General features: G+C 43.0%; 1 protein-coding gene across 7 annotated transcripts; it reads left to right on the top strand.

Annotated features, from left to right (window-relative positions):
* The first annotated feature begins 4,876 nt into the window (after positions 1–4,876).
* Positions 4,877–40,762, top strand: GCNT4 (glucosaminyl (N-acetyl) transferase 4). 7 transcript variants are annotated; one of them, XM_030927260.1, is made up of 5 exons: positions 5,990–6,115; positions 7,362–7,436; positions 11,536–11,676; positions 13,568–13,741; positions 36,241–40,762. In XM_030927260.1, exons 4-5 carry the CDS (start codon positions 13,707–13,709, stop codon positions 37,601–37,603), a joined length of 1,398 nt encoding a protein of 465 aa, XP_030783120.1. In that variant the 5' UTR covers positions 5,990–6,115; positions 7,362–7,436; positions 11,536–11,676; positions 13,568–13,706; the 3' UTR covers positions 37,604–40,762. The 7 variants fall into 7 exon arrangements, with proteins under 7 accessions (XP_010361574.1, XP_030783120.1, XP_010361581.1 ...); XM_010363272.2 differs by lacking the exons at positions 5,990–6,115; positions 7,362–7,436 and adding an exon at positions 4,877–5,679; XM_010363279.2 differs by lacking the exon at positions 7,362–7,436.
* The last annotated feature ends 20,186 nt before the right edge of the window (positions 40,763–60,948 follow it).

The raw sequence follows: 60,948 nt of genomic DNA, 5'->3' as shown, positions 1-60,948 counted from the left end.
TGCCAATGTGCCTCCCTCCTACAGTTTTTGTGGGGGATTAAATGAGGTAGTCTGTGCAAAGCAGGCATCACAGTGGCTGTTACATAGTGACTGCTCAATAAATGATAGCTGTTGTTATTATGAAGATTATATGGGCCAGACTCTCCTCTTTCTTTCTAAACCTCTGATTAGCAACACAGCTGCATCTCTCTCTCTTTCTCCTCTCTGCCACACACACACACATACACAAACACATACACACACACATAACAACAACAACAAAACACCTCCCTTATATCCACTACAGCAGAATCTCTGCGAATGAGTCTGGGCATCAGCAATCCCAGGGACTAGGGTTTGAATGTGTTCCCCAAAGTTCACGTATTGGAAACTTAATCCTCAGTGCAACAGTGTTGAGAGGTGGATCACTTCAGAGGTGATTACACCATGAGGGCTCTGCCTTGGGCTTTAATACCCTGCCCAAGTCTGCCCCCACCTAAAAGATTCTAATTTCACAGGTCTGGAGTGGGTATCAGCATTTTTTAAACCTCCTCCAGATAACTGCAATGAGCAGCCACTGACCTCTGCAACCTGCTGTTATCAGTTCACTTTTCTTTCCCATCAACCCTCGATTACTGTAGTAATGCATGTTTCCCACACAGTCCTATTAAAAGAAATACCTGGGATGTGTCTTAAAACTATAGATTCCTGAGCCCCACTCTAGGCTTACTGAATCAGAACCTGCAGCAAATTTTTTTCCAAATGCCTAGGTGAGTCTTATCAGGCAAATGTGAGGAGTATTAATCCAAGTTATGCTGGTCCATTTTCAGTTGGTTAATATGTATTTTATTCATGTATTTAACAACCATTTAATGAGCACCTACTATGTTCCCAACATTTCTTCAGGTGCTAGGAATACAACAGAGAATAAGACAAAGTTCATGCCCTCAGAGACAGTATGTCTAGGAGCAGAGTAAACAAGCAACAATTTAATTTCAGACAGTAATAAGTGTCATAAAGACCACAGAGCAGGAAAAAGGCCAACAGGTGATGTGGAGGTGGGACAGGCCATTGTTCTAAAAAGCGTAGCCAAGGAGGTCCTGTTTTCAAGAAGTCACATCTGAACAGAGAACTGAGTAATAACTGCTTACAAATTCCATTGCAAACACATTTATATAATTTTTATTCTATATGTCTCATGTGTCCTAAATAGATGGGATTTTCTTTTGGTCAGGAACTGTCTTTTATATTTTTGTACTCTCCCATAGCAACCAGTGTAGCACTATGCACAACCAAGACTCAATGAATCACACTAGAATCAAAAGCATTTCAAGCTTAAATATACTTCTAAAGACAGCCAGCAGAAGATTCAGCAAGTTACCTGCTTGCTAGGCAAAGGAAAATCCAGGGAAACACATCAAATCATCAGATACTCAGCCCAACACTAGACTTCCTGCTTGCTTTCAGTTGCTAGTCATAGTTGCAGATTCTTATCAGAAAGTTTTCAAAAGATGCCAAGATCTGGTCGTCTGTGTATAACTTTACACATTGGTGAGATCAGATACTGAGTTTTAATTGTCAATTTCTGCTGGCATACCATCCTGTAATGTAATTTCTTGTTTTTTACTCAGCTTCCCCTCAACTTCTCGTGTTCTGAGTGCCCTCAAAGTTTCATTCAACCCCTATTTCTTTAGGATAATCAGCGAAGTTCTGCAGAAGCCCACTAGATCCTATTAAGTCTCTGAAGGCCTAAAGGAGACTTCAATACACTTGCAAATCCTCAGAAGGTTTAGTGAAACCATTTCAGATGTCTGGGGAAGATTTTTCACAATTCCAGTTTGAGATTCACGTAGCTTTTAGAACAACTTTCCATTTCTTGCAGGATTCTCTTTTTCTTTAAACGCTTTCTTTGGACCAAAAACAAAGCAATCAATACTGGAAGGTTGGCCCACGAGCCAACATCATGGGGACATTCCTAACTGAGGAATATCCAGGCAAATATGCTTCATACCAACTCTACAAATGATTTGTTGTTTGACCTGTGCAAGTTACTTCATTGTTTGAGCCTTGGGATACTTGGTTATAAAATATGATGTCCCTGTCTCTGATGACACCCAGGATTGTCATAAAGATCGAATGATATTACTGAAAGAAGAGAGCACTTTTTTTTTTAGAAAGAGTCTCACTCTGTCACCCAGGCTGGAGTGTGGTGGCATGATCTCAGCTCACTGCAACATCTGCCTCCCGGGTTCAAGCGATTCTCCTGCCTCAGCCTCCCAAGTAGCTGGGATTACAGGTGCCCGCCCCCACACAGGCTAATTATTGTATTTTTACTAGAGACTGGGTTTTGCCATGTTGGCCAGCCTGGTCTCAAACTCCTGACCTCAAGTGATCCTCCCACCTCGGCCTCCCAAAGTGCTGGGATTACAGGTGTGAGCCACTGTGCCCAGTGAAGAGAGCACTTTAAAGCAGGCTAATTGCTATGGCATTACAGCATGCTATTAGTACAGTAAAAGTAATTCACCATGTTCTTATATTCAGTATGATAGGTATTTGCATCTTCAGTCTTTCATTTCTGCATGAAACTCAAGAAGTAAAATTCTGCCAGGCACGTTCTTCCCCTTGGAGCTGTGTTTCCGATAAGCTCTCCTTATTTCTCTTTGCTTTTTCAATTTTTCCCTCACAGATGTGTTTGAATCACCCTCACCTTTGAGTGCAGTCCTATAGCCGTATCCTCAGTGACTGTGCCCCTTTGGCTGAATTCCTTGTGTACAGCTGCCATTTCGTCCCTAGATTGTCATTTGGCTCCAGTTATTTGGCTCTTAGTGACTCCAGTCTTTACGTTCTCAGTGCAAGGACTACCTCTGTAACTAGAGTTTCTTGGAGGGCAGGGGCTGTGACTTACACCTCTTTATATCCTTAGCTCAGGCAATATGTTTTTATTAACTGTCATTTTATTAAATGACTTTTGGAGACTGCACCGGGTTAAACAGCATTCTCTGAAAATTCCTGTCCACCTGGAGCCTGTGTAAGTGACCTTATTGGGTTTTTGCCAAGTAATCAAGTTAAAATGAGGTCATACTAGATTAGGGTGGGCCCTAAGTGCAATGACCGGTGTCCTTAAAGAAAAGGGAAATGTGTTTGCAGAGGAGACACAGGAAAATGTGCAGCTGCAAGCCAAGGAATGCCAGGAATTACCAGCAACCACCAGAAGCTAGGAAGGGGCACAGCGGGATCCCAGCCTGCTAACACATTGATTTGAGGCTTCCAGCCTCCAGAGCTGTGAGGAAATACGTTTCTGTTGTTTTAAGTCGTGCAGTCTGTGGTATTTGTTAGGCAGTCCTAGGAGAATAATACAGGAATGCTGAGCGCAATGAGCATGCTTACAGTGTGGCAGAGACCACTCTGGGGCCACTACCATCTTTGGGCAACCCACTTTCAGAAGACCTGCAGGGCCGGTTACAACAAGGTTTTGTAAGGGATGAAAGAGAGTAACTTGGCCAGGCGCAGTGGCTCACACCTGTAATCCCAGCACTTTGGGAGGCTGAGGCAGGCGGATCACAAGGTCCGGAGTTCAAGACCAGCCTGGCCAATATGGTGAAACCCCGTTTCCACCAAAAATACAAAAATTAGCTGGATGTGCTAGTGTGCGCCTGTAGTCCCAGCTACTCAGGAGGTTCAGGCAGGAAAATCGCTTGAACCCAGGAGATGGAGGTTGCAGTGAACCGAGATTGCCTGGGTATTTGTTAGGCAGTCCTAGAAGAACAATACAGGAATGCTGAGCGCAATGAACATGCTTACAGTGTGGCATGCTCACTCCAGTTTGGACTACAGAGCAAGACTGTCTCTCTCTCTCTCTCTCTCTCACACACACACACACACACACACACACACACACACACACACACACAAAGAGCATAACAAGTCTGTGAGTAGAAAGGAGAGGGAAACAGCTGGGTATGGTCTGAGCGTATAAAACAATCCAAAACAAAAATTGCAAACTTTATGATGAATAGGTTTTTAAGAAATAGTTTGCTTTGGCCGGGCGTGGTGGCTCAAGCCTGTAATCCCAGCACTTTGGGAGGCCGAGGCGGGCGGATCACAAGGTCAGGAGATCGAGACCATCCTGGCTAACACGGTGAAACCCCGTCTCTACTAAAAAGTACAAAAAACTAGCCGGGCGATGTGGCGGGCGCCTGTAGTCCCAGCTACTCGGGAGGCTGAGGCAGGAGAATGGCGTGAACCCGGGAGGCGGAGCTTGCAGTGAGCTGAGATCGGGCCACTGCGCTCCAGCCTGGGCGACAGAGCGAGACTCCGTCTCAAAAAAAAAAAAAAAAAAAAAAAAAAATAGTTTGCTTTAGGACAAAATAGTTGATTTGGAAGTTGGCAATAGAGGAGCAAGTGAGTGAATGGATATCCACTTTATGACATGATATACGCAAAATAGTAAAAATAACCTCTTTGGGAGGAAGTGTATGTATTTCCTAGCATGGCTTGTTTGAGATGTGTAAGCTGTGGTTAATGATGGCTGATGGTCCCTTTGAATTCCAGTCTTGGAGACCTCAGTGGTTAAGAGCATGGACACCAGACAGACCACCCACTTACCGGCAAGTTATTTCACCTCACCTGCCTCCCTCTCATCATCCGTAAAATCAGAATTAAAATAGCACCTCCCTCATTGTGAGGGATTCCCAAAGTTGTGAGGATTGAAAGACTTAATCTGCATAAATGGCTTAGAACAGTGCACAGGGTGGATAACAGAAGCCTTAGTTGTTTTTATCATCATGACTATCACCATCATCATGTGCAAATGAGGGAGACCTAGGAAGTGTAAATTATTATTCCAGAAAGAGGTGGTCCCATGGGGAGGAAATGAAGGCAAAGTTGGCCATTTGCTTGAAAGTAAGTCTGTAAAACGAATATTAAAACACTTGCTCTCTGAGCACAGGGAGTTTTTAAAAAGGCGTGGGGGTTGGGGCAGACTCAAAGTCTCTCTACTGCTTTGGGCAGATTCCAGATTCTGGGAGTAAAGTATATGGGGACCCATGTGACACTCCCTCTTTGAGATTCACTGGGTCTTAGGTCCTAGGTCCTATCGACCCAGCTCCCCATCCAACAGCCATGCACATTGCAGGCCCTCTGTCAACACTGGTTGACCAAGGGAGTAAGAAACAAACCGACTGGGATTGACTTGTCTGGTGCCACTCCCTGCCCTGAAAGGCAAGCCCTGGGAGCTCCCGGCCCCGAAAGGACGTGGAGCCTGGCGGGAGACTCCTGGAAGTGCGTGAATAGCAAGCAGAGCGTGACGCGCCCGCTTTACAAGGTTAGCATATTCACAAGAACCCGCTCGGAAGGCCGAGTCCTTGATGGCCAATTGATTAAGTAGCTGTGTGCTTTCTTTCCAGTGCACTTATTTGGTGATTCCGATTGGCGTCCGCACAGCCACCACCCTCACCCTCGCTTAAGGATGAAAAGCAAGCCGATTTGGCATGTAGGCACTGTTTGAAAAACAACTTTGCACTCTAGTTATTGGGCAAAAAGCTCCACCTTCCCACGCTGCTGATAATATTTCTCGCGGCTGCGTGGGACACTCTTCGTCTTACCCAGGAGAGCGAGCTGCCTTCTGTCTGGTTGGGCGATTCCCGCAGGGCCTGAGCCTCCGCAGAGCCCGGCGTTCAGGGGAAAAAAGGAGCCGCGGATGTGAGTTTGCTTTGTCACTGCCTTCTGAGCGACTTTGGGCAAGTTACTTATCTCTCCTGGCCTCAGATTTCTTGTCTAATGTGGGAGGGAACCGAAGGTGGATGACGCTCCGGGAAGCGGCGGCGAGCCGAGATCACCGCGAGCGCCTGGGAACTTTGTCCGAAGCGCGGCGCGGGGACCGGGAGCGCAGGGCAGGGAGCTCCCTCTGCGGGAGCGCGGCGGCGGTGCTCCTCCTTTCGCCGCACGTCACGGGGGCCGCTCAGCGCTCTCCCACCCTGGGGCGGGAGAGAGCGGCTCCCCAGCAGGGCGACGGAGGGGCAGTGCGAGAGCAAGCCGCCGCGGAGAGCCTGGGAGCCCAGAGCGCAGCCCGCGGCCCCCGCCCGGGCGGCCTCCGCAGCCTCGCGGACCCGCGTTTGGGGCTGCCCCACTCCTTCTCGTAAGTCGACTTGGCCACGCTGGCGAGCGAGGGTCGCCCGGGGCTGGAGATGTCAGCCCGGTCTCAGCCTCGTCTCCGCCGGGGGGTGGCCGGGACGCCCAGACCCTCTGCTCCTCACGACTTTCGTTTTCCCGCCGGGGAAAAAACTTCGGCGCCGCGTCCCTCTCCAGGCGGCAGGCGGGGGCGCCCTCCCAGAGCGGCGCGGGGACCCGGGCTGAACCTCGGCCTCTCTCCGCGCCTGCTGGAGCCCCGGGGCCGACCAGAGCGCGCGGCGGGCGGACACAGCGTCGCGGGCCAGGTGGGCTACCCGGCGCGCGCCTAGCAGCCGCCGCAACTTCGAGGTTCCCGCAGCAGCCGCTGCCCGCGGCCAGACGCGGGGAAGTTCCCCGAGGCCAGCGCTGGGAAAGGGCGGCGGGCGCGGAGTGTGTCCTGGAAAACGGACGCGGGCCGCGGCGCCGGCTTCCTGGGCTCGCGGGCGGAGCAGAGCCGCCAGGCTGGAGTCGCAGGCGCGCCGGCGCCGGGCTTTCCCGGGACTCTCCCCGAGTGCCAAGAACGCGGCTCGTGGGCGCTCCCTTGCCGGGAGCAGGGGCATCCCGCCGTCCTGGCCCGCGCTGCTGCGGGGCGCAGGGGGCCCGGGGGAACTGCTGAGCCCGGCTTCCCGACTCTCGCCTTTCGGAGCCTCCTGCAGCTTCTCCGCAGCCCTGGACCAGCGGGGACGAGTGATGCTGCCCGAGCCCCCGCCCCTGGGCTTCGGGACAGGGACGCGGGGCGCGTGAAAGGACTGCTCTCGCGGCTTCTGCGCCAGGGCAACCGGGGCTGGAGGGGGCCTCCGAGTCGTTCTTTGGGGGCGGAAGCTGCGGGCCGCGCCTCCCAGGCCGCGCCCTTCCCAGAGACCAGCTTCTGCGCTTTTTAAGGTCAAGTTTTTGTGCCGCAGAGCGGGCCGGGATCGTCCCCCTGCGAGGTGGCGGTGCCTACCACAGAGGGTCGGGAGCCTCAGGGGTCCGAGCCGAGAAACCGGACGCTCGAGTCCATTTGCAGTCTGCACGTAGGAAACAGTGCTAGGCACACGGGGCGAGTGGGTGTTTTGTAAATTTAAGAACTCAGCTTTCCCTGACGGGGAAGTTTTCCGAGTCATGTAGCCTGGGAAACAGTGTATTGTCCCCTTGCTGGGCAGGCAGAGAGGCGATATTGGCCTTGGGGCACTTTTTAAATTCCTTTCTTTCTTTCTTTCTTTTTTTTTTTTAAGTCTTTAATAATGGAAGAACAACAAACCAGAAGATTAACAGAGTTGGGGATAATATAATGCATTTAATTGTCTCATGTGAGTAGACATAAGTCGCCCTTTTTGATCTTGCATTCATAAAACATGCCCCTATTAAAGCATCAATAAGCCTAAAACATTCTAGAAACGAACAGTTCATTCTGACAGCTTTTGTTGGTAGTGTCTTAAGGAAGTAAAATCTTTAAAAGTGAATCATTATAGAGAGCATATCCTATGTTGCACTTTCTAAAAATCCAATTATGTGTGAGAAATGACCAATTAAAGATGTTGATTTATCTCTTTCTGGTATCAGGAGAGAAACAATAGCCAAGGAATTGTGTGGCCGCTGAATTTTCTCTGGCGGTACTGAAAGGAGTTTCCTGCTGTGGGGTGGTGGTGGGATGAGAAGGTTTATGCTCTTTTCTTTGGGGGAAAAAGTTTATACTGATTTGCTAAATGTCACATCTCCTGCACAGAAGTAGGTAGGGGTGAATGGCATAGTCGGGCAATCAGTCAGAGTTGGCACTTTATGGCACCTGGCCAAGTGCCTTCAAGATAAGCAGGCCATAAATACAGGTGCTTCCCAAACTTTTACCTATGGTTGTTTTCCAGGAAGGGAGGGGGAGAGAGAGCAGGTAGAGGGCCCTGTACCTGACGGTGCTGTTTCTGCCTCACCCTTGACCCACGGTGCTGGGAGCATGACCTGGTGACCTGAGGCTTATCACAGCACCACATAGGAGAGGTAAAATGGGGTCAGCTTCAGGGGATTTCCTTCTTAGGCTACAAGGCGGGAAAAAGCAGTGAGACAGTAAAAATCAGCAAAGCAAGACTGACAAGTGAGTTCTTCAGTCCACCTGAGTTGAGCACTGGCTGTGAACCAGGCACATTGGCTGCTGTGAGGCGCGGATGTGCTGCAGATCACTGCATCTGTGCTGAGGTAGGAGGCCTTGCTGGGGAGATTGAAGGTGGGCTGAGGATGAGTAGGAGCTGTGTAAACTAAGCAGCCGTGGGGTAGGGGAGAGGTGAGAAAAGGGAGTATTCCCACCCAAGGGAATGGTGTGTGCTGAGACCAGAGGAGAGGAGAGCCTGAGAGTTGGAAGAAAAGACAGGTTCAGTATGACCTGAGGGGAGGATGGAGAATGGCACCGGGGAGGCCAGCAGGTACCAGGGCCAGGTGGTGCCAAGGGACATTGTGGCGAGTGGATCCTCAGGACAGTTTCACACCTGATAGTATGCAGATGAGATATGGATTAAAAACAAAACAAAACTCCAGCTGCCGCGTGGAGAATGGACGTGAGGAGCCCCTAATAGACAGGGCTGGGTCAGAGGGTGCAGGAAGCCTGGCAGTTGAGGCTGAGGTCGTGCCAGTAGAGATGACACAGTGGGCAGATTCAAGGCTGGCTCTGGAGTGACTTGGGGCTGAGTTTTGTGTAGGGTGTGAGAATGCAGCGTGACTCTCTCTAAGCTTGGGTGCTGCTATTTACAGAAACAGGGAACATCGGAGGAGGAAAGACAAGTTTGGTTTTACTGAGTCTGGGCAGCTTTCGAGGCTCCTGAGTGGAATGGCTTCCCAAGTGGCCACATAGTGCACTCGCTGGCTGACTCTCCAAAGATGGTGGTCATCTGTACCAGGGGTGGGGTCTGAATCCTGGGGTGGATGGGGTAGGGGGCGAGGCGATGGTAGCTGAGGACCGGAAGCTGCTCCCAGAGTGAGAGATGGGACAGAGGGCTAGGTACTTTAAGATGAGGGAGCCTTAGACATATGGGAATGTGATGGAGTGAGTTGGAAAGAGAAGCTGAACACACAGGATGTCTGGATCCCCTCCCCCTTGGATTGTGATGGTGTTTTGATATCAAGCTTATATAATATAAGCTGTCAACATCTTACAGAAACAGTGTTTTAAAGCACGTATGACTGTGAGTGATTTACTTCACAGATCATACAAATGTAATGTTTAGGAGAAACATGGATGATAATCACGCTACAGAGGTGCAGCATGGCTAAGACCAAGGCCTCTGCAGTGAGACTGCTGAGCTCCTGGATCTGACTCTGTCACTCCCTAGCTTAGGACCAGGCCCAAGCTTCCTGACCTTCCTGTCTCGGTTTCCTGGTCTCTGAAATGGCACCATACCTAAGGGGTACGTGCTCTACAGCACCTCCTTGTGGGCTGTTGTAAGGATTGCCTGTGTGCATTATGCAAGCACAATGTGTGCATCATGTGTGCCTTATGCCTAGCACATAGTAAGTGCTCAGTAAACCTTAGTCCTGGAGGTTTTATTATCATGATGCCATTTCAGTCATTTCTGGTTGTAGAATCTGAAACCTAGAGAATGTTGAGAACCTGTCCAAGGCCATACAGCCAAAGAGTGGCTAAGTTAAGGCCAGGGTCCCGTTTGCCTAACTCACAGGCAAGGCATCTTCCACTTAATGTGTCAACAAGTGTCAGGTGTTCGATGTTGTATAAAATTAACTGTAATAAAAGGATCCAGTCACTGCTTACCAGAGTGTAGTGAAGCAAAGCAAATAACATCAACATTGAGGCTTATAGACTTTTCTCAAGCAATTTAGAGATGTATGTTTTGTATTAATTTGCATCACTTTGCATGTCATTTACATGCATTCCCATATGCTTGTAATTTTCCTAGTGGGATCTAAAGACTGAAGCTTCAAGTATATAAGAGAAAAGAAAATTAATCAGGAATTGAATGCAGCCGTTTCCATCCTAATAGATCTCTGGGATGGTGGGCTCAGTGTGGGCTTTTAGAGACAGGATTGGATCAGTATTTACTATTTTAGATGTGGGGAACCAGATATCATTTGATAAAGGTAGCTCACAACTTAGTATGTTATGAAGCTTGATCTGCTGAACATAACAGAAAAATACAGGCAAAGTGGAAGAAGACCAGAGGAAAAATGTCTACTATATAAAGATTCCAGAAAATGAAGCAGAAACAGAAGTCTGCTTTACGAAGCTGAACTAATAAGAAACAGTAAGGGGCACAAAGGAAAGATTGAACTTCTGCTAAGTGATATGAAATGTTAGAAAGAACATAATCTTAACCACAAATGTGTGAGGCTTCAAAACCAGTAAATTTTTCCCAATGTGGATTTACTGAGAAACAGGCCATCGGGTCTTAGTGGAATCTTAGAACTACAGAGTATTAAATAAAAAACCTACAATTTTGTTACTTAGAGCAGCGGTTCTCAAAGTGTGGCCTCAGGACCAGCTACATCAGCATCCCCTGGGAACCTGTGAGGCTCAGCCATTTGTACTTTAATAAGTTCTTTAAATATTTGGAGCCAGCTTTCACTCCTCTATTGAGTCATTACTTCTTCAGCCTTAACCTTTCCACGTCCCTCTTGTGGTCGCTAGCTTCTTACTGGGCTGCTTAACTTCCATCAGTTACGATTCCAGCAGACGGGTGTAGCCAGACACAAACTCATTTCTCAGGGTGTCTGCTCAGGACAGAGCAGAATGGGGTGGTCCCTTCCTCTGTCCCAAGGTCTAAACTGTGGAAATGCTTTCCTCTTTGGGTGGTACTATTCATAGAAACAGGGATTCGCACTCTGCATTCAGCTTTCTCATTCTGCAGCTTTGTGGTTTACATGCTGTCCAGGACCACGATGGTGTTGGTTTTGTTTTTGTTTTGCTCCATTTTGTTTTCTTTTGACAGTCTCGAACCAAACTGTGACTCATGCCAAACGTACGGTCAGCCAAAACACTGAACTGTCCTCTAGAGGTGCTCCTGTCAAACCACATTTCTCCGCAAACCACAATTCTCCGTGAACCACGTTTCTCCGTTAACAAATACAGTTAATTTTTTGCACATGTTAGTTTTGTACTTTTCTCTGTTAAAATTCATCTTACTAGATCTAAGTAATCTGCTTGGTTCCTATTTCTGTTATTTTCCATATAAGCTGAGTCTCACCTTTGTGTCCTTTGCCAATTTGGGTACTGATATCCTGGTTGAGGAGTTAATAATAACATGAGCATCTTTGTTAGAGGCCTTCCTCACAGTTAATGAGGCTCAAAAATGTGGCATCTTTTGCAATCCTTCTGGGTTAACATCAGAGGAATAGTTGTCATCAGTCCAATCATTGTTTGCATTTAAATTACTGTTGTTCTAAAGTCCTCCCGCACATGGTTTCTCTTTATAGGGCCCATGTTCTAGAACTGCATCCTCGGTCTCTGTCCCAGTTCAGCCATCTATAGCATCTCCTCAGTAACCGACGGTGATGTTCCCTTCCCTATGCTGTTTATACCATCAGCCTGGGGTTTTCTTTGGAGGTGACACAAAGGTAAGTTTCAGTTTATTTATAGTCAGATTAAGATGAATTCAGAAGCTTCAAAATAATAGGAAGCAAAAATTGTGCCTTGTAATTTCTCTCTGCTTTACCTACCTCCCCTAAGCTCTAAAACCTAAGAGTTTTGTGCTAAAGTCTAGATGTAACCAAGAGATTCAGGTTATTTAATTAAAAAAAAAAAAACCCTAAAATGTTGCTCATACATGATTCTTAAAGGAGTATAATTAGGTAATATAATTGCAGAAAATCGTTTTTAAAGGCAAAAGGCAGAACAACTCTGTGGCAGGAGTGCTTTTAGCCATGGCTTCTAGAGCGTGAAAAATTACCTGGAGTCCTAAACCGTTATATCATGATCCTTATCCAATCCTAGTCAAGCCTCCCCCAAACCCCACCCACAGTGAAATTCCAGCCTTAAACCAAACCTCAACATCTCAATACAATCCAGCCACTCTCCTCCTCCAAGATGCTCCAAAATGCTTCCAAACCTCTTTTGATGCCATGTGCTGCCCTGCCATAGTAAGCAAATCAACAATAAATAAATAAAATTGAAAAAGCACCTGGTGATAATAAAGTTCTCTATAGTCTCAAGTAAATCTGTATTGTAGGGGAGGCAAAAATTTGCCTCTACACTCTTATAGTTTTTCAGCTGGGCCTGAGAATTAACTTGGCATAAGAAATATCAACAGGAGAAAAGCACACACATTTATTTAATGTAAGTCTTTTTTTTTTTTTTTTTTTTTTTGAGACGGAGTCTTGCTCTGTCGCCCAGGCTGGAGTGCAGTGGCTGGATCTCAGCTCACTGCAACCTCCACCTCCCGGGTTCACGCCATTCTCCTGCCTCAGCCTCCTGAGTAGCTGGGACCACAGGCGCCCGCCACCTCGCCCGGCTAATTTTTTGTATTTTTAGTAGAGATGGGGTTTCGCCGTGTTAGCCAGGATGGTCTCGATCTCCTGACCTCGTGATCCGCCCATCTCGGCCTCCCAAAGTGCTGGGATTACAGGCTTGAGCCACCGCGCCCGGCCTATTTAATGTAAGTCTTATGAGACAGGGGAGCCCTCATAAGGAAATGAAGCCCCAGAGATGCAGTGAGAATTGAACACTTATATAGTGGATTGGAGAAAGAGTAGGAAATTATGAAAATGTAGCAAGGCAAAAAGAGGCCTGGGCTAGGGTAGTTAACTGGGAGAAGCGGGTAGGAGGATAAGGGTTGTGTAACAAAAGTTTGTACAAATTTTTCTCGGCCACAACTTTCTGTCCTTGACAAGACTGTTAAGGAGACTGTCTGTCAACATTCTCATTTCACATAAGGATTTCATCTCCTGCTTTTAAGAAACAGCACGAAGGGCAGAATATTCTTGTACCTGCTATTTTTCAAGTACCCTTAATTCAAAAGTCAGTATCACAGCGGCATATTTTGGAGTGGCATATTCTTAACTCCTTCCCCAGGAATCCTCTGTGCTTCCGGCTCTTCTGTTCTTTTCATTTCCCTCCCCTGTGCAACCCCATCTTCTCTTGTGGGTCTTCTGGGCTTTTTTCTAATCTAGTTAAGGGGAAAACTGGCAAGGATGACCCTTTGGCAGGAATTGCTTCTTGGCTGTGCCCGGGCTTGTCCAGTCAGCCTGTCTGCTCTTGGGTAGGTTAGACCTGTTTCCAAGAGTCCACGAGCCCTGACATTTCTCATGGTCATCTGCAAGATCTGGATAGTCCACTCGAGAGCAGCTCGTTCAGACTGCAGCAGAGGGTGGACAGTTTGGCCCAGGACCAGAAGGAACAATACCTAGCAAAGTTCCTGTGCTTTCCAAGGCTCCTTTTTTCCTTCCTTGTCCTGCTGTCTGTGTCACTGCAGCATATTTGCAATATTTGTGCTGTGTCCTTTCTCTACAGCCCCACATTCTACCTCAGTGGAACAAGGAGGAGCTCATTCTGCCCAGCCATCACCTACCAGGTTCCTTCTTCCTTTAGCCTTTCCAGCAACCCTCTTGCCCTCCTCTGAGGCTGGCAAGTTCAGAGAGACGTATGGCAGATGTGTCAGAAGAAAGAAATGGAAGGATACACAAGGTAGACACCAATTAGGTTGCAAAGTTACAATGTGAAAAAAACATAATAGAATGATTGTAGAGCTGAAAGATGGGATGCAGAACTGGAGAAGAGATCCTCAGAAAGGAAGAACATCATTTCAACTGATGTTGAACATTGAATCGAACATCTTTCATTGAATTGAATATCAATTCAACATCATGGCAAGAAAATCCCTGAATTTAAAAAAAAAAAAAATCCAAATGCTAGCTAGTGACTTGTCTTTTCTGGAAAATTTCTATAGAAAAGAAATTCAAATGTGAATGTGACAAAATAACTGGAATTTCTTGGATTGTGTTATCAGTTACCTAGAACCTCACTGTTTATTTCTCTTTGCATTTGTGCAGGCAGTAGAGTTTCTAGTTGCATCTCTCCAGAATCTAACACAGTGCCTCTCTAACACATGGCAAGCACACAGTAAATGTTTGTGGGATGGATAGGCAACCAGGATAGAAATTGGATATCTAAGAATATAAGGTTTATATAGGAGATATTCTCAAAAGAGTGAAGGCAGGAACTCAAACAGGTATTTGTACACCCATGTTCATAGCAGCATTATTCGCAATAGCTGAAAGGATGGAAGTGAAGCAAGTATCCACTGACAGATGAATGGATGACCAAAATGTAATGTATACATACAATGGAATATTATTTAGTCTTAAAAAGGAAAGAAATTTTGACACACACTACAACATGGATGAACCTTGAAGACATGTTAAGCAAAATAGAACAGTCAAATATTGGACAAATATTGTTTGATTCCTATTATACAGATGCCTAGAGTAATCAAATTTGTAGAGACAGAAAGTAGAATAGTGGTTGGCAGGGCCCAGAAGCAGGAGATTGTGGGGTTAGTGTTTAATTTGTATAGAGTTTCAGATGGGGAAGATGAACATGTTCTGTGGACGGATTGTGGTGATGGTTGCACAACAATATGAATGTACTTAATGCCACTGAACTATACACTTAAAATTGACTAAAGTGGTAAATGTTATGCATATTTCACCACCATAATAGAAAAAAAAGAATATGTTCATCAACTAATTCATAAATAAGAAACAAGAAAAGTTATTTTTATAACAAAGAAGTGAACTAGATAATACTTGGAAAGTATAGGTTATAGCAAGAAGACAGCATGACACTAGACCTAAAAAATATTCAAAACTGTGCTACTAAAAATGTGTTGCCTGAATCCTAATATGAGGCAGAGATTTAAAGCACTTTCATTCTGTCCTCTCCCCATTATCCCTATGATTCTCTTTTTTTAAAAAATCCATTTTTATTTTGAAAGTATGTCAAACCTGAAGAAAAACTGTAAAAATAGTACAAGTGGGCCCTTGTCTGATTCTTCCTTGACCATGAGAATCGTGGAAACCTTTGATGTTTCTGCACCAGTCTACCCAGCGGAGATCCATGGCTGTTGCCTTTGGAGATGGTGTCTGAGTGCGGGAGTACACGTAGCATGCTGAAGCTGAAGCCCAGTCGTTGTTTACAGAATGGCCACTGGTCAATGACACTGGGCTGCTTCAAATGCTTTTGATCCCTTACCATCATCCAGCCCTGTGCCAGGCTGTTTTTCCTGCTAAAATGTGCCCAGTGCATTAGCTCATTTAGTCATCACGGTAACCATGTGAGTCAGTGCCCTTGTTCCTCTTTCACAGATGAGGAGGCGGAAGGCTACTAGATTAATGACATCTTATTAGCAGCAGACTCAGGAGTTCAGTTCAGAACCATTAGCTTTAAATTCTAAACCTGTATGATGTACACAGAAGTAAAGCAGGAAGGTAACGTGGAGGGGGTCCAGTGTGGGGCAGAAAGAAGAGGAATGGGGTCAGGCAGCAACTGGAGGGAAAAGGGGCACATTCAGGGGTGGCTCAGAACTATTCAACATGGTACTTGTTGAGTTGATATCTACATGATACTGATAGCTATTTGTTGAAAAGCAGGTTCCAAAGTCCCCTGTTACATAACACACTCTCAAGAAGACAGCCCACCTGCAAGTGACCTTCAGGGATTATGTGACCTGTCCCCTGCCTATGACTAGAAACCATACACAGAGGAGGTTTGCCATAAGCTAAAGAGTGCTTAACTGAGGCATGGCGAGCAGACTGCACAGTTCTTGCCAACATCAGAGTTAATTTGGTAAATCTTGGCATCTGCTTTCCTTCAGATGTTTACCTAAAGCCTCCATCTGCCTCTAAATATAGATGGATGAGAAGTTCAGTATCATTTAAGACACATTATTTTGCACTTGGCTATATATAGGAAGGTACTGTTGTATAAGTAGCCACTTTAATCTGATTTAAATTTAATTTGGCTCCTGGATGTGCGTATGTATATGTTAGTTAAGCATTTCCTTTTCCTACGGTCATCTTTCAAAGTGCACGTTACTTAAACATATCAGGGCTTACTTTTCTCATATAACAAGAATTCAAAGTGGGTGTTTGCTGGCGTTGGTTCAGTAGCTTGAGGATATGGGGGCTGAGGTATCCTGGTATCTCTGATATTCTCTTGGTCTGTTCCTCATGGTCTCAAGGTGGGTGCTGCAACTCTAGCCATCATGTAGGAGTTCCAGGCAGAAAAGTGGAAGTGGAAGAAGAAGAAAAGAAAGGACAAAATGGCATACCTCCTACCTGAATAGGCCCCTTTAGGAAAACTTTCCCAAAATCCCACATTATATTTTATTCCTATACAATAGAAGTTAGAGAAGAGTCTTTTCAAGAGACGTGTTTCTACCACAACAATATAGGGTTCTCTTAGTAAAGAAGAGAGGATGGATGTTGGAAGGCAACTGGCTCTCTACCAGAGCCATATATAAAAACCCTTACCTATGGATCTGTTTCTGGATTTTATCCCACAGATCTCTCTTTATGCTGGCACCAGACCATACTGTTGTAACATCATAATCTGTTGGAAAATCTGAAGAGTCTGGTTTTTACTTTTGCCTTGTATACAGTTGACATATAAGTTGGCTTAGACTCTTAGTAAACTAAACAATCTTTTTACATTTTATTAACCTGAAATAAAACCTACATATAGAAAAAGATCTGTTAACTTAATTAAAACCATCGCTAGAAGGGATCCTTGCAGGAGATGGCGGTTGGAGAGCTTTCTGGAATCATTTCTACATTTGACTTTTGGTAGGTTGAAATCTCTGCTTTTGAAATTCGTATTGTGGCAGAATTTTCCCAAGCACTGCAGATTTTTATTTCTTCCATCCTTTTAACTTAATTTTTGAATTCCTGAGTCTTAATTTTATCGTGTCTAATATGCACACAAGATCTGAGAGCAATATGTACATTTTAAGCCAAGAAACACACAGATCTTAGCTAAATGATGAAGTCATGCCAAGAGCTGCCAGTCCTGAGTTTTTCATTGGAAGTGCAGAAGCATGTTGAAGTCTCTAGCTGAGCTTCCCACCATATTGGAAGAACCCAGAAAACAAACAAGCAAGCTCTTCTCATGACTTAAAACTCAGGGTTTTAAGGGTGATGATTTTAAACTCAGGGTGTCTAATCCATTCATGAAGAGTGTGTTCTGGCCTCCGGCCATTTCTAACATCAATACCCTTGATTTGGCCAGGCATAGTGGCTCATGCCTGTAATTCCAGCACTTTGGGAGGCTGAGCTGGGTGGATCACGAGGTCAGGAGTTCAAGACCACCCTAGCTAACACGGTGAAACCCCGTCTCTACTAAAAACACAAAAAAATTAGCCTTCAGTACTGGGGGTAAAGTAGTGAGTGAGGCCTTCACAGACCTTAGCCGGGTGTGGTGGCAGGCGCCTGTAGTCCCAGCTACTTGGGAAGTTGAGGCGGGAGAATGGTATGAACCCAGGAGGTGGAGCTTGCAATGAGCCAAGATCATGCCATTGCACTCCGGCCTAGGCGACAGAGCAAGACTCTGTCTCAACAAAAAAAAACCCTTGATTCACGTCTGTTTATCCCTGTGCTGCCTCTGTGATGGACATTGGAGATTCTGCTTTAAATGCACATGTAGAAATCAGTTACCCATACCTCTTCAGCTAGCCATGGAATCTTTGAGGAATTAGTTTTGGCCAGTTAAAAAATACAGAGTTAGCCATATAATACCAAAATAAATGCTTCCAGAAATTTCTGAGGGGGAAAAAGCATACCATGTAGATATTAGGTGGAGAAAGTTATTTTCTTTTTAGTACGATAAATATACATTTTCAAAAATAGACATGTTTTTCAATTCAGTTTTTCTACTTTATAGAAAAAGAAGTCAAAATATTCTCAACCCATATTTTTAACTTAGAACCTGAAACATAAAATGTAGTTTGGCTTTGTGTTGTGTCAAGCTAAGTAAGAAGGGCAGAGAAGACGGGGATCCCAAGAAGGAATGAAACCTCTTTGTTTGATAAAGCTTGAGAGGCAAAGATCTAATGTATTCATTCATTCACCCCTTTTTCATAATCCTTTACATCTAAAAAGAAGCAAACATTTCATGTGAGCTTTTTCATCAAACTGAAATTTGAAAGCATAACTAATTTTGAAATTCACCATCTTCTGATATTTTTTAGAATTTTCTTTAGAGAAAAACTGTTAATGTTTTACTCCCTATTGAGGGTCACAATCTATTACAAAACAAAAACTTTTCATTCAGTTTCATTGTATGTGGCCCTTTACACTTCCTGCTAAAGACTTTTTAGCCATGTAGCTTTGCCCAGCTAGATACACACACAATCAGCTTTTGATATTTGCCCTGTGGACCAGATGAAATAAAGCCCAGAATCAAGTCTACTGTTTCCCAATTGGTGTGACCATGGCTGAATTCTGTGCTTTTGTTGTTGTTGTTGTTGTTACATTGCTACAGCCCAGATTTCCAATGACCTTGAGAGGTCTATGCCTGAGTATATACTTCTTGATGTGGGTTGCTCATTTCCCGTGTAATCTTACAAGTCCCTTATTTCTGCCCAAATGTGAGAGGATCCAGTAAAGTTTCTAGCTAGAAGAATTATAATCTATAGAGGTGGTTGATAGAATTATTTTCATGCTCAGTGTTTTCCTTTAGGTCTCTGTTCTCCAAATCTTGCAGGTAAAGTAGTCCTTTATTTAAAGAAGATGATGACGTTCATAATTGCAGGCCTAGAGAGAAAGCTGTCAGTCGTCATACATTCCACAGGGATATCAAACAGAGCTCCTTTAGATGAGGGCATCCCAATGCACTGAGCTGAGCCAGTCTCACTGATGTTTGATCTGAGTGACAGAACACTGGCAAAGGCCCTGTATGAGGGTGTGTTTGTGTATTCACATTGCTGCAGAATTCTCAGTACTGCTTTGTGGGTTACATGGTCCTTAGGGATGACTTTGCCAAACAGAGATGCAAGAACAAGTCATTGCAGTTTTGCAATATCTGGAGAATTGCCCGTAAAAGATAATGAACTTATGGGAAAAGTTTATAGCTTTTGCAACACATAAACTTACAGACCATGTTTAGCCAATTGTAACTCTGCATGAAACTAGTTGTATGCGCTCTTGGCTGTCTTTTAAATAAATTTTTTGGTTATTAATCTTTCGAAAAATATCGAGCATACTGGGGAGAAAAACAACTATAAAGATTAATTACATTGCTTCCTGTCTCTCAAAATCCAAGACAGGTGTATGTCTACATAATTCTGAAACTTTAGGAACAATTTATACTCCAGATATTAACAAAAAAGAATGCTGTCAAGTAGTGAAAACCCAATAATAATTAGAATGTCAGAATGAAGGGAATAATGAACGTACTGTTTTAGAAATGTAAAACCAACTTAAAACATGTTGACTCTTTCTCAGTTTTCCCAAGAAACCATTCCTCTTGTGGAGGTCCTCATACCTGACATTTGCATACCAAAGTTGTCTTTTTCCCCATGGCTTTCACATGCACTACATCATAAGACTTTCACAATTGCACTGTGGGATAGAAAAAACATTATCCCATTTAGCACATGGGAAAGAAAGACTTGCCAAAATTAAGTGATATACTAGGGTCACTTGAAGAATTTTTGGTGGCAGAGCCTAGACTAGAGCTTAGGTCTTCTGACTTTGTCCCATTGAGCAACTACCCTGTGCCAGGTATGGATGTCTTCAGTACTGGGGGTAAAGTAGTGAGTGAGGCCTTCACAGACCTTATGTTTCTGTCTCAAGACAAGTAATAAACAAGTGAAGTAACTATTCCTTGTAGCAAGCGCTCAGAAGAAAACAAGGAGCGTGATAGAGAGATTTAAGAAGGGTTAATCTGGGAGGCGGAGGTTGCAGTGAGCCGAGTTCACACCACTGCACTCCAGCCTGGGCGGCAGTGCGAGACTCTCTCAAAAACAAAAGAGTTATCAGAGAGGACCTGAGGAAAATCTGTTTCTTTTCCTGGAGCACCTGGTCATGCCAGGATCCAGGAAAAGTAGTCTAGACATGAGAACAGGAGGTGCAAAGATCCTGAGGCAAGGAAGAGACTAGGATGTTCTAGGAACTTTTAGAAGGCTGGTGTTGCTTAGTGTTTTATGAGAAAGACAGAGTAGAATAAGATGAACTTGTAGAGTAAGGCAGCCATGGGAACTGCCTGGGCCTTTATGGCCATGAAAAGAATTTCTTGTTTTATTCTACGTGACGTGAAATCCCAGTGGAGGGTTTTAGATGTAGGGAGTGGGATTAGGGAGGGGCAGTGATCTCATTTGTATGTTTAAAAAATCATTTTGGTTACAGTACAGAGAATGGATTAGAGGAAAGCAAGGGAAGCCAGGTAAGGTTATTTTGTATCTAGGCAAGAGTTGATGCTAGCTTGGATTAGAGTGGTTCCCATGGAGTAGAAAGAGGTGGGTGGATTTGAAATACATTTTGGATGTAGAACCAACAGGTGCTACTACTGCCAGGAGACTGGAAAGGCAGTCTCGAATTGTGGTTAGTAGTGTAGGCTCCGAAATTGGACCATAGTTGAAAATTGGACCATAGTTGAAAATCCTTGCTCCTCCAATATACTAGCTATATGAACTAAGGTAAGTTATTTATCTTCTGACTTGATTTCTCAATCTGAAAGATAAGGATAATGATAATCGTACCTATCTCATAGATTTACTGAATGGAGTATAGGATAATTGAATGGAGTATAAGAACAGTGAATAAGAGGCCGGGTGTGGTGGCTCATGCCTGTAATCCCAGCACTTTGGGAGGCCGAGACAGGTGGATCACCTGAGTTCAAGAGTTCTAGACCAACCTGGTCAACATGGTGAAACCCCGTCTCTACTAAAAATACAAAAAATTAGCCAGGCATGGTGGTGGGTGCCTGTAATCCCAGCTACTAGGGAGGCTGAGACAGGAGAGGAGAATCGCTTGAACCTGGGAGACAGAGGTTGCAGTGAGCCGAGATTGTGCCATTGCACTCCAGCGTGGGTCACAGAGTGAGACCTTGTCTGAAAAAAAAAAAGAACAGTGAATAAGATCATGCAAATAGTGCTATCTCTTAGCATCAATCACTAGGAAGGGACGGGTATGTGTCACTGACTCTGGCAACATGAAGGCTTTTGTTGACTTCAGCCAGAGCAGGCTCCATGGAGTGGGGTGTGGAGCCAGGCTGGACCGAATGCCACTGTGAGGGATCTGAATAGGGGCGGTTGGGCATCCCTCCTCTGTCCAATCCCTCGATAGAGGGCAGTTGGATGGACAGATATTGCTATGGTCTGTGTTCCCCAAAATTCATGTGTTGAAATTTAATCACCAGTGTGAGAGTATTAAGAAGTGGGGCCTATAGATGGTGATTAAATCATGAGGGTAGAGCCCTAAGGCATAGGACTGGTGCCCTTATAAAGGATGTTTTGGGGGAGCTCATTCACCCCTCCCCACCCTTTCCCCTTCTGCCCTCTGCCATATGAGAACACAGCAGCAAGGCACCATCTTGGAAGCAGAGGGCAGCCCTCACCAGACACCAAATCTGTGCCTTGGTCTTGGACTTCTCAGCTTCTAGAACTGCGAGAAATAAATGCCTGTTGTTTCTAAATGATTCAGTCTAAGATACTTCGTTATAGCAGCAGGAATGAACCAAGACACATATGTAAAGGGGGAAAGGTGTTCCCAGCACCCCAGGAATGAGATGGGGTTAAATGATGGCTAGGAACATTTAGAGGAGAAGAAATATGGGCTCAATCACCTTTAAAGTTATTTTCAGTTTTAATATTGCACTTCTGGGCTTCTTCAGGAACTGTGGGTTTATTAATTAAGCATTGGTGGAGAAGACCTAGATACATGAATTATATTATTTGAATGGCTTTTTTCCTGTAGAAAAGTATGTTTACCTCTGTTAGGATTTGTTTACTCTGTAATAATTGACAGACCCAGTTTAGGTTAGGACTTGTTCATAGTATATTGTGAAATGAAAGAAACAGATAAGACAGTGCCTATCTAATGATACTGTTATAAAGCAAAGCCAAAAAAAAAAAAAAATGTGTTTCTTAAAACCAGTCTGGAAGGACATACTGTCTACAAAATGTTATTGCCAGGTGGTGGGCCCCTGGTGAGCTTTATTTTCGTTTTTGGACTTTTCTGATTTTTTTTTTTTTTTTTTTTTTAATGAAAGTGGTTTGGTTTTTTTTGTTTGTGTTTTGGTTTTTTGGTTTTTGTTTTTTGTTTTTTGTTTTTTGTTTGAGACTGAATCTTGCCTTGCCCAGGCTGGAGTGCACTGACATGATCTCTTCTCACTGCAACCTCCATCTCCTGAGTTCAAGCAATTCTCCTGCCTCAGCCTCCCAAGTAGCTGGGATTACAGGCATGCGCCACCACGCCCGGCTAATTTTCTGTATTTTTAGTAGAGACGGATTTTCACCATGTTGACCAGGCTGGTCTCGATCTCCTAATCTCAGGTGATCTGCACTCAGGCCGATCTGCCTCAGCCTCCCAAAGTGTTGGGATTACAGGTGTGAGCCACTGTGCCCGGCCTGAAAATGTTTACTTTATAAAAAGGAATGGAAAATCTTTTTCTTTTTCTTTTCTTTTTAGAGGCCATATCTTATTATTATTTGAGAAATGCTTGTCCTCAATTTGTATTGGATTTCTGACTGAGTCACACCTCTCCTTGTGTTTTACATAGTTGCTGTGTTTACCTGCTCACAATCTGATTATTACTTGCTTTTGCAATCTTTCCTCTAGAACAATAAGAATATAAGGTCATCTAGGCAAGAAACTTGTCTTTCTGCTCCTCTGCATGACTCCTGGAGTGCTGTGGGAGTGTCGAGGAACCGCATCTGACTGAATCATCCTCCCACCTAATGGTCTCACTCCAGAATATCCCCTGGGCTTGGCAATGAGCGAGTCACCAAGGGAGAATCAGTGACTTCATTGAAATCAAGGAGCTGCAGTAGCAGGATGTTAGCTTATTCAACTAGATCAGGATGCTTTTTAGTGAGTTCGTCTTTATATTGATCTTCTTAACTGATGATTCTTCTTAGTAAGCCTTTAGACAGAAGCAAAATCCCCAATATTTCTAGATCAATAAGCTCTTCATATCCTATTTCTCAAACTGCTATGTAATAATACAAAGTTTAAGAACTTTAAGGTGGCCTGAAGAGGGAATATTCTCCGCATGAAGAGAAATTTCAGCCAGAAAGTTTTCTAAAACAATTAGCAATTCTCTGTGCTTAAATTGTGTCACAGGTAACTATAAGAACAAATGAATCGATAAAATCATCGGTGACAGGATACGGGACAGGAGTAACTGATGGCAGAATCCCTCAGGATGAGCTTGCTTTCTCTTCCTTGAATTGATTCTATGGGCTGGAAGACTGACTAATCTCTTCATTAGCTCATTGATCGGTCTCAGCCTCTCACTACAGAAATGGAATGTGATTCCTCACCCAGCATTCCTCCAAGCTCATTCTCCATGGAAATCACCTCTTAAACGGGGTGGAAGATCTCCTTGACCATGTTTGGAGTCCATTCCTGTTCCTGTTCTAGGACATTTAGAGAAGACATGGTAATGAGAAATTTTAGTCAAGTGCTAAAACTGTTGCGGGAAATACGGAGAATTTTTTCTTTATATTCCAAGAGACAGTATTGCATAAAGGGTTAAAAGTGCAAGTCTGGAGCAAGACTCTCTGGGTTCAGGTTCCATTTAAAACACTTTCTAGAACTGTAACCTTGGGCATTTAGTTGCCTTACAGTGCCTCAGTTTCCTTTCTTATAAAAGAGGGATAACAGTAGTACCTACCTCATCGATCTCTTGAGGGGACTGAATTATATCTAGAGTACTTAGAACAGTGCTCCTAGTGACAACTCTTTATTGAATGATTCTACATTAATAATAACTACAGTATGGCCCTTGAACGACACAGGTTTGAACTTCAGGGGGTCCACTTATACACAGATTTTTTTTTTTTTTCAAGTAAATACAAATTGAAAATGTAGTGTTTGCAGGATGCAAATCTCACGTGTATGGAGAGCCAACTTTTCCCATACTAGATTCCTCAGGGTTGACTGTGGGACTTGAGTGTGCATAGATTTTAGGGCCCACGGGGGCCCTGGAATGAATCCTCTGCATATACTGAGGGATGACTATCCATAAAATTAATAAAGAGCATTACATGGAGGCGTTCAGGCACTAATTCTAAAATACTGAATTTGTTGAGACTTTGTGGAGAAATAGGAGGTAGATTGAAAAACAGGACAGTAAGCTACAGGTCTGGGCAGGATCTTTAAAGAAGCCGTGAAGTCCCTAACCTCAGATTTTCCAGTACCTGCAGGTATCAACAGTGAAGTTGCAAAACAGCAAAGATGGCGGCCTGCCCATCCCTCTGGGAGCTGCATCCCAGGGAGGTCTGAAACCTCTGTCAGCCAGAAAGCACCAGCGTGGGGGTAGCTGGAGACCCCAGTTGGGAGGTCATGCCCAGTGAGGAGGAACAGGATCATGGAGCTGCTTTAAAAAGCAGTCTGGCCACGTTTTCCTAGAGCAGTCCAGCCCCAATTTTAACAAGAACACTGGCCTTCAGAGAGCTTAAATAGTTTGATCAAAGTCTTACAGCTACTAAGAGTTTGTCCAGGGACTCAAGCCCTAGGTCTGTGACATCCTGAAGCCCAGCTCCTTTCTTCCTCTCTCCCCAGTGCCCCACAACCTGTTCCTGAAAAAAGCGCAGGCATTCTTGGTCCCTAAACTCAACCTTACTCAGTTCTTTTCTCAATCTCCTTCCTCCCATTCTTGATGTACCATTCCCCTTTCTTCCCTGGGAAAGGAAGCATCTGTACTTCTTTGACAGTCCTAGGTTTTTTAATTGCTAAGGTAAGAAGAGTGAGTTGAAGAGCCGCTAATGGTTGTAGCCATTTAGCCCTGAATACAGTTGTGCCCACCTAGCTGGGATGTCCCTGAATGCGGTCATGTCCACTTAGCTGGGGTGCACCTCTGTGTTCTTGCTGCTTCCTTGAAGGCTCCAACAATGCCTGGATGGGTTGGGAGAAGAACATGGTTTGAGGGAAATGCTTCATTCAACATTCCTATTGGGACTTTAGTGAGGAGTAGGTTTTTACTGAATTATTATAGACCATATTTCACCTGAGTTATAGCCATCAAACCTTGCTACAGCTTTTTCAGTTCTGTCATCACTAGGAACTTGCGCCTATGTAGCAATAAACTCTGCAACAGGTCAGACCTCCTTGACTACCCGGGCAGGTAGAAGGAGAAATACTGCTTCTACCGTGGGTGGGGCATTATTTGTAATGTAATTGTAAGACCACTTCCTGGCAGCAAAACACTTGCCTACTTCCTGCCCATAAAGCTTTAAGAGGGAAAGTGCTGGGTGTGGTGTTTGCAGGTGACATTGCTAGCCTGGTCTCCCAGGAACCATGTGGCCAACATAACAGCCAGCCTTAGCCCAGCTGACTCTGGTCAGACCCAGTTCCTCCACCCCCTGCAACTTGTGTCCCCTGGGGCTGTGCTGCTCTGGGGGTGTACCCCCTGCAGAGCCCAGTGGGAGGGGCCCAAGGGTGTTATGCAGATGTTTTTTTCAGAGGAAGCCAAAGCCAGCTGAACCAAGGTTGGGGACCCGTGGTCCTCTCCAACCTCCTGCCAGTATTCCCCTCACTATTAGTGCCCATCACAGCTAGGAAGAGGCCAACATCCCCTTTTAGGATTTGACAGAAACTCCATACCAAGTGGCTTTGCACCTACGCACCCCTTTGGGGGAAAGGAATGCTTTTCCGTTAAAGGTATTTCTGTGCAACCACAAAAAAGAATGAGTTCATGTCCTTTGCAGGGACATGGATGAAGATGGAAACCATCAGTCTCAGCAAACTAACACAGGAACAGAAAACCAAGCACCGCATGTTCTCACTCATAAGTGGGAGTTGAACGATGAGAACACATGGACACAGGGAGGGGAACAACACACACCGGGACCTATCGGTGGGGTGAGTGTCAAGGGGAGGGAGAACACTAGGACAAATACCTCATGCATGCGGGGCTTAAAACCTAGATGATGGGTTGATAGGTGCAGCAAATCACCATGGCACATGTATACCTAGGTAACAAACCTGCATGTTCAGCACATGTATCCCAGAACTTAAAGTAAAAAGGAAGGAAGGAAGGAAGGAAGGAAGGAAGGAAGGAAGGAAGGAAGGAAGGAAGGAAGGAAGGAAGGAAGGAAGGAAGGAAGGAAGGGGGGGAGGGAGGGAGGGGGGGAGGGAGGGATTTCTGGCCATGGTAAGCAAGTGAAGGGGTTTTATTTTGATTTGGGTCAGGGTAATATTGAAGAGGGCTACTCCTTTCAAAGGATATCAAAGGCTGACCCCAACACAAATTCTCCCCCTTAAAGATGCCTTGGACAAAGGTGTGTCAAAAAGCGAGGTGCGGGGGCTGTCCCATTTTCCTACTCTTCTTTCTTTGAAATTCACTGTCATTCCTGGTTCTCAGATGTGGGCCCCAGAGCCAGTTTCCAAAGGACTTCTCACTGGGTGCCTCCCACCCCTTCATTCCCTGGATGTCCTGTGACCTTCTATCTCTGGGCAGGCAACCACGGCCTCCTGCTCAACTCAGACTCTCCCAACCAGGATAGAGTCAGAATGTGTGTGCCCCAGGCCTTCTCAGGAAGGGCAAGGATGCCTGGATGCAGAAGAGGCCCTGGAAATGAGTGACAAGGCAGGTCTTTTTATGTAAGTGTGAAGATGATAGTTAAATGACATGACAACTCTGCAAGACTTGGTAAATCTCTTTAGAATGTGAGGTCTTTTCTTTTTACTACTGTGGTGTCAGGGGAAAGTGGTAACGTTAATTAGAGACTCCATGGACTAAAAGTGAGAAAAGAAATAGCCAAAATTTACTTTGAGTTAGACCCCTTCCAATTCTAGCCATTTCTGTAAGCTATATACTATTTATGCCTAATAACCATGAATTAAGACAATGACACACACACACACACACACACACACACACACACACACCCCATTTGGGGTTGATTAGTCTTCTACTGTACTGCAACACCCAGTTCTACACATGTGCCCAGGCTTCTGGAGTTGCAGTGAGTTGCCTTGTGCATCGGGCAGGGGAGTGGGGACAGTTTTCCACAGCTTTAGAACAACTAGCAAGCACCCTGGCCTTGAGCCTGAGTGATGGGACTCTGTTCAGTGTGCTTTGGAGGAGCAAAAAGCTGAGACCAGTCAAGAGACCCAGGGCCATGAGCCTGACCAGGAGTCTCTTAACCTGGGTGCTGATGCAGCAAAGATGCTGTCTGGACTTGGCAGTGGGGATGGAGAAGAAATGATGAATTTGAGGCACATTTATGAGGTGATGTGTTAACATGGGTATGAGTGAAATGGACGAGTTGGGTAACTCTAGTTTCAAACATGGCCCATGAGTGGATGGTCTCACCATATATTGAGACAGAAGACGCAGGTGAGGTGAGGATGTCGAGTTCAGTTTTGGACTCGTGGAGGCTGAGTGCCTGCGGGATATCAGGCAGTGATGTCCATCCGGCAACTGGAGGTTCACCTCTGAGGCTTGGGCAAGAGGTGACGGGTGGAGGGAAAGGTGCTGGAATATGGAAAGGCATCAGTGTGGAAGGTGGAATCTACAGATAGGGGGCAAATATGCAGGAGAAGAGAAGTGAGCTGAGGATAGAAGCCTGGGGCAGTCCACAGAGGAAAGACGAGATGTGGCTGGAGAGGTGGGATTCTGCAGTACAGTTCATGGTGGTGAAGGTGCGGTTCTTTAAACAGAGGGACTTAAGTGGAGGTGAATGAGGAAGAACCTGGGATCTCATTCCCAGGGGAGAGTTTTGTCAATTGGTCTGTATAGATGAAATCTACAAAATTAAATTGGGTTCCAAGTTCTTGGCAATTCTCTTGAATGAAATTGGATACAATGATTATATCTTCCATTTAAGATTTATTGAGATATGTTAGGAAATTGCACATGGGCACTCAGACCCCACCAGTTCTCAGTATCTGAACCTCCTGAAGCAGCCCTAGGAGCTCTGCCAGCCTTCCTGTCCTGGACCCTTGGGCTAGTACTTCCTGGGCTGCCCTTCTTGCTGCTCCCTATAAGTACATCTGAATATAAGTACTCCCTATAAGGTACATCCCTATAAGTACCTCCTCCTAGTCAGCCTGTTTTCATCTGAAAAAGTAATATAATCATTTTTAAATGCAAATGATACTACAAGATATTCAGTGATAAGTAAATCCTTCTCCTACCTAGGCCCCAGTCCTCAGTCCTTTCCCACTCTACCTTGCAAAGCAACTCCTGTTACCAGCATTGTGTGTATACAATATCCTTTTGGAAACACTACAGCTGTGGGCTGAATCCAGCCAGCTGCCTGTTTTTGTAAATAAAGTATTATTGGAACTCAGCCACACCCACTCATTGAAATATAATCTGTGGCTGCTTTCCCACCTCAACAGGCAGAGTTGAGTAGTTGTGACTGAGACAGTGTGGCCCACAGAGCCAAAAATATTTACTACCTGGTCCTTTAAGAAAAAGTTTAGGCTGAGGGTGGTGGCTCATGCCTGTAATCCCAGCACTTTGGGAGGCTGAAGTAGGAGGATCACTTGAGACCAGAAGTTCAAGACCAGCCTGGGCAGCATAGTGAGACTCCATCCCTACTAAAGAAAAAATTGATTACTGGAGAGGGGCGGAGCAAGATGGCCGAATAGGAAGAGCTCCAGTCTCCAACTCCCAGCGCGAGTGACACAGAAGACCGGTGATTTCTGCATTTTCAACTGAGGTACTGGGGTCATCTCACTAGGGAGTGCCGGACAATCGGTGCTGGTCAGCTGCTGCAGCCTGACCAGCGAGGCTGAAGCAGGGCGAGGCATCGCCTCACCTGGGAAGTGCAAGGGGGAAGGGAATCCGTTTTCCTAGCCAGGGGAACTGAGACACACAACACCTGGAAAATCGGGTAACTCCCACCCCAATACCGCGCTTTAAGCAAACGGGCACACCAGAAGAATATATCCCTCACCTGGCCGGGAGGGTCCCACGCCCACGGAGCCTCCCTCATTGCTAACACAGCAGTCTGCAGCAATCTAACCGCAAGGCAGCAGCGAGGCTGGGGGAGGGGCGCCCCCCATTGCTGAGGCTTAAGTAGGTAAACAAAGCCACTGGGAAGCTCGAACTGGGAGGAGCTCACAGCAGCTCAAGGAAACCTGCCTGTCTGTATAGACTCCACCTCTGGGGGCAGGGCTCAGCTAAAAAAACAACAGGGGAAGCAGCAGAGGCCTAAGCAGACGCGAACGACTCTGTCTGACAGCTTTGAAGAGAGCAGTGGATCTCCCAACATGGTGGTTGAGATCTGAGAACGGACAGACTGCCTGCTCAAGTGGGTCCCTGACCCATGAGTAGCCTAACTGGGAGACATCCCCCACTAGGGGCAGTCTGACACCCCACACCTCACAGGGTGGAGTACATCCCTGAGAGGAAGCTTCCAAAGTAAGAATCAGACAGGTACACTTGCTGTTCAGCAATATTCTATCTTCTGCAACCTCCGCTGCTGATAACCAGGCAAACAGAGTCGGGAGTGGACCTCAAGCAATCTCCAACAGACCTATAGCCGAGGGTCCTGACTGTCAGAAGGAAAACTATCAAACAGGAAGGACACCTATACCAAAACCCCATCAGTACGTCACCATCATCAAAGACCAGAGACAGATAAAACCACAAAGATGGGGAAAAAGCAGGGCAGAAAAGCTGGAAATTGAAAAAATAAGAGCGCATCTCCCCCTGCAAAGGAGCGCAGCCCATTGCCAGCAATGGATCGAAGCTGGTCAGAGAATGACTTTAACGAGATGAGAGAAGAAGGCTTCAGTCCATTCAAACTTCTCAGAGCTAAAGGAGGAATTATGTACCCAGCACAAAGAAACTAAAAATCTTGAAAAAAGAGTGGAAGAATTGACAGCTAGACTAATTAATGCAGAGAAGGTCATAAACGAAATGACAGAGATGAAAACCATGACACGAGAAATACGTGACAAATGCACAAGCTTCAGTAAGCGACTCGATCAACTGGAAGAAAGAGTATCAGCGATTGAGGATCAAATGAATGAAATGAAGCGAGAAGAGAAACCAAAAGAAAAAAGAAGAAAAAGAAATGAACAAAGCCTGCAAGAAGTATGGGATTATGTAAAAAGACCAAATCTACGTCTGATTGGGGTGCCTGAAAGTGAGGGGGAAAATGGAACCAAGTTGGAAAACCCTCTTCAGGATATCATCCAGGAGAACTTCCCCAACCTAGTAGGGCAGGCCAACATTCAAATTCAGGAAATACAGAGAACGCCACAAAGATACTCCTCGAGAAGAGCAACTCCAAGACACATAATTGCCGGATTCACCAAAGTTGAAATGAAGGAAAAAATCTTAAGGGCAGCCAGAGAGAAAGGTCGGGTTACCCACAAAGGGAAGCCCATCAGACTAACAGCAGATCTCTCAGCAGAAACTCTACAAGCCAGAAGAGAGTGGGGGCCAATATTCAACGTTCTTAAAGAAAAGAATTTTAAACCCAGAATTTCATATCCAGCCAAACTAAGTTTCATAAGTGAAGGAGAAATAAAATCCTTTACAGATAAGCAAATGCTTAGAGATTTTGTCACCACCAGGCCTGCCTTACAAGAGACCCTGAAGGAAGCCCTAAACATGGAAAGGAACAACCGGTACCAGCCATTGCAAAAACATGCCAAAATGTAAAGACCATCGAGGCTAGGAAGAAACTGCATCAAATAACGAGCAAAATAACCAGTTAATATCATAATGGCAGGATCAAGTTCACACATAACAATATTAACCTTAAATGTAAATGGACTAAATGCTCCAATTAAAAGACACAGACTGGCAAACTGGATAAAGAATCAAGACCCATCAGTCTGCTGTATTCAGGAGACCCATCTCACATGCAGAGACATACATAGGCTCAAAATAAAGGGATGGAAGATGATCTACCAAGCAAATGGAGAACAAAAAAAAAGCAGGGGTTGCAATCCTAGTCTCTGATAAACCAGACTTTAAACCATCAAAGATCAAAAGAGACAAAGAAGGCCATTACATAATGGTAAAGGGATCAATTCAACAGGAAGAGCTAACTCTCCTAAATATATATGCACCCAATACAGGAGCACCCAGATTCATAAAGCAAGTCCTTAGAGACTTACAAAGAGACTTAGACTCCCATACAATAATAATGGGAGACTTCAACACTCCACTGTCAACATTAGACAGATCAACGAGACAGAAAGTTAACAAGGATATCCAGGAATTGAACTCATCTCTGCACCAAGCGGACCTAATAGACATCTATAGAACTCTCCACCCCAAATCAACAGAATATACATTCTTCTCAGCACCACATTGCACTTATTCCAAAATTGACCACATAATTGGAAGTAAAGCACTCCTCAGCAAATGTACAAGAACAGAAATTATAACAAACTGTCTCTCAGACCACAGTGCAATCAAACTAGAACTCAGGACTAAGAAACTCAATCAAAACCGCTCAACTACATGGAAACTGAATAACCTGCTCCTGAATGACTACTGGGTACATAATGAAATGAAGGCAGAAATAAAGATGTTCTTTGAAACCAATGAGAACAAAGATACAACATACCAGAATCTCTGGGACACATTTAAAGCAGTGTGTAGAGGGAAATTTATAGCACTAAATGCCCACAAGAGAAAGCAGGAAAGATCTAAAATTGACACCCTAACATCACAATTAAAAGAACTAGAGAAGCAAGAGCAAACACATTCAAAAGCTAGCAGAAGGCAAGAAATAACTAAGATCAGAGCCGAACTGAAGGAGATAGAGACACAAAAAACCCTCCAAAAAATCAATGAATCCAGGAGTTGGTTTTTTGAAAAGATCAACAAAATTGACAGACCGCTAGCAAGACTGATAAAGAAGAAAAGAGAGAGGAATCAAATAGACGCAATAAAAAATGATAAAGGGGATATCACCACCGACCCCACAGAAATACAAACAACCATCAGAGAATACTATAAACACCTCTACGCAAATCAACTAGAAAATCTAGAAGAAATGGATAATTTCCTGGACACTTAAACTCTCCCAAGACTAAACCAGGAAGAAGTTGAATCCCTGAATAGACCAATAGCAGGCTCTGAAATTGAGGCAACAATTAATAGCCTACCCACCAAAAAAAGTCCAGGACCAGATGGATTCACAGCTGAATTCTACCAGAGGTACAAGGAGGAGCTGGTACCATTCCTTCTGAAACTATTCCAATCAATAGAAAAAGAGGGAATCCTCCCTAACTCATTTGATGAGGCCAACATCATCCTGATACCAAAGCCTGGCAGAGACACAACAAAAAAAGAGAATTTTAGACCAATATCCCTGATGAACATCGATGCAAAAATCCTCAATAAAATACTGGCAAACCGGATTCAGCAGCACATCAAAAAGCTTATCCACCATGATCAAGTGGGCTTCATCCCTGGGATGCAAGGCTGGTTCAACATTCACAAATCAATAAACATAATCCAGCATATAAACAGAACCAAAGTCAAGAACCACATGATTATCTCAATAGATGCAGAAAAGGCTTTTGACAGAATTCAGCAGCCCTTCATGCTAAAAACCCTCAATAAATTCGGTACTGATGGAACGTACCTCAAAATAATAAGAGCTATTTATGACAAACCCACAGCTAATATCATACTGAATGGGCAAAAACTGGAAAAATTCCCTTTGAAAACTGGTACAAGACAGGGATGCCCTCTCTCACCACTCCTATTCAACATAGTGTTGGAAGTTCTGGCTAGGGCAATCAGGCAAGAGAAAGAAATCAACGGTATTCAGTTAGGAAAAGAAGAAGTCAAATTGTCCCTGTTTGCAGATGACATGATTGTATATTTAGAAAACCCCATCGTCTCAGCCCAAAAGCTCCTTAAGCTGATAAGCAACTTCAGCAAAGTCTCAGGATACAAAATTAATGTGCAAAAATCACAAGCATTCTTAAGAATACACCAGTAACAGACAAGCAGAGAGCCAAATCAGGAATGAACTTCCATTCACAATTGCTTCAAAGAGAATAAAATACCCAGGAATCCAACTTACAAGGGATGTAAAGGACCTTCTTCAAGGAGAACTACAAACCACTGCTCAGTGAAATCAAAGAGGACACAAACAAATGGAAGAACATACCATGCTCATGGATAGGAAGAATCAATATCGTGAAAATGGCCATACTGCCCAAGGTTATTTATAGATTCAATGCCATCCCCATCAAGCTACCAATGAGTTTCTTCACAGAATTGGAAAAAACTGCTTTAAAGTTCATATGGAACCAAAAAAGAGCCCGCATTGCCAAGACAATCCTAAGTCAAAAGGACAAAGCTGGAGGCATCACGCTACCTGACTTCAAACTATACTACAAGGCTACAGTAACCAAAACAGCATGGTACTGGTACCAAAACAGAGCTATAGACCAATGGAACAGAACAGAGTCCTCAGAAATAATACCACACATCTACAGCCATCTGATCTTTGACAAACCTGAGAGAAACAAGAAATGGGGAAAGGATTCCCTATTTAATAAATGGTGCTGGGAAAATTGGCTAGCCGTAAGTAGAAAGCTGAAACTGGATCCTTTCCTTACTCCTTGTACGAAGATTAATTCAAGATGGATTAGAGACTTAAATGTTAGACCTAATACCATAAAAACCCTAGAAGAAAATCTAGGTAGTACCATTCAGGACATAGGCATGAGCAAGGACTTCATGTCTAAAACACCAAAAGCAACGGCAGCAAAAGCTAAAATTGACAAATGGGATCTCATTAAACTAAAGAGCTTCTGCACAGCAAAAGAAACTACCATCAGAGTGAACAGGCAACCTACGGAATGGGAGAAAATTTTTGCAATCTACTCATCTGACAAAGGGCTAATATCCAGAATCTACAAAGAACTCAAACAAATATACAAGAAAAAAACAAACAACCCCATCAAAAAGTGGGCAAAGGATATGAACAGACATTTCTCAAAAGAAGACATTCATACAGCCAACAGACACATGAAAAAATGCTCATCATCACTCGCCATCAGAGAAATGCAAATCAAAACCACAATGAGATACTATCTCACACCAGTTAGAATGGCAATCATTAAAAAATCAGGAAACAACAGTTGTTGGAGAGGATGTGGAGAAATAGGAACACTTTTACACTGTTGGTGGGATTGTAAACTAGTTCAACCATTATGGAAAACAGTATGGCAATTCCTTAAGGATCTAGAACTAGATGTACCATATGACCCAGCCATCCCACTACTGGGTATATACCCAAAGGATTATAAATTATTCTACTACAAAGACACATGCACACGTATGTTTATTGCAGCACTATTCACAATAGCAAAGACTTGGAATCAACCCAAATGTCCATCTGTGACAGACTGGATTAAGAAAATGTGGCACATATACACCATGGAATACTATGCAGCCATAAAAAAGGATGAGTTTGCGTCCTTTGTAGGGACATGGATGCAGCTGGAAACCATCATTCTTAGCAAACTATCACAAGAAGAGAAAACCAAACACCGCATGTTCTCACTCATAGGTGGGAACTGAACAATGAGATCACTTGGACTCGGGAAGGGGAACATCACACACCGGGGCCTATCATGGGGAGGGGGGAGGGGGGAGGGATTGCATTGGGGAGTTATACATGATATAAATGATGAATTGATGGGTGCTGATGAGTTGATGGGTGCAGCACACCAACATGGCACAAATATACATATGTAACAAACCTGCACGTTATGCACATGTACCCTAGAACTTAAAGTATAATAAAAAAAAAAAAAAAAGAAAGAAAAAATTAGCTGGGCATGGTGGCACACACCTGCGGTGCCAGCTACTCAGGAGGCTGAGGCAGGAGGATCTCTTGAGCCCAGGAGTTCAAGGCTGCATTGAGCCATGATTGTACCACTGCACTCTGGCCTGGGTGACAGAGGAAGACCTTGACTCAAAAATAAAAGAGAGAAAAAAAAAGTTTGCTAGTGTATGTTCTTTGTATGTATAGACATGTAAGCATACTATACATGCTTCCGCATTTTGCTTATTTTTATTTCACAGTATTACTTAGAAATTGTTCTCCATTGGCATGTACATGTAGATTGGTCTGAGGCCTTTTCACATATTATAGCATGGATGTAATTTAATCAATGCACTGTTCAAGGAAGTTTGTGATATTTTCTGTCTTGCCTAAATCCAGAACACTGTAGGGAACCTCCTTGTGCTTGACTTTGCACACACAGGGGATCTTCAGGGTGGGTACATTTAAAACTAACAGGTATTGCCAAATTGCCCCCCAAGGTAGTTTTTACACCCCACCTACTACTCTCAGTGAAAAATCAGGCCCTTTTTATTTTAAGGGCTAAATGGCTAATCCCTGTGTAGAAGTGGGTGTTAACAAAAGAAAAAATAAGGAAAATATGCAAGTTTACCCAATTTTGTTATCTATACATTTTACAGTCTCTGATACTTAGTATAGCTCCTTTGGGTGTCTGCCCACCACCCTTCTTTCTGAAGGTGGGATTCCCTGGGCTTTCCTTGTTTGATTTCAGACCTGGATCTAATCGGGATCTGGAGGTAGAATCAAGACAAATGTTCCCTTTGGCCTCAGGTGAGTCCTTTGCATCTCTGAGGCCCTCTTGATGACATCTAGTTCTCTAGACCTCTGCCCAAACCAGAGCAATCCCTCCTCAAATATGCTAAGCAGAAATGCAGACAATATAAGACACACTATGTTCATATTTTAGTTTACATTACCTTCCCGTCTATTTGGAAATCAACATCTCTCAAAATTAAGTATAGTTAACACAGAATACCCCAAAATACCACCATTCTTCGTAATTCCATCTGCTTATTGCTGGATTCTTTCAAGGGTGAAAACCTTGTTTCATTCATCTTTGGGGCCAACATTCTGCCTAGTATGTGGTAGATTTTGAATAAACTGACCTGATTTTCTCTTAATATTCCAACTGGATTATTTCTTTCTCCTCTTACAGAATGAAGATATTCAAATGTTATTTTAAACATACCCTACAGCAGAAAGTTTTCATCCTGTTTTTAACCCTATGGCTGCTCTCCTTGTTAAAGCTTCTAAACGTGAGACGGCTCTTTCCGCAAAAAGACATTTACTTGGTTGAGTACTCCCTAAGCACTTCACCTTTTGTAAGAAACAGATACACTCATGTTAAGGATGAAGTCAGGTACGAAGTTAACTGTTCGGGTATCTATGAACAGGAGCCTTTGGAAATTGGTAAGACTCTGGAAATAAGAAGAAGGGACATCATTGACTTGGAGGATGATGATGTTGTGGCAGTGACTAGTGATTGTGACATTTATCAGACTCTAAGAGGTTATGCTCAAAAGCTTGTTTCAAAGGAAGAGAAAAGCTTCCCAATAGCCTATTCTTTGGTTGTCCACAAAGATGCAATTATGGTTGAAAGGCTTATCCATGCTATATACAACCAGCACAATATTTACTGCATCCATTATGATCGTAAGGCACCTGATTCCTTCAAAGTTGCCATGAACAATTTAGCTAAGTGCTTCGCCAATATTTTCATTGCTTCTAAATTAGAGGCTGTGGAATATGCCCACATTTCCAGACTCCAAGCTGATTTAAATTGCTTGTCGGACCTTCTGAAGTCTTCAGTCCAGTGGAAATATGTTATCAACCTGTGTGGGCAAGATTTTCCCCTGAAGTCAAATTTTGAATTAGTGTCAGAGTTGAAAAAACTCAATGGAGCAAATATGTTGGAGACAGTGAAACCCCCGAACAGTAAATTGGAAAGATTCACTTACCATCATGAACTCAGACGGGTGCCTTATGAGTATGTGAAGCTACCAGTAAAGACAAACGTCTCCAAGGAAGCACCCCCGCATAACATCCAGATATTTGTTGGCAGTGCTTATTTTGTTTTAAGTCAAGCATTTGTTAAATATATTTTCAACAACTCCGTCATTCAAGACTTTTTTGCCTGGTCTAAAGACACATACTCTCCTGATGAGCACTTTTGGGCTACCTTGATTCGGATTCCAGGAATACCTGGGGAGATTTCCAGATCAGCCCAGGATGTGTCTGATCTGCAGAGTAAGACCCGCCTTGTCAAGTGGAATTACTACGAAGGCTTTTTCTATCCCGGTTGTACTGGATCTCACCTTCGAAGCGTGTGTATTTATGGAGCTGCAGAATTAAGGTGGCTTATCAAAGATGGACATTGGTTTGCTAATAAATTTGATTCTAAAGTGGACCCTATCTTGATTAAATGCTTGGCAGAAAAGCTTGAAGAACAACAGAGAGACTGGATCACTTTGTCCTCAGAAAAGTTATTTATGGATAGAAATCTCACAACCACATCATGATAGTAAAATCAGGATGGAAATAAGAGGGTATGTGATAAATTGAGTCAGTATGGAATTGAACACTATACTATGCCCAATACTGTTTAAACTCAGTCCTCCCATACTTTAAAAGGTGTCCAAAATTCCATACAGAAGGGAAATTGAGCTAGCCATTGATGATACTAGCCTGCAGTTGGCTAGGTTTTTTTATGTTTGTTTTTGCTTGTAATCTCATTGAGCTAAGTCAGAGATCTTAAACATTCAGTTAGTCCTCAAACATTATTGAGCACCTAACTGTATGACAAGCACTTTTTTAGAGACCGTGGCTTATCCTCATCATGGCAATCTCGGTATCTTTAAGTTCTCCACATAACAGTCAGGATTCTACTGAAGTGGTAATCATCCAATCATATAAACCACCCATTTCAGAGTAGTGTTTAAGTACTGTGACCAACACTCCACTTGTCTCTTAACTCAGCTTCTAAGACATTTCTTAACCATTAGAGCAGAGGAGGAAAGACTCACTACCTCAGAAAAATCTCAAAGAATAGTCCAATTTCCTGCTTGCCAAAGCATAATCTGCCTTTTGGTGCATTACTTGGTCAATTCAGGGTTGAGGAGACTGTTGGGGGGCATTTATAGTGTATGAAAGTTAAGGAAGGGGGTGAGGATATGGGTTGGGACAGGTAATACCTAAAGAGGAGCGAAGGGATTTATACAACATTTTTATCATGTTACAAAACAGTATCATGAATGGCCTCCTTTTTAGTTCAACTATTTCTTTAAAATGCATTTACTGATTAAAAATAAGAACTGACCAATAGCTCCAAGTGTCACACACCAGAACATTAAGCCTAAGTCTTCAATTCGTAAGTTATTATCTAGATAAGTTTCTTTACAATGGAATACTTTCTATGGAATCATTATAGTTCTGTTTTATGGAACTATCAAGCTAAGAATCACTAAACTTTCTTGAAAAGGTTGTGTGAAATATGACAGCTTTCTAAATTAATTGTTATAGTCATTTAAAATTTTTTCTTCTCTGGCAACTGCCCAACTGGAATCCAGATTTAAAGTGATAAAAGCTCTAAGTTTCTTGCAGTCTTTTTCTCAGCTTAGTTCCAGAGGAAAAAAAAAAAAAGCTAATTTTCCTAAAGACACAGCAAGAATATTCATTAAGGATATTTTCTAAACCCCACACTTGAGAAAACCACCATATGAGTAATATATATATATAGACACACACACACACACGCACATACATACATGTGTGTAATGGAATTGTTCTAAAAGTAAAATGTGGTAGGAATAGGGTTCTGAGAATAGGCGAGAACATTTTCACTAGTCTCTTGGGAAATTGTAGAACTCATGTAAAAATTTCTTGGTCATCATATGTCTCAATGGCAGCCTCAGTAAATAAAGATGTAGCCTCAGATATTAATTTAAAGATGTAGTAAATCAAGGCCAAAATAGGACAATCTGGAAGATTTAAGTATTACATATTTTGAAATGTCTGTGTTCTAAATGTGAAATGCACTTTGCTCATTTTAAAGTTCATAATACTAACTGCCAACTGACACCACTTCTCGTTCCCTTTCTTCTCTTGAACTCATTTTTCTCCCCTTTTATTTACCCCCTTCAAATTACTTCATTCTTCAGAAATAACTATTTCCAAGCCCCATTCTTCAGAGTAAGTAAACATTGTATAGAGCTAAGTTCTGCAAAAGATCCATACCAGTTCACTCGTGTGTGACTGTGAATAGGTAAGTCACTTTGGACTCTCTGAACCTCAGTTTTCCAGATATTTGAAATGAGCACTTGGATGCCTATCCTTGCTTCTTCCACACAAGTTTTGGGGTTTTTTTGTGTGTGTGAGAATCGACTGAAATAGTATATGAAGTGGTATGAAAATAGGCACAAACTATTGACATTTCAATGTCAGAGAGTGATACCTGTAGGAGTATAAGGCAAACAAAGGTCCAACCCCATTGAAAGACTTAAACATTTGCCTTTTCTGAAAAACTATTGAAATATAAAAAGAGGCCCCAGTCACAGGGGCAACTTCTGTAACCAAATCCAGATCTGAGGAAACTCCTGTAACCCCATTTAGGGTTTCTTTCTAAGCCAATAGGGTTACAGGTTGGTACAGTGACTTACATTGAGAATTGGGCTACAGATACTTTTCCCACCATCTAGGATGAAATACATGAGATCCTGTTGAAATCTTGGTTTTTATGGCTTTGGTCATCAGAATAAACGTAAATGCTGAAAAACAAATAACCTCCTGATCCAGTGTCTTGCCTCCTGGTGAGAACATATTCTATCCCCTGTTTATTGGGAAATTTCCGAAGTTGTTCATCACTTAAATGCCATATTCAAAGGGAACATGGAAGGATGAAGCGGAGAAAGTGCCTTTGAGACATTCACACATTTCTCTGGACTCAGTCTGTTAACATTTCAGGGAGCTTGTCAGATCACACCTTTTTGCCTTGGAAATCCTACAGATTTCCTGTACGCCTTCATATCTGATTCTTCCCTAAAACCTCTGGGTATGATTTCCTCCCTGGTCTTGAGAATGTCCTGCAGTCTGTGTTTTATAATTACTCTTCGTATTTATTGAATCTAGACTTTAAGTTATTCAGAGATCAGACCAGAACCTTAGAGTTTCTGAATTGTATGTGGATATTAAACAATATTAATAATGAAAGAGCTACCAAAACAGTCTATATTGTGTGAACAATCTCTTGTGATATTAGACGTATTTAAAGACCAGTGTTGCTGCTATTTTTAATATTTTGGTTAATTTAAGTGAAATGTACATACTTAAATTTGAAGATTTATCTTGCCTTTCAGAATGTGAAGATATACTTGCATATATTTTGACATATTTCATGGAAAATAAAAATGATAATCCACTATGTGAATGTAAGTGAATGTATTCTTATGTATGTTATTATAAATGATTTTTGTTTGCATTGATGATGAAATGAGAGTTTTGGGGGCTTTTTATACATTTATATCGACTGGTCTCTAAACCTCCTACTATGTTTTCTTATCATTGTTGAAATACAGTTCCCATTATGAGCGTTTTAAATAGATTGGTGTTTCATTTTGTATTATGCTACTATTAGATGTTGATTCTCTGGTATTGTAAAATAAAATATGCTCCAAAAACCCAAACCCTTGGACTTTATGAGCTTTCCTTTCTCTGGTTTTGCTGATTCCCCACAAAGATTCTTTCAGTTTATGGCACTTGCCCAGTATTTAAAGAGCAGAGTTAATTTCACTTCAGTGTAAAAGACATTCAGCCTGCGTATTATACACAATATAGGCACATGAACTTAAGCCGTTTAATTTGGTAAAGTCTCAAAGAGTCTTCCAGGATTTCCCTGTCTTCGTCCTCCTTCAGGCTGGTTTCTCCTCTAAGATTAATTAGATAAAACTCTTGTTTGCTTGATTACTTTATGGAAGTAGTTTTCAGTAGGGTAGGTTGAGCTTTTTATCTCAGGTCCCTCACTTCCTGGAAAATCAAGATTCTTCCCTTTCTACTTTTTTTCCTTTTTCTTTTTCTTTTTTCTTTTTTTTTGAGACAGAGTCTCGCTCTGTCACCTAGGCTGGAGTGCAGTGCAACCTCTGCCTCCCGGGTTCAAGTAATTCTCCTGCCTCAGCCTCCCAAGTAACTGGGATTACAGGTGCCCGCCACCATGCCCAACTAATTTTTTGTATTTTTAGTAGAGACAGTCTTTCACTATGTTGGCCAGGCTGGTCTCAAACTCCTGACCTCGTGATCTGCCCACCTCGGCCTTCCAAAGTGCTAGTATTACAGGCATAAGCCAAAGCACCCAGCCGAGATCCTTCCCTTTCTTTGAAGGACTCCTGCCTTGGTTGTGAGCGCACAGATACCCCCAGTGTCCCCAGGCCTTGCTGGTGGAGGATTCCTGATGAACTTCTGCTCTGTTCTCCCAGCTCTACTGAGCTGAGTATTTGTTATCACCAACCCCCAACCCCCGAGAAGCTCCCTGGCCATTTTTCTTTCACCATTTCTAAATCCGTAACAGTCACCAGCCTACCTACTACGCAGACATGCCCGGGGTTTGCGTATTTCACTCACAAATCTCAATCCATCTCAAGGAGTAAAGGCATCTGGGGAATCTTCAACCTAAAAAAATAAACACTGTACTCAACCTAAGGCTAATTCTAGCTCTCACCAAGCTGGACAACTGTGCAAATCCACAGTAATTTCAGGAACAGAGGACTATTTTTTGGTGCCAGTGGTGGTGAGGCAGGTCTATACACAGCATCATATTAAAGACTGATTTGATTCCTACATAAGTTTCATATTTTTTTGTTCCCATTGGCACCTACAAATCTACATCTAAACTGGGACAATTGGCTTCTAGTTTCATGAAACTGATTATGAGGAAACTGTGGCAAGAGAGAATGAATAGATGATTGTAAATTTGTTCTCAGTACTGGGGAAAAAAATCTGATGATGTAAAACAAACAGCTTCAGAGACAGATGATCAGGGTGTCAACCCACGTGGACACACCAAAGCCAAAGGAAGACTCTTCACCTGGCCTTACATACAGCCTTCCCACAGAGCAGCAAAGCACACCCTCCTGGAGTACCCTCCGTTGAATCATGCATAAGACAAATAGCCAGAAAATAATCTCAGGGAAAATCATGGCCAGGAACCTGGGTAAATTTATTTTTTATTCTTGTTTCTTGTTTTGTTCTTTGTTGTTTCTCATAGAACAATAAAGGAAATTAAACAGAAACCACGTGTATTCATAATTCTAACATCCTGACAAAACAACCATAGTTCTCTGAATGCCCTTATCTAGATACACGTGTTTTGACTTTTGTCCCCACTGTCAATATTTTTACAATCACTCTACCATGTTGCTACATGGTCTTTATGGCTATGTAATGGTCATACCACAATTCACTCAGCCTCTACTTTATTGTAGGACATTTGAATTGTAACTTAATTTTTTTTTTTTTGCTGTCATAAATAACAGTGTTATAAACAGTTTTGTACATACAGCTGTGCTTTCCTTGAATTACTTCCTTATGATGCATTTCTATGACAGAAATTATAATACTGAAGAGAATGGATTTTTAAATTGATTGCTTTTCATGTATGTTTGTTATAAATCAACTTCTCAGAAACCGTGTCGGATGCTTGGTCGATGTATACAACTACAGCCTCTACTTATGTGAAATAAATTGTATTCATTTATTCTGATAAATGGCTATTCGGATTCTCAAAGTAAGCAAAGACTTTTGCTTAAAACAAGTATGTAGTTTGTCCTCTAGCAGATAAAAGATAGTGTTTTAATGTTTGGGTAGTAAAGAGCTATTTCAGAATAATGTTCTTAAAGGCTTAACTTTGATGACTGACTCCATTCCAGGAAGGATCTAGAAGTTGCTAGTTTCTTCTAGTATCCATTCTTTCTGGCATCCCTGGTTGTATTCTGAGCAACAACATAACCAGCTGTTAATTCCCAACTTCTCTTTCAACTATGGGGTGGTGGGCAAATGAGTTTTAAGCCTAAGTCACTGGGTGGGACAGACAGCTGAGAGTGCACCTGGAAGGTAATTTACCTAGCTCGCCTTCTCCCCATCTCTCTTGCTTTTTCCTGTGCCTAGAATGTTACAGCTGAAATTTCAGCAACCATTTTAAAACCATGAGGATGGGAGTTATATGGCAGGGACAGAGTGAAAATATGACATCTGGATCATCCAAGACTACCTACCTGCAGTCTTCTTTTATGGAAGAAAAAACTTGGTATGTGCTTTAAGCCACTGTCATCTCAAGTCTCTATTACTAACAGCTGGACATGATCCCTAATTTACATAATGTTTGTCTAGGACACTGGTTTTCAAACTCCAGTCTGCATCAGAATCATCTGGAGACCTTCTAAAACACAGATTGCTCCCCACCGTTCCCTCTTTCTCATTAAAGGGGAGGGAGATTTGCATCTCTAACAAGTTCCTAAGTGAGATTGATGCTGTTCTAAACTATGCTTTGAGAACCACTGTTAGGATATCTTTCCTGAACAATATTTCAACATTGCAAGCATTAGGCTGATTTAGTATTTACAATTTTGCAATAAGTATACATACCTCTTGATCCTAAGACACGATAGTTAGAAGTTCAGAAATATTTTATGTCTTGTTTTATATGCTTTCTCTACATTGTTGAAGAGGTAGCTATCTATATTTTTAAAATAATGACCAAAGTTGATGCATTTCTATAACTATAGGTCCTTCTAAAATTGTTTTCAACCACATTGCTGCCATACTTGGAACTATTTTATAAAATACAATGAAAAACAAATGAATTTTGGAGGGTGTGAGTAACCTGAAATCATGGGGGTGAAATCTCGAGTTCAGCCCTATGTGTAATTCTATAAAACAAAGATGTATGCTGGTGAGACGGCCTCTATCCAGCTAAGAAAAATTTTCCATGGGAAAAAAATTATGAACTCTAAGGAGAATACAAAGTGGTGCAGGTGTAGCTTGGCTAGAGATAAAGTTTACATGGTCAGGATCGTGTAAGTGTTAAATATTGACCTAATCAATGCTACTGATATAATTTACAGGCAACATGAGGGGATAGAAAGGACGAATATGTTGGGTAGGGAGCGTGGGTGGGTATGAAAGACATCAAAATCATCTCAATGATGGGACTAGGTAGACAATACCTGTAACTGAAAAACCAAATAGCGGAATAGAAAGATGTCACTCCAATGTGTGGAAGCAAAACCAAAAGAACCACTTCAGAGGGTTACAACTAGTCACTCCGAGGAAAGGAGGAATGCTGATTCTGTTTTGCAACAAGCCTTGCAACCACGTCTTTAAACTTTGAAATAAAAACTGGGGAAACAAATAATTAACTGGTAAGGAAAAAGACATGATCTGTGATCAGACTTCTTGTAATCTAATAGCTAGTGCAAAGAACCAGAAACCTGATGAGAGTGGCTAGTGTTTCTGTCTGCTCAACCCTTCTTCCATCCCAGAATCTTCAGAGCACAAACAGCCCCCTCCCTGCCCTGAGGTGGTCAGGTGACCCAAGCTGGGCCAATTACAGCCTCTCACAGCCACGGCCACACTAATTGGTCTAAGAAGTGGGCACCTGATCTAAACAGGGGCTAATCAGGGCTCTTGGGACCTTTTAAATTCCTGCCAGAGACTAAGAATCTCTTGTTCCTTTTTTTTTTTTTTAAATCACAGAACATAAGGATGTGGGCTTGCTAGCCCAGCACAGCTGTCTCTGTGTCCATACCCCACCACTTGGACAAGTTTGTATCAGCGAATTAATGTTCCAAAAGGAACAGGGAAGAGATAAAGAATGATAGAGGGTGTCCTCAAGATGTTCAAGGCAGTCAATCAATCATTGCTGACACCAGCTCCACCTGCCCTTAGGTTCATTTACACAGCCCCATTCAATCTCTCCTTTTTGTGTATTTACACAAGATTAAATTAAAGTTCATTTGTGGTCATAAAAACTACCTCATAGTCATAATTCACACTTGAATACCAAACAAAGCTTACGGAAAGTTTCAAGCAAACACAAACAGAGAAAGAGAAGAGCATGATGAATCCCAACATCCTCATCACTCAGACCTGCTATTGTCAATATGTTGACAACCCTATTTCATCTATCCACCCCTCCACCCCATTTTCCCCCAGAAATATTTTAAAAGAATTCTAGACATCACATTATTTCACTTGTTAATAATAGATTGAACCATATGAAACTGCTGTTTTTGTAGGTCGAAAGTGGTCAAATATTGCCAATATTCTGTGTTCTGACCTAATATTTCAATAGTGTCAGGTCCAAGGCCACAACTACACCAAATGTCCTGCTTGGGGTTGGGTTCCAGCCCCAGCTGAGGTCCGAGGCAAGTGGGTGGATGGCTGAATAGCTGAAAGAACTCTCGGGGGGCTGTGAGCAGGTGAAATGTAATTTTATTCAGCAGCTCTCTCGGCAGCAGCTCTCTTACGCTGTCTGCCTTTACCTCAGCTATCTGCTCTGGCTCTGCGTGCTTGCAGCTGCACTCCCTGGCCTTCAAGGCCAGCCACAGGGTCAGCAGCTTAACTGTTTCCCTCTGGGCACAAGCCGGTTCCTGGTTCCCCCTCTGCCTGCCTTCAAGGCACCTGGCTGTCCCTTACAGAGGCCAGCAGTGTTACTCTTTCTCTGGGCAGCAGCAAATGAGCTGTGCCATGCCATGCCAAACTGAGCCCCACACACAGTATCAGCAGGGCAGTTATACCTTCTCCAGACAATAGGGGCTCAGAGCCAAATATGAACTTACACAAACGGGTTATATAACAAGTGGAGTATGCACCTGTGCCCTAAACTTGCTGAGTCACTCTGGCCTGGATGTCCACCTCAGCCTATTCCTTGACCAAAGCACATCCATGTACCTTATGAGTCTCTTAACTGCCAACAACTTTTTTTTCTAACATAACCACTAAGCCATTATCACACCTAACAAAATTAACAATAATTCCTTAATGTCTAACAGTGAAACCATTTTCAAAATTTTCCAACTGTATCAAATGTGTCTTGGAATTCACTATTTGTTTAAATCAGGATCCAAACAAAGTCTACACATTAATTTGGTGAAAATAACTTTGTCAGTGATCTTACTCTCATTTAGCACTGTCACTTAAAAGGAACCTAGGCAGGTAATATGGAATGGTGGACAATCTTCAATCTACAAAATTTAGATTACAAAATATACAAGAAGCTCCTTGTATATATTACTAAATACACATATATTGCATTAGTATGTTTATATATATAAAATCTTACAGATTCCAGGCATTGTGCTTTTTGCTTCACAGGTTTTCTGCATTTGCCCTTATGAAGTAACTGCCAATATCATGCCAGGAGATGAGAAAGGGCCCCACGGAGGCCAACAGATATGGCCGAGGTCACCAGCTAATAACTGTCAGAGCTGAGACTGGAATTTTAAGTTGTGAGGCTCCCAAGTCCAAGCTCTTCGTTGCTGTGCGCAACCTGTGCTTTTTGCTCTGGTCCTGGTGAGCATTAATATGCCAGACAAATGCATATTAATTTTTTATTCCACAAATGTTTCAGTCAGCTCAAGGTGCTATAACAAATATACCACAGGCTAGATGACTTAAATGTTTATTTCTTGCACTTGTGGAAGCTGGGAGGTCTAAGATCAAGGTGCTGGCAGATCTGGTGTCTGGTTAGGGCTCTGTTGCTGGTTTACAGATGGCTGTTTTCTCATTATATCCTCATTATGTCTGAGAGCAGAGATTGAGAGCAGGGTTCTGTATTTCTTCTTATAAGTGCACTAATCCCATTTGTGGGAGCTCTACCCTTATGACCTAATACCTCTCAAAGGCCCTGTCTCCTCTTACCAGCACATTGGGGGTTAGGATTTCAACACATGAATTTGGGGGTGGGAAGACAAACACATTCAGTCTATAGCAACAAAGTACTGAGATCTTGTAGGAAAGGAGCTTACAAAAGTAAGCCGGGATTGAGGAACTACATCCCCATGACTCGGGGGAGTCAGTATGTAAGACCACCCTCTGCACTTCCTCTCTCTCTTCATTCTCCCTCTGCATCCCCAGCCCTCACTGTGGTGCTCCTCTTCCCCGACCTGGCTTGGCCTCTGGTCTTCCTCCCCCACTTCCTTACTCCTAATGTTCATCCCCTTTTGCCTCTTACTTTATCTGCTTTTCCACTCAAGTCTTTTAAACTGAACCCTAACCTGCAAACTAACCCCAACGCTGGGTGGTTGTTCATTTACAGCATTTTTTACTCTGATCAATCCACACTAATGAACCCAGTACTGGTATTTCAGAGTAAAGAGTTCAATCCCCTTCCCCTGTCGGAAGATCTAATTCTCTCCACTTAAAACATGTTACTGGTGGCTCACTCCTGTAATCCCAGCACTTTGGGAGGGGTCATGAGGTCAGGAGTTCGAGACCAGCCTGACCAACATGGTGAAACTCTATGTCTACTAAAAATACAACAATTAGCTGAGCGTGCTAACATAAGCCTGTAATCCCAGCTACTCAAGAGGCTGAGGCAGGAGATTCGCTTGAACCTGGGAGGCGGAGCTTGCAGTGAGCCGAGATCATGCCACTGCACTCCAGCCTGGGCAACAGAGTGAGACTCCGTCTCAAAAAAAACAAAAACAAACAAACAAACAAAAAAAACATGTTACCCCCGGTGACTCACAGCAGGCACAACATCTATGCTGAGTTGTGAGTTTCTCTGCTTACATCTTGTGGTCATCACCTGGCTCACCTAACAGTTCCCAGGGAGATGTCTGCTTCAAGAGAACAACCATAGTTGGAGAGATAGGAGGATCATCTTGACAGCACTTCACAGACTTTAACAGGCATAGAAGTCTTATTTGCGGGTCTTTTAAAATGAAAGTTTTGATTTGGTATTTCTGGGATAGGGCCTGAGGGATCACGAGGTCAGGAGTTCGAGACCAGCCAAGGTGGCAGGTCATGAGGTCAGGGGTTCAACATCAGCCTGACCAACATAATGAAACCCCATCTCTACTAAAAATACAACAATTAGCTGCACGTGGTGACACGAGCCTGTAATCCCAGCTACTCAGGAGGCTGAGGCAGGAGAATCACTTGAACCTGGGAGGCGGAGGTTGCAGTGAGCTGAGATCATGAAACTGTACTCCAGCCTGGGCAACATAGTGAGACTCTGTCTCAAAAAAAAAAAAAAAAATGTTACCCCCCGGTGACTCACAGCAGGACAACATCTATGCTGAGTTGTGAGTTTCTCTGCTTACATCATGTGGTCACCACATAGCAGTTCCCAGGGAGATGTCTACTTCAAGAGAACAACCATAATTGGAGAGATAGGAGGATCATCTTGACAGCACTTCACAAACTTTAACGGGCATAGAAATCTTATTTGTGGGTCTTTTGAAATGAAAGTTCTGATTTGGTATTTCTGGGATAGGACCTGAGGTGCTGCATTTCTAACAAGCTCCCTGGTGGTGTCAATGCTGCTGGTCCATAGACCCACCCCTCTTTAAAACGCAAGAATCTAGATCACTGGTTCTCAGCACCTGCTACACATTAAAACCCCCTAGGATGCTTTTTATTAGGGTAAGTGTTGGTGCAGGGATACGTAGGAGCTCCCAGGGGATTCTAATGAATAATCAGTGAAAACCACCACATTGGAGGCTGTAGTGGCAGCAGGAATTGGGTGGCCAGTGGAGGAATCCCTGGTGGGCTGAAGGTGCGGCATGGTCACGGGAAAGTGGAGGTCCTGGCTCCAGAGGGTCTTTGTTCCTCTGCATGCCCTGCCTCCCTTTGCTGTCCCTCACCTTTGCTCTCCCTTTTCTCTATTGTCTCTGCTGACCCACCCCCTTCCCAAAGCATCTTCTCAACAAGAAAAAAAGCTGAACCAACTGAAGACCAATATTTTTCTTGGATCCATCAGAAAATCGAAGTCACAGGACAAACCACACTCTGAAAATTGGAGACACAGGCAAATAAAGAGGATCCCAACTTACCAAGAGTGGATGCCCACATCTGGAGCACACAGGTAGGAGCACTGAAACTGAAATTGACAAATTTCTGAATGCTCACTGTGGGCAGTGTTGAGTTAAAAATTCCAGATGCCCCAGTTCTAGGGGATGCACCGGAGCTTTTGTTTTATCTCCAGGGGCCCCACCAAATTTGCAGGGTGAAGATTGGAGAAAAATTTCTTCATACTTCCAATAGAGGGAGGGGGAAAAAGCTGTGGCTTCCAGGAAATAAATCTTTCTGAAAAAGATGTTGGGATTCAAAAACAACCATAAATCTGAGCAAGCATGCCGTTCAGCACACAATCAGTGATGATGAGTTATTAGATGCTAGGCACCACGCTAGGTGCTGGGGATTGAGGAGGAATAAGACCGCTCCCTCTCCTCCAGGAACTCTAGTCTAGTGGGAAATGCATATGTGCAAACAACTATGTCAGAGATTGTTACAGCTCCTCATGTCTCATCTCTTCTTCTTGCATAATAATAGAACCCTCCTCTTAAGCTGAGCGTGTGTGTCTCAGGATAAAGATTACATATCCCAGCCTCTCTTGCAAGGCAGGTGTCATCATGTAAGAAGTATTGGCCAATGGGATGTAGTAGAAGTTTTTTTGTGCAGCTTTCTGACACATGTTCTTAAAATAAGGGATGTCCCAGTGCTAATCCCCGGTAACTGTGGATATGACCTTAGTTGGGGAAAGGGTCATGCAGATATAATTAAATCAAGGATTTCAAGAAGAGATCATCCTGGATACAAAGGGTGGCAGCTCTCCTGCCTTTTCTTTCTACTGGCTGGAAAGCAAATATCTTGGATAATGAGGTGGAAACCTCAACCAAAAGCCTGGGTTTCTGATTATCGTAAAGCCACTATACCAGCCTGTATATATATAACTCTAAAGAGACATAGCTTGATGCACTTGGTATACTTGAGCCATTTGCATGTATTCTTTCATTCCACAAGTATCTCATGAGGGCCTTGTATGCTAGGCACCGGGCATACAGCAGCAAAACACAGCCACAGAACCTGCCCTTAAAGCCAGCTTTTTTATTTTTTGTAATTTAACAAAATACAAAAATTTTATTTCGGTATAATTTCAGATTCACATTGAAATTTTATTTATTTTTAAATTTCCAACTTTTATTTTAAGTTCAGGGGTACATAATATGCAGGATGTACAGGTTTGTTACATGGGTAAATGTGTGCCATGGTGGTTTGCTGCACAGATTATCCCATCCCAATATCCAGGTATTAAGCCCAGCATCCATTAGCTTTTCTTCCTGATCCCTCTCCCTCTTCCCACGCCCCTACCTTCCCACCCTCCAATAGGCCCCAGTGTGTGTTGTTCCCTCCCCGCCCCCCTGTGTTCTCATCATTTAGCTCCCATTTATAAGTGAGAACATGCGGTATTTGGTTTTCTGTTCCTGCATTAGTTTGCTAAGGGTAATGGCCTCCAGCTCCATCCATGTCCCTGCAAAGGACATAATCTCATTCCTTTTTATGACTGCATAGTAGTCCATGATATATGTACCACATTTTCTCTATCCAGTCTATCACTGATGGGCATTTAGGTTGATTCCATGTCTTTGCTATTGTGAATAGTGCTGCAATGAACATACACATGCATGTGTATTTATAGTAGAATGACTTCTATTTCTTTGGATATATACCCAGCAATGGGAATACTGGGTTGAATGGTATTTCTGCCTCTGTGATATTTGAGGAATCACCACACTGGCTTCCACAATGATTGAACTAATTTACACTCCCACCAACAGTGTAAAAGCATTCCTTTTACTCCACAACCTTACCAGCAGCTGTTGTTTTGTAACTTTTTAATAATCACCATTCTGACTAGTGTTAGATGGTATCTCATTGTGGTTTTGATTTGTATTTCTCTAATGATCAGTGATGTTGAGCTCTTTTTCATATGTTTGTTGGCTGCATGTTTGTCTTCTTTTAAGAAGTGTCTGTTCATGTCCTTTGTCCACTTTTTAATGGGGTTGTTTTTTTCTTGTAAATTTGTTTAAGTTCCTTACACATGTTAGATATTAGACCTTTGTAAGATGAACAGATTGCAAAAATTTTCTTCCATTCTGTAGGCTGTGTGTTTATACTGTTGATAGTTTCTTTTGCTGTGCAGAGGCTCTTTAGTTTAATAAGATCCCATCTGTCAATTTTTGCCTTTGTTGCAATGGCTTTTGATGTCTCTGTCACGAAATTTTTGACTGTGCCTATGTCCTGAATAGTATTGCCTAGGTTTCCTTCTAGGGTTTTTATGGTTTAGGGTTTTACATTTAAGTCTTTAATCCATCTTCAGTTGATTTTTTTATATGGTGTAAGGAAGGGGTCCAGTTTCAATTTTCTGCATATGGCCAGCCAATTCTCCCAGCACTCTTTATTAAATAGGGAATCCTTTCCCCATTGCTTGTTTTTGTCAGGTTTGTCAAAGATCAGATGGTTGTAGATGTGCAGTTTTATTTCTGGGTTCTCTATTGTGTTCCATTGGTCTATGTGTCTGTTTTTGTACCAGTACCATGCTGTTTTGGTTACTGTAGCCTTGTAGCATAGTTTGAAGCCAGGTAGAATGATGCCTCCAGCTTTGTTCTTTTTGCTTAGGATTGCCTTGGCTATTTGGACTCTTTTTTGGTTCCATTTGAATTTTAAAATAGTTTTTCCTAATTCTGTGAAGAATGGCAATGGTAGTTTAATGGGAATAGCATTGAATCTATAAACTTCTTTGGTCAGTATGGCCATTTTAATGATATTGAATCTTCCTATCCATGACCGTGGAATGTTTTTCCATCTGTTTGTGTCATGTCTGATTTCTTTGAGCAGTGGTTTGTGGTTCTCCTCAAAGAGGTCCTTCACTTCCCTTGTTAGCTATATTCCTAGATATTTTATTCTTTTTGTGGCAGTTGTGAATAGTTCATTTGTGATTTGGCTCTTGGTTTGCCTGTTGTTAGTGTATAGGAATGCTAGCGATTTTTGCACATTGTGATTATCTAAACTGAGACTTTGCTGACATTGCTTATCAGCTTAAGAAGCCTTTGGGCTGAGATAATGGGGTTTTCTGAATATAGGATCATGTCGTCTGCAAACAGAGATAGTTTGACTTCCTCTCTTCCTATTTGAATACCTTTTATTTATTTCTGTTTGCCTGAGTGCCCTGACCAGAACGTCCAATATTATGTTGAATAGGAGTGATGAGAGAGGTCTTGTGCTGGTTTTCAAGGGGAATGCTTCTAACTTTTGCCCATTCAGTATGATATTGGCTGTGGGTTTGTCATATATGGCACCTATTATTCTGAGGTATGTTCCTTCAATACGTAGTTTATTGAAAAGAAAAAAGAAAAACTTTTTAAAAATGAAGTCTTGCTCTTGTCACCCAGGCTGGAGAGCAATGGTATGATCTCGGCTCACTGCAACCTCTGCCTCCCGGGTTCAAGCAATTCTCCTGCCTCAGCCTCCCGAGTAGGTGGGATTACAGGTGCCCGCCACCACACCTGGCTAATTTTTGTATTTTTAGTAGAGACAGGGTTTCACCATGTTGGCCAGGCTGATCTCAAACTCCTGACCTCAGGTGATCCGCCCTCCTTGGCCTCCCAAAGTTCTGGGATTACAAGCATGAGCCACCATACCCGGCCATTGAAAGTTTTTAACATGAGGGGACGTTGAATTTTATCAAAGGCCTTTTCTGCATCTATTGAGATCATCATGTGGTTTTTATCTTTAGTTCTGTTTATGTGATGAATCACATTTATTGATTTGCATATGTTGAACCAGCCTTGCATCCTGGGGATGAAGCCTACTTGATCATGGTGGATAAGATTTTTGATGTACTGCTGGATTTGGTTTGCCAGTATTTTGTTGAGGATTTTGCATTGACGTTTATCAAGAATATTGGCCTAAAGTTTTTTGTTGTATCTCTGCCAGGTTTTGGTACCAGGATAATGCTAAAGCCAGCTCTTTTCTGCTCCTCTTATGAGCCAAGTTATTTTCTAACTCAGAGCCTTTGTCTATGCTGTTCTCTCTGTCTAGGGCAGCACTGTTCAGTAGAACTACCTGTCATGATGGAAGTATTCTATGTCTGTGCTGTCCAATATGGCAGCACAGACATGTAGCTACTGAGTACTTGAAATGTGGCTAGTGTGACTGAGGCATTGATTTTTTATTTTAATTAATTTAGATTAATTAATGTGGCTCTACTCTACTGCTTTCCCCAAATGGCTAACTCCTTGAGGTGGCTATGGACCATGAACATAAATTCTTTGACTTGCCTCCAATTGAGAGATGGGGTCTCTATCCCTTCTCCTTGAATCTGGGTGGGCTTGTGACTGAATGGTGGTAGTGACATTATGTGACTTCCAAGGCTAGGTAAGACAAAGCCTTGTAGCTTCTGCCTTGGGCTCTTCAAGGTCATACTCTTGGGGCTCTTGCCCCCAGGAAGCTGCATCTCAGAACCCAGCCACCCCACTGTGTGCAGCTGAAGCCACACAGGAGATCACATGTAGTTGCTGCATCCCAGCCTAGGCATACCATAGAAACTACCACCAACCTGGTGGCTTAAAATATTCTCTTGCAGTTGTGAAGGCCAGAAGTGTGCAATCAAAGTGTTGGGAGGGGACAGCAGGTTCCATGCCCTCCTAGCTTCTGGTGGTAGCTGGCAATCTTTAATCTCCCTTATGCAGAGAATCAGAATATGCCACCTAAAACATGCCACTTAGGCATAAGGATAATTTTGAGCTGAAGGCAATTGAGACACAACATATGTAAAAGGATCTCTCTATTCTCCCTGTTTCTGCCTAAAGGCAGGGTACAAATTTCCCTTTCTGAAGGTGTTACCACCCACTGCCCCCCTGCCACCCCTCCCGGCCCGGCACCACCGCCATATCAGGAGGAGAACAACCATTATCCCTGGGAACAGAACATCAGACAGAGTTCTGTCTGCACAAACTCACTTTTATCTTCCGTAAGTTTCCTCCATATATTTATCTTCCCACAAATTACTGAACCTAGAAGCCCAACTCCCTTTTCCTGTCTTGTTACTTCTCCATAAACCCATTGATGTTTGCTTAGATGGTAATGGTATATAAGCCTGAAATTCTAACCACCTCTTTTGGGCTGTTTATCACTGAGTTCTCCTTCATGCATGCATGTTGTACACGTAAGTAAACTCTGTGTTTTTTTTTTTTTTTCTCATGTTAACTTGTCTTCTCTAAGTTTGATTTGCAGGCCTCAGCTACTGAACCTAAGAGAGTAGAAGAGGTGTTTCCTCCCCCACACTTGGCTGATAGACATATTACTTCAATCTCCACCTCCACCTCTGTCTCCAGATTGCCTTCTCTTGCACGTTTCTCCTCTACTCAAATATCCTTCTCTTTTCTCTTAAGGACAACAGTTGTTGGATTTAGGGCCCACCATCAATACAAGATGATCTTGAGAATCTTAATTTGATTACATCTGCAAAGACCCTTTTTCCAAATAAGTATTTCATATTGACAGGTACCAGAGAGTAGGAGTTGAATGGCAGGGCATAGTAGCTCATGCCTATAATCCCAGCACTTTGGGAGGCCGAGGCAGGCAGATCACCTGAGGTCGGGAGTTCGAGACCAGCTTGACCAACATGGAGAAACCCCCATCTCTACTAAAAATACGAAATTAGCCGGGTATGGTGATGCATGCCTGTAATCCTAGCTACTGGGGAGGCTGAGGCAGGAGAATTGCTTGAACCTGGAAAGCGGAGGTTGCAGTGAGCCAAGAGCGCGCCATTGCACTCCAGCCTGGGCAACAAGAGCAAAACTCCATCTAAGAAAAGAAAAAAGAAAAAAAAAAAAGGAGTTGAACATATTATTCTGGAGTCACTATTTAGTCTACTATAGCACCTGAAATATGAGTGAGGAAGCCTGGAGATGATCCCAGCCCCCAGCTGTTTGCATTACCCCTAGACATTCAAGTCTTCCTGGCTAAGACTCTAAACATTATAGAGCAGAGATATGCTATTTCCACTATGCCTCATTGAATTTCTGACCTAAAGAATGTTTTAGCATAATAAAATGGTATTGTTTTATGCCACTAAGTTTGGGATAGTTTATCATGCAACAATAGGTAACTGGAATTTCCTATTCATCTTTTAAGCTCAGTTCAAAAAACATGTCTTTAAAGACATCTCCTTAGCTATCTCCTCTGTGGTCTAAATTATATTTCCCTCTCTTTGCTTCTCTTTAATGACACTTATCACAATTTGTAATTATATATACACTTAGGTGTTTTGTTTTGTTTTTTAAAACATCAGTCACCCTCACTGGACTTCTATTTCATGAGGGCAAGGACAAAGTTTGTTTTAGTCAGCACTATATCCTATGTGTGCCAGGTACACAGCAAATGCCCAATAAATATTTGCTGAATGATTGAAATTCTGGTCTTTCTGTGACTAAATCTACAACTGACATTTCTTTGTCATCTGAACTGAGACAACTGCTGGAAAACATTGTTTATTTTCCCATTTTAGCTTCCAGACTAAATAAGCTAGAATGCAACAAGTGGGAAGCAACATTTTCATTTTCTATGATTCAAACATTAGTTCTTGCTGTCCCAGTTCCCTGGATTAAGTAATTGCTGTAGTTTTCAATTGTAGTGAAAAGAAGTGAATACAAAGATAGCTAGGCTATGCGATAGCCTCTTCAATTTTTAAGAAAGCATCTATAAGTATACAGAAAGAACCTCAAATTGTCCTTGTGCATGAGTAAGCAACAATCTCATGAAACATTCTTCCATGAAATGAAAGATTAATGACAAAACAAAGTTAATAGGCTCTTCCTGACATCTTGATCAACAGACATCTTTTTCTAGAAAGTTCACTGGTGCAAGTCCCACTATTATTTTTGTTGGAACAATAACATATATAGGATATAAATTAAAAGGCAAAGCATGTTAAAGGAGGCCAAAATTAGATAAAACTTATAATTACTTGTACAAATTACCACAGGGATAGAGCGTAACAGAAGTCAGGAAGTAGGTAGGAATTTTAACAAAAACTGAGCACCAGCAGTTGGCACTCCCCTGCATGGCTGTCACTCTACTCACTGTGGTTGGTGGCCTGGTCAGTGGTGAGCAAAGTATTCCTGCCCTTCCAGGCATATCCAGCTTGTACACAGTAGGAATTTTAACAAGATCTGGAAGGCCCTACACGATCACATTCTTACTGTGCTTTCTTAAATTCCATATTTGTCTACCAGTGTCAGACTAATGGCCAAAGTTGTTTCCATTTTCCCTGTGATCCAGATCCCATACTCTGAACTACCTTCTTATCTAACTTGTACAAACCACACCAGGATTTCCCCTGCTTTAAATCACCCAGAGCCAGGTACCAGACAACTAAAGACAACCCCGACAGCCCAAAGCTCAGTGACATTATTTAAACTAGCCATTCCTAAGCAATCTCCCCTGCCCTGCCTTGCCTTGCAAAAATGCCAATAAAGGCTCTAAACCATGCTTTCCCCTTGCTCCTGCCTCCTGACCACACCTACCTATTGCTTCCCCATGTGGCCCAGTGTGGCCTGGCCTGCCCCCTCCTCTCAGAAACTATAAGTAATAAATTCTTCTTTCAATGGCATTGGCCTCTCCGGGTTGTCACTCAGTCACCATAAATTAAAATCCTGTGGGTACAATTGAGACAAATCAGCCTTTAGGGGCTTTTGTGGTCACTGATTCCTCTGCCCAGGCCTCTCTTCACCCTGTATCCACACTGCACCCACATGGCTTCTTCTCTCACTACATTGAAGTCTCTGCTCAAGTATCACCATATCTGAGAAGCCTTCCCCGATCACCCTGCTAAGTAACTAGAAACCCCTCTGACCTCTAATGGTCTCTACCTGCTTTGTCCTGCTGTATTTTTCTTCATAGCTTGTATCACTACTTGACTCATTTTATATTTATTTGTTTTGTATCATTTCTCATTCCCCAGCTCACACAACATAAGCTTCATTAAAGCAAAACATGCTGTTTCATTAACAGCAGGGTTCCTACCACTTAGAACAATGCCTGGCATGTAGCAGGTATAAAATATATTTTTTTCTTTCTTTTTTTTTTTTTTTTTTTTTGAGACGGAGTCTTGCTCTGTCGCCAGGCCGGAGTGAAGTGGTGTGATCTCGGCTCACTGCAACCTCCGCCTCGCGGGTTCACGCCATTTTCCTGCCTCAGCCTCCCAAGTAGCTGGGACTACAGGCTCACACCACCAAGGCCAGCCAATTTTTGTGTTTTTAGTAGAGATGAGGTTTCACCATGTTGGCCAGGATGGTCTCCATCTCTTGACCTCGTGATCCACCCACCTCAGCCTCCCAAAGTGCTGGGATTACAGGCGTGAGCCACCGCGCCCAGCCAAAATATATATTTTTCAATGAATAAACTTCATTTGTTCAGAGCACCCGGCCCATCAATGAACACATGAGTGGTCTCAATCCCCTTCAGATTTGTGACTCTCACTGGGGCTGGGTATCTACAAGAAGCTAGTCCTCTGGATCAATATGACATGAATTTGTAAAAGGGAGTAAGCAGTTTAAAAATATATCCTGGGAAATCCCAGGATAAAATCCCAAAGAAGCAGGTTTATGGAACCAATACTGGGGACTCCTGGAGATTAGAAAAAGGAGCAATTACCGTTCCCGAACAATCTGACCATATGGTATTTCTCTAAAAATCTGCTTTGTCTTGGATTTGGGGCTCTGTGACACTAGGGGGTAAGGAAAATATTTCACTTTATCATCTAGAAACAGCGTCTTGCCCTCTAATGGGGTTGAAGCAGGGTCTGGGAAGCATTTTGGTAACTGTTGGTACAGACATCTTCAGGGTGGACAGGATGCATTCCCTACAGATGGAGCCTACATTATTTATCTCTGCTAGGCAGCTCCCCAATTGTACTTCCCAGCCCAACACAAGTGCATAGTTGACACAGGCAGCCTTTCTCTCCCAGTGATAACAAACGCTGTAACCACTTTTCAAAGGAAAGCTACGGTACACCAGATGATTGTAATAATGTATCTCAAAAGGTCTGTAAAACATTTAGGGTAAAGACAAATAAGATATTAACAATGGTGACTGGAAATTCAGAGGCTTAAGGAGACCATTAGGGAAGAAAGAAAGGAAATGAAGGAGGGAAGAAGGATGAAGGAGGGAAGAATTCTACTCTCTAACAAGACACAAGAACTTATATTCATCATTTGTATGCCCATTGCCTCTGTGAAAAAAATCTCCCAGGGTGTGATGGCTCATGCCTGTTGTGGGGAAAAGAAAGATCAGACTGTTACTGTGTCTGTATAGAAAGAAGTAGACATAAGAGACTCCATTTTGTTCTGTATTTGAGATGCTGTTAATCTGTGACCCTACCCCCAACCCTGTCCTTGCAAGAGACATGTGCTGTGGTGACTCAAGGTTTAACGGATTTTGGGCTGTGCAGGGCGTGCTTTGGTAAACAAGTGCCTGAAGGCAGGATGCTTGCGAAAAGTCATCACCATTCTCTTAATCTCAAGTACCCAGGGACACACACACTGCCAAAGATCGCAGGGACCTCTGCCTAGGAAAGCTAGGTATTGTCCAAGGTTTCTCCCCATGTGATAGTCTGAAATATGGCCTCGTGGGAAGGGAAAGACCTGATCGTCCCCCAGCCTGACACCTGTTAAGGGTCTGTGCTGAGGAGGACTAGTATTAGAGGAAAGAAGGCCTCTTGGCAGTTGAGATAGAGAAAAGCATCTGTCTCCTGCCCATCCCTGGGCAATGGAACATCTCGGTGTAACATCTGTGTGTTCTGTTTACTGAGAAAGGAGAAAACCGCCTTAGGGCGAAAGGTGGGACATGCTGCTCTTTATGCACTAAAAAGGTTTATGGAGATGTTTACATATGCATATCAAGGCACAGCACTTTTCCTTAAACTTATGTCACAGAGATCTTTATTCATATATCTTACTGCTGACTTTCTCCCTATGATGATCCTATTATCCTGCCTCTTCTCTTTTTCTAAGATGGTAAAGATAATGATCAATAAATACTGAGGGAACTCAGAGACTGGTGCCGGCGCGGGTCCTCTGTATGCTGAGCGCCGGTCCCCTGGGCCCACTTTTTCTTTCTCTATACTTTGTCTCTGTGTCTCATTTCTTTTCTCAAGTCTCTTGTTCCACCTAATGAGAAACGCCCACAGGTGTGGAGGGGCAGGCCACCCCTTCGCCTGTAATCCCAGCCCTTTGGGAGGCCGAGGTGGGCAGATTGCCTGAGCTCAGGAGTCCACGACCAGTCTAGGCAACACGTTGAAACCCCATCTCTACTAAAATACAAAAAATTAGCTGGGCGTGGCAGCGTGCACATGTAGTCACAGCTACTCGGGAGGCTGAGGCAGGGGAATGATTTGAACCCGGGAGGCAGAGGTTGCAGTGAGCCAAGACTGCACCACTGCACTCCAGCCTGGGTGACAGAGTGAGACTCTGTCTAAAAAAAAAAAAAAAAAAAAAAAAAAATCTCCCAAATAACTTTCCATACAGGGTGATTTGGAAGCCAGTTAACTATGGACTTTAAGATATTTTCCTTTACCTAACCCGGATACTCAGAACTAAAACCAGATCAATTTTTCTCTTGTCTCAGAGCTTAAAGGCATTACAAAAGCTTACTGAAATGAAGAAAGTGGGTCTGAGAGTAAGAATGTATCATCTTCAGACTGTGTAGAGGAGAGATCTGGTCACCCCCATGGAGCTGTAGTCTGCATGAGATCCAGAGGGAATCCTGTAAGAAAGCAGCCACGCTGACTCGTTTACATATCACTCATGCCTCTCTGCAACTGCAGAGTTGAGTAGTTCCAACAGAGATGGCTTGCAAAGTCTATCCAATCCTTTACAGAAAAAGATTGCTGATCTTTGATAGCTATTAAAGGAGAAAGGTGACTCATCTGGCTACCATGGTCTGCTTAAAATATTTCTGAGCACTCTATGATGCTCTTCTTCCATTTCATTCCTTTTTTATTAAGCAAACTCCTAAATGCAATTAGATTTTCTCAACTATGCTCCCCTATTAAGAAAAGAATGTGCAGACTTACAAGAATTTCCAATCATTCTTGACAGTTATATTTCTCACTGTAAATGACTACATTGACTTTCCAGTACAGTCTCATAAATTCACATAGGGTACTACAGTTTTCAGCGGTCCAGCATCACTTGACATTAGGCTGTCAATGGGGCAGATCTGCAGGGCTAAAAGACCAGGCCCTAAACTACTGTGCCGTGGAGTCAAAGCCCCATGAGGTCTGACATCACATAACAGTTATACTTGCGTCCTTTGGGAGATCAGGAAAGAATTTGTGAAAGGAATGTCTTCGGTATATGCAAACTTGGATTTCTAGGCCTTTTACCACTGACCTCAAGAGAATTTGCAAGACAACAATTGAGGCTATAAGTGACGAGGAGAGACTAAAAGCTTTTGCTCCCATTCAGGAAATGATGACTTTTGTGCAGTTTGCTAATGAATCTGATTATGGCATGGGGCTTCAGTTGAGAAAATGGACCTCTTTTGCTATGACTCACATTATTTTCATAAAATTGCTGGCCAGCTTTTACCTCTTGCATATAATCTGTTGAAGAAGAATCTGTTTGCAGAAATTATTGAGAATCATCTGGCAAACAGAAGAGAACTTAGACCAGCTTGCTGCATGAGTAAGGTGGCTTTGTTTGGTGTACAATGTTTCAAAGGATTAATATTAAACTTGTGATTTTTGCTTTGTTTTTAAGGAATACAAAAATAAACATTTATTTAAAATAAAGATTTCTTGCTCTTACCT

Source organism: Rhinopithecus roxellana, chromosome 3, assembly GCF_007565055.1.
Source record: "Rhinopithecus roxellana isolate Shanxi Qingling chromosome 3, ASM756505v1, whole genome shotgun sequence".
In the NCBI taxonomy this organism is placed as follows: Eukaryota; Metazoa; Chordata; class Mammalia; order Primates; family Cercopithecidae; genus Rhinopithecus; species Rhinopithecus roxellana.
Note: the sequence above shows the minus strand (reverse complement) of the source record. Positions and strands in the feature narration are given on the sequence as shown.

Excerpts from the sequence above, each read along its gene's own strand:
- GCNT4 (XM_010363272.2), top strand. The coding sequence starts at position 13,707 with ATGTGTCAGAAGAAAGAAATGGAAGGATACACAAG. Across the intron at positions 13,742-36,240 it reads GAAATGGAAGGATACACAAG|AATGAAGATATTCAAATGTT; the intron begins GTAGACACCAAT and ends CTCCTCTTACAG.